Source organism: Trachemys scripta, chromosome 4 (assembly GCF_013100865.1).
Source record: "Trachemys scripta elegans isolate TJP31775 chromosome 4, CAS_Tse_1.0, whole genome shotgun sequence".
Classification (NCBI taxonomy): domain Eukaryota; kingdom Metazoa; phylum Chordata; order Testudines; family Emydidae; genus Trachemys; species Trachemys scripta.
In genome coordinates this window covers 15016345-15088433 of record NC_048301.1, presented here as the reverse complement: position 1 = coordinate 15088433, position 72089 = coordinate 15016345, and positions in this window count along the sequence as shown.

Genomic DNA, 72089 nt, shown 5'->3' with positions numbered 1-72089 from the left:
CCAATGAGAAGAATGGAGCCACTGGAAGTAAACCGAGACATCGTTTCTGACCATGCAAAGAAGCAGCAAGGGAAGCCGATGCTAGAAACCAGTAAAGATTTCACAAGCATTGATAGTACTGAAAGGCTGCAGCAACACAAGCCTCTGGAGGGAACACAGCACACGAGGACTTTAAACAAAATGGGGTGGTGATAGTCAAAGCTGGAAATCTGCATCTTGAAATTAAAAGGGGAGGAGTTATCCCAATGCAGTGCCACTGATAATGCCATTCATTAAAGAAGGCAATTTTATGTAAGAGGAGCTATAGACAATACCATCTTTCTTCTATGAATGAGAAGGATAGCAACAGCAAGATCTATACACAAGTGAAGAAAAGAAAGTGGAGGAAAGAAAATAGATGGCAGCTTTTGGAACAATAGTTGCCAGTCGTGGTACACGTAAAAAGCCTTTAAGTAGTGAGATAGCTGTAGGTCCAGCATGGCAGCCATTTTGGAGATTGATTCCTAAGCACTGTATACAGTACCAGGCTTGTCAAGAATTAGGTATTTAAGCATTTGCAACTTCTGCTTAAGTTAAACGTTCCCAGCAGAGCCCAGATGCACTAACTGCTAAGATAGTTAGCAGTTAGTGCAATTCCTTGCCTCATCCTCCATATCACAGATGAAAGTTCTCTGATCATCTCCAAGGTTTGCCAATAACACAGAAAACAAAAAACAAAAACAAAAAACAGATTTACGATTTGATCCATAGCCCATTGACGTCAATAGAGAAACTCTCAGTGACTTCAGTGGATACTGGATTAAGCCCTTTCAGGCCAAATGGAACTTACTGGGAAATGGGGATGCAGTTAAATGGTGGTAATAAGAGCAGGGACACAATAGTGTGTTGTGGGTATGTCATTGTAAAGGGGTTGACTCACCACTAGCACCTCCTTGTGGCCACGCATGGCATAGCAGCTCTCTGCCCATTGGGTACCTTCTGCCAATTGTCTGTCTGCCTCTTCCTGTGACATGGCCCTCTAGCCAGGTCACTTTAAAAATCTCCTCCCTGGCAGGGTAGTCAATGAACAGAAACAAGGGGAATTAACACAAATAAACTGGGTTCACAGGTAACAGTGGGGAATGGGTCCCTCTAAAGGTCTGTCAGTATCTGGCTCTCCTTTTCTTCAGGGAAGAGGCAGCAGGTGGCTGGGAAGCTCCTACCTTTAACCGGCCTCTCTTCAGGAGCTGAGCACTGAAGGTCTGCGCTCTTCCCTGGCCTACGTCGACTGAGCTGGGGTTCTCCTTCTTAAGCTCTTCCCCCGATCCTGACATTTCTCAAAGGAGCGTTGGGGCAGAGCCAACTGAACCCCCATTAGCTCATTAACGCCATGTTGTCCAGGGTGCAATTTGTATATCCCATCCCAGTCATCTGGTAACCAATACTGAAGGGAATTTCTGTTCACTTATAACATTACTGTGCACCTTCCTTCAGGCTAGACAACGATGCCAATCTGAGTTTCTCATTCATTTTCTAGCTTACTCACACTTTATTTTATTAGAGGATTCACAAACAGGAATTTTAGGCTTAAGTGAAGCAAAAGTCCATTTACATCTGACCTGCTGCTTCCTGCGGGGGACACCTACATATTATACTTTCAGGTGATATATCCAGAAAGGCAAAGACGACAAAAAACTGCAAAACAAATCATGAATAAGAAAAGAGTCCCAAGACACAAGCAGCTCCCCTCAAGCAAATTCCAAATGACACTACAGTGAACTGTGCCCAAGGAATCGCACAGAAAACGAAGGACTTATTGCTTTGCTGACTTGTCATGCTTTGCATAAACTTGCAGGAGCCCTTAGGACTGTGTCTGTGTGTGTGTTTGGGGGAAAAACAGTCTCAATATTTGTCAAGAGAAATCTAAAATGCATTTCCTTCTCATCTTTGCTTTGCTGTCTCAGTTTCCATTTTCAGCTGAGTGTGCTATTGCTTGTTTTGAAACTATAGATTTGATTTAAAACGAGAGGTCAAAATTAGGGAGGAAAGTTGATGTCATGGATAAGGCACTAGCTTAGGTTTCAAGAGCTCTGGGTTCAAGTCCTCAATCTACCACAAAGTTTCTCTGTAGCATTGGCTCAGAGATCTCTAGTCTTCTGTAACGTGAGGATACTACTACTTCCTTTTTCGGTCTTGCTTGTTTTAATTGTAAGCTCTTCAGGGCAGTGATTGCCTTATGAGGTGTATGGACAGTACTTGGCACCTTAGGGACTCTAGCATTACTAGAATACAAATAATAAAGAAAATAGTGCTAATAACTAATTTTTTCCCCCAGAGACCACTCTGAACTTTGGGGAGCAGTTGGACAAAACAGGATCTAAATCTAAACCTATGCTGCATTTGCCCAACTCTAAAAGTTGAATTTTATTGTGTTCTAGAAAGTACCTGTCCCTTTTTCCATCATTGTTCCCACTGGTTTAGCCAGTTGTATTTGCCACCTCTACTTTCTGCTTCTTAGCTCTGGCCACTCACATGGTCCAGGGAACCTTCAATAATACAGTATTTGTTCTGCTTCTCTGCTCTCTCCAGCTTTGTGTCACATCTGCCTTTCAAATCATGATAGCATTGGATGTCACAGGGAAAGAAGAGGTGCTCTACCTGCTCTTCTGTTTTACAGATGCAAGAGGCAACTTCCTTTCCATTACTGTGTGGATAAAGTGGTGTCTCAAATTATTCTTATCCTAGTCCTCATGCTGGCCCATGCTGTGTCCTTGAAACAGGCGTCTCCCTCTTCTCCAATCCAGCAGAGGTTGGGAGGGGAAGGAGCAGTGGAGTGAGTGTAGATTTGGGGAGGTTATGCCTTATATCTGCAAAGATTTGGTACTTAGGGGTATGTCTATACTACCCGCCAGACCGGCAGGTAGCAATTGATTTATCGGGGATCAATTTATCATGTGTAGTGTAGACATGATAAATTGATCCCCAATCACTCTCCCGTCCACTGCTGAACTCCAGCTAGGCGAGAGGTGGAAGCAAAGTCAATGGGGGAGCCATGGCGCGACGCAAGGACGCGAAGTAAGTAATTTTAAATTGGATCTAAGATACATTGACTTCAGCTACACTATTCTCCTAGCTGAAGTTGTGTATTTTAGATCGATTCCCCCCCCCATCCCACCCCAGTGTAGACCAGGCCTTAGAGGCAACAAATGAATCTGAATGAACTTACCTCGGACCTTTCACAGCATCAGCGTCCTGGAGTTTTCATCATGACTGCACCATTGTATACATTCTACAGGTATCAGTATTTCGAGTCCAAGCTGGGGAAAGTCAGTTGCAGATTTTGATGCATAGAATGATGAGCAGAGGGAGGGGGTTAGAGCTATTAGACCTTCCTCAGAACATACTTTACACAGGCGGTAATGTTACAACTCAAAATCCTCTTCCCATCTTCTTTGTATAGTGTGCAGGAGTGGCTGTATGGTCTGAGCACGATTCTGCATGTTGAGTTTAGTCTAGGATCTGTGGAGATGACAGTTGGTCAAACAATGGTTGAATTATTTCCCCCTCCCCCCATGGGCAATTTTGACAAACACAAAATAATGTTAGTCTAGATTTTCTATGGAAATTAAAAAAAGAAAGAATATATAAAAAAAATTCAATTCGGAAATGCTGCTGTGGTAGCTCATAGGAACAGTAGTTCAGGTGCCTCAAGTTCCCATTCTTCTCTAGGTCTTACTACATCTTCTATGATGCTCTACAGTCCCCTCACATTGGAGTCCCTAGCCAGAGGGCATCCTGGGAGATGTAGTTCATCCAGGAGCCCAGCCCATAGAAGCAGAGGTGATGCATGGGAGGGCACGGGGGATAAGTCCCTCCCCCCAGACTGGCCTGCCAGGGGTGGGGAGGGAGAGGGGCTCTGTCCTTCTCTCCCTATGCCTCTCCCCCAGCATGTTCAGCCACTCTCCCTGGCATTCAGGAAGGGAGCGGGACAGAACTTCTGCCTGAGAGAGCTATTGCAGGGTGACAATATGCTGCACCCACATCTCCCCATTATACCCAGGGAGTAACAGATATTCTTAGTATGATCACACACTTTGTCATGTCATATTCCTTTGCATTGCAGGTAAACTGAGTTATGTTAAGCTAAATTGAGTTAAGGTAGGAGACAATTTTAAGTACCACAGGGTCTTGGGATGCGTGGGTATCTCAGAACAGAGCGGTGCAAGATTTAACAGAATGCTGTAATTAGAAGTAGGTCATTGGGGAAATTACCTAAAATGTGTACATGAACTTGCAGACACCCTTCCTGCCAGCCACTCCATTGATCATTTAGAACAGTTTTAATAACTTATCTGGGTAAATTTAGAATAGATTATTCAAAAGTCATTGAAACATGTAGTTGTTACAAGAATGAGGAGTTTTGTGTGGTTGCTGGTGACAGAGATAAACACCTACAAGATCTCTATCAAGCATTCTTAAAACTACAATACCCGCCTGCTGAAGTGAAGAAACAGACTGACAGAGCCACACGAGTACCCAGAAGTCACCTACTACAGGACAGGCCCAATAAAGAAAGTAACAGAACACCACTAGCCATCCCCTTCAGCTCCCAACTAAAACCTCTCCAGTGCATCTTCAAGGATCTACAACCTATCCTGAAGGACGATCCCTCACTCTCACAGATCTTGGGAGACAGGCCAGTCCTCGCTTACAGACAGCCCCACAACCTGAAGCAAATACTCATCAGCAACCACTCACCACACAACAAAAACACCAACCCAGGACCTATCCTTGCAATAAAGCCTGTTGCCAACTCTGTCCACATATTTATTCAAGGGACACCATCATAGGACCTAATCACATCAGCCACACCATCAGGGGCTCATTCACCTGCACATCTACCAATGTGATATATGCCAGCAATGCCCCAACCGGACAGTCTCTACGCAAAAGAATAAATGGACACAAATCAAACATCAAGAATTATAACATTTAAAAACCAGTCAGAGAGCATTTCAATCTCCCTGGACACTCAATTACAGACCTAAAAGTCGCAATTCTTCAACAAAAACATTTCAAAAAACAGACTCCAATGAGAAACTGCAGAACTGGAATTAAGTTGCAAACTGGACACCATTAAATTAGGCTTGAATAAAGACTGGGAGTGGATGAGTCACCACACAAACTAAACTATTTCCCCATGCTAATTTTCCCCCTCCTGTTACTCACACCTTCTTGTCAACTGTTTGAAAGGGGCCATCCTGATTATCACTACGAGTTTTTTTCCTCCTGCTGATAATAGCCCGCCTTAATCGATTAGTCTCGTTAGAGTTGGTAGGGCAACCCCCATTTTTTCATGGTGTGTGTGTGTATATATCTTCCTACTGTATTTTCCACTGCATGCATCTGATGAAGTTGGTTTTAGCCCATGAAACCTTATGCCCAAATAAATTTGTTATTTTCTAAGGTGCCTGCTCGTTCTTTTTGCTGATACAGACTAAAACGGCTACCACTCTGAAACATGTAGTTGTTACAGTACATCATTTGCAATGCTGTCCTCCTCCACCCACAATGGAGGAGGACACACACTTTAGCTTGCTTCATTAATGAGTTCATATTGTGTTAAACAGGCTTTGGGGTATTTCAAAAACAAAACAGGCATTTAAAGGAAATCTCCATATAATTATCAGCTGGTTCAATACTGCAAAAGCATTTGCACAAGGATTTGCTTGGATTGAAAGGTGAACTTGTATTGCTTTTTTTCACACCCCTTTTGGGCTGGCTTTCTGTGGATGTTTCAGTGCTCAGGCTTTTAGATGAATGCAGGAAAGCTAGTTTTCACCTTGCAGACTCAAGTAGTCACAGATGATGAAGCATTCATATCAGAAGGAGTATATTCCACAGGGGATAGAGCACTGGCTAACACAGCAGGGGACAGAGTTCCCAAAACACCTTCCCAGAGCCCCAGGCCTAAAAACTATTCATTTGCATTAGGGTTTCCAGGATCTCACCCCTTCTATGGTGAACCTCTTCATTAGTTAGTTTCTAATTAGGAACAAAGGACTGGCAGAGTCCAGTCCCCTGCTCTCACTGGCAACTCCATCCTCTTTCTAATCCCATTTGATACTGATGTTCTTCCAGATACACCAGCAAGTGTATAAAACTTTAAAACCAGCTTGGGCTAATTTTGTTCTCATGACTATTTTAATAAAAGCATTGACATGCTTGTAATTGGTAATTATTTAGAAACTGCTTCAATCTCCAGGGTCATGGCTCATAATTTATTAATTACTGCAGGAAATTTTTTTTACATTTTTAGTTGTCAACAACAAAAAGGGCTTGTGTGGCTGAGACTAAAGAATCCCATGTGAAGTCCGTTGTCTTATAATGTATCAAATTTTAGAAAAGCAGCTAAAAAAACCAGAGTAAAACTTGTATAGATGGTTTCTTCCCATATTTATGCCTTTTGAATTCCTGGATTATTGAAGAACAGATTCATTTTGATAGAAAAAAAATCACCCTCACTGTTCTGATTCCTTTTACCATCTATATTTAAAAAATAGACAATGAAATGCACATGTAAAATTAAAAACCAAAAGCAAAAAATAGTAAGTTGTATTTTACTGTAGTGGCTTGTTTTATACGACTAGCAAAACCTAGAACCTAAACAGGGAGAAGAACCAGACCCATTAGCAATTATCTCTGAGAACTCATGAAGGATGTTTGAGATCCCAGAGCACTGGAGAAGGACAAACAAACATAGTACCTATCTTTAAAAAGGGGAACAAAGAGAGCCCAGAGAATTAGAGACCCGTCAGCCTAACTTTAATACCTGGAAAGATACTAGAACAAATGATTAAACAATGGATTTTTAAATACCCAGGAGGATAATAGAGTGATAAATAATAGCCAACATGGATTTGTCAACAACAAATCCTGCCAATCCAACCTAATTCCCTTCTTTGACAGCGTTCCTAGCCTATTGGATGGAAGGATGCAGTAGCTGTGATAAATCTAGATGTTAGTAAGTCTTTTGATGCAGTCCCAACAACGTTCTCTATTAGCAAACTGGGAAAATGTGGCCTTGATGAAAATCACTATAAGGTGATAGTTGAAAGACCATGCTCAAAGGTACTCAGTGATTCTGTCAGATTGGAACGATATAGATGCAGTAGCACCCATTGCAATGAATGAGCCAGCTTAAAAACATACATGCACTCTAATGATTGCTCTATAGGGCCCTCTGTTGGTTATTCACTAAAGTACAGGTAGATTGGTGGAGAATGTAGATTGAAAACAAGCTTGGACTGTCCCAGCCAAGCAGTGGAGGAGAAGCAAGGGTGAGTGATGCTGACCTATGGGTGGGAGAAGGAGAGCTACTCTCTCTTCCGCTCCCCCTTACTTTAACCCCTGGGTTTTAAAAAGAAAAGATATTTCAAACAAGTCATATGCAGTTTAGCTTAACAGTCCTTAAACATTTGAAATGGGGGGAGGGAAAGGATATTTTTACTTAATTTGTTCCCATTTTGAGCATTATTGAAAAAGCCCATTCCGGAAGACTTGAGTCCAAGCACAGCTATAAATTATTAAACAGACCTCGGAAAACCTACATTCCATGCTGCGCCGGAAAGGGCAGATATTTAAAATTTCATCCTAAATGTACAAACCGTTATTTCCACCACAGTAAGTTACTTCACAGAAATGTGCTGTCTACTTGGTAGAGCTGGTTAGGTAGGCTCCTGGAGGAAGATTCATGCTCTGGATATGGTATTATGTTAACTGTACACAAGGAGTGGGCTAAATATTTTGCAGTTCTGATCTTAGCACAATACTATGGTGTGCTCAGTATGGGTTTAGTTCCGACTCAGGTTTTTGCTGGAGTAAGGACTTTGGGATTTGGTCATTAGGGTCAGATTTCCTCACACTGACTCATGTTCAATAGTACATTAGGGACGGCAGGTTTGTATAATTTTTGGTGGTGCCCAGAACGGGTCCAAGTCCCGTCCCCATGCCCCCCCCACACACCTGCCTAAAGCTCTGGGAGGGAGTTTGGGTGTGGGAGAGGGGGCAGGCTCTGGGCTGGGGTAAGGGGGTGGGGTGCAGGAGGGGTGCAGCACTTACCTCAGGCAGCTCGCAAAAGCAACCTGCACACCCTGCTGGCAGCGGCTCCCAGGCAGGGGACCGGGGATCTCCGCACACTGCTGCCTGCAGGCACTGCCCCCGCAGCTCCCATTGGCCGCAGTTCCAATGGCAGAGTCAGCGCTTGGGGCGGGGGCAATACACAGTGACACCCCCACCCCCAGGGACCGGAGGGACGTGCCAACGGCTTCTGAGAGTGGCATGCCACGCGGAGCAAGGGCAGGCAGGAAGACTCTTTAATCCCACTGCTCTGCTGGTGGTGGTGGCGGCGGCGGCCCCAGGTCCTTTTAAATCGCCCAGGAGCAGCAGGCAGGGCTGGGAGACACTCAGGGGGAAGTGTGCAGGGGCGGCAGGCAGGGCTGGGGGAGAGACCCAGCCCCAAACATTGGTGGAGCTGGGCCCCTCTGCTATGAATATTCCTGGAGCCCGGGCACCACGGGCCCATACAACTTGCCGCTACTGCATTAACTCATCAGATAATCCCACTCATTTAAATGAATGGGACTACTTAGAGAGTGAGATATTAGTCATCAGACTTGATCCACTGTCCATTGAAATAAATAGGAATCCTAGCAGCAGTCAAAAAAGCAAACAGAATGTTGGGAATCATTAGGAAAGGGATAGATAACAAGACAGAAAATATTATATTGCCGCTATAAATCCATGATACTCCAACATCTTAAATACTGTGTGCAGCTCTGGTTGCCCTGTCTCAAAAATATATATATTGGAATTGGAAGAGGTACAGAAAAAGGCAACCAAAATGATTAGGAGTATGGAGCAGTTTCCATATGAGGAGAGACTATAAGACTGGGACTTTTCATTTTTGGAAAAGAGATGACTAACAGGGGATAGACTAGAAGTCTATAAAAATCATGACTGGTGTGGAGAAAAAATAAATAAGGAAGTGTTATTTACTCCTTATAAATACAAAAACTAGCGGTCACCAAACAAAATTAATAGGCAGCAGGTTTAAAACAAACAAAAGGAAGTATTCCTTCACACAACACACAGTCAATCTGTGGAACTCTTTGCCAGATGATATTATGAAGGTCAAGACTATAACAGGGTTCAAAAAAGAACCCGATAAGTTCATGGAGGACAGGTCCATCAATGGCTATTAGCCAGGATCAGCAGGGCTGCAAAACCATGCTCTGAGATGTCCCCAGCCTCTGTTTACCAGAAGCCGGGAATGGGAGACAGGGAATGGATCACTTGATTTTTCCCTATTCTGTTCATTTCCTCTGATGCACCTGACAATTGGCCACTGTCGGCAAACAGGATATTGGTCTAGATGGACCGTTGGTCTGACCCAGTATGGTCCTTCTTATGTTCTATTGACTTCCGTAGGCTTTGGATCAGGTCAGCTGAGATCAAGGCAGGCAGAATCAGGCCATTGAATAAATGATTTCCTCATATTATATCATCCCAGTATGTGATTAACTTGGTTGTACATTGAAGCATATTAGAAAATATAATCAAGAAGGAGAGGACAAATCTCTTGGGTGTGGGTCACTAGGCTTATTAAATCACTAAATGCAAAACGTGACAAGCTTTTCCTCCCCTTTGCATAGGAAATTTTATCTTTTTTTAAAAAATAAATGCAATTTCTAATATAAAATAAATCCTCCTTTATACAATTCCGAGAAAATGAATTGTAAAAATAGATATAGAAGCCAATTTGTCTTCCTGTCAAAAGGGCAGGTATTTGTGCCTGAATCATCCTTTCCATGATAATGAAAAGTTTCATAGGCCACAAAGGCACTGTAAAAGACTTAAATTGATTTCTAAGAGACAGGCTTCATTTACACAAACCAAGGATTCACAAGAAGACCCCAATTTTCTTTATACAGCTTATTTGACAGCAATCTTCTTTTTCCACCAGCAATTATTCAGTTCCATATTTCAGATATATACCTTATGTATTCTTTTCCTAGTGACCCTATAACTTATATTTTCCTGTCTTGCCCATTTACATTTTCCATTCTATTCTCTAAGTTCTTTTACTATGCTCGTCACCAAAGTATCTATCCACAAAGTGTTTCCTCCGAGAGCCTCCCTCTATGAAGCCTTTGTAGAAAACACCCAATGACATCACTGAACTATCCAATAGTCCAGGTGAATCCTCTTGATTTCCAGACTGCCTTAATGAAGGCTAAACCATTATCTTAAAGCTGCTTTGTCATTTGACTGATCCAACAAACTCTAATGTAACTTGAGTGTAAATCTAGGGGAGCCCATATCGCCGTATATAAAATATTAAACATTCATATTAAGAAAATGGAGCCCAATTTATCAAATGGAAAACCAAGTACTTGCATTACCATTGCGATGTTATACCTCTGATGTTTTATCCATACATAGGAAGGCATTCACTGTACATTTGATTACTGTCAGAGGGTAGATGGCCCCCTGAAGGGTCAGGGACTCAGCCTACCTCTGACAGGCTGCATAAGGTGGAATTGATGCAACTAATGTTCATCTGGGAATAGGTAAGTCACCGAGTCAGTTAACTGGGAAGGGAAGGCAGTTAATTGGAAGGGAAGCACGTGAGCATGATAAAAGGCTAAGGACCTCAGGAAGCGCCAGAGAGCCTGAGCCAAACAAACTCTGCTCCCAGGGGAGGAAGGCTGGGGTAAGCAGATGGCAAGTTCTTAGGACAGAGAACCTAAAAAGGGGGATCCTAGAAACCGAGAGCTCCCTTGGGCGCTTGTCAGGCCAGGGAGCCTGGGGAAAAAGTGCTCCAGGAAAGGAGAGTATTTTTTGCATGAGAGTAACAGTGGACAGACAGCCTGGCCTAGTATCTGGGGTGGCCCTTGAGAGTATTTCTACACTGCAATAAAACACCAGTGTCAACTGACTCAGGCTTGTGGGGCTTGGGCTGCAGGGCTATCAAATTGTGGTGTAGATGCTCAAGATGGAGCCCAGACTCTGGGACCCTGCCCCTTTCTTTGAACCCAGTTATACTTTTGGCATTCACAACATACCCTGGCAATGAGCTCCACGGGCTGACTGTGTGTTGTCTGAAGTACTTCCTTATGTTTGTTTTAAACCTGCTGCCTATTCATTTCAGTGGGTGACCCCTGGTTCTTGTGTTATGTGAAGGGCAAATAACACTTCTCTATTCACTTTCTCCTCACCATTCATGATTGAATAGATTCTATCATATCCGTCTTAGTTGTCTCCTTCTAAGATGAACAGTCTGAGTCTTTTTAGTCTCCCTGGGTAGAGGAAAATCCTGTGCCTTCACAACAACATACATTGCTAACTCACCAGGGATGCAGTGGCAGATTTAAAGTCAATAGTCTAGAGCAATGTAGGAGAATGTTAAACCTCTTAAAATACATACACTGACCACAGTACTTATGTTTAACAAATCCATGCCCAACCAGGACTTGCTGGTGGTCACAATGCTGCACACCATGGACACTTAGAACCTCCTCTCCTTCAAAAGCATTGGCCTCTACAACGTGAGCTAGTGGATAATTTCTGTGAGCCTATGACACATGGTTGAGCAGTTGTGAGTTTACCCAATAGAGGGCAGTGATGAATGGGCACACTTGCCATTACATCTCAGAATTTTGGTTTGTAAAAAGAAAACCCCCACCAAGGAAAGGTAGGAGATTTCCAATGATATCTGCCAACCTCTACATTTATGTATTTAGACATTGTTTCAGCTTCATTTCCTTATGAAGACAGCTAATAATACTTAGCTTAAGCAACATGGAGTGAGGGTGCCTTCATGTAAAGGAATGCATTTTGGATCGGTTTATTTTTTTTAAAGTGCAGCCCACTTGAAACAGTTTCATTGGGGGGGGGGAAGGGAGAAGAAGGGAAATCACTCTCTGCCTTCCCTGCCACATGATTACCGTTCTGACCACAAGTCTGTGGAACAAAGAGTTGTAGCTTCCACATGAAATTTTCGAGAGAGGAGGTTGGAGGGCAGAAGGGCAAGGAGCAGAACAATGAAACAGCACAAAATGTGATGCAAGTCATCTGTCAGAGAGACCCTCAGGCACGGGTCACTGTGACATGGTAATAACGTTCTCTTGCTGTTACACAAATACCAAAGCGAAGTCCTAATGTTTATTCTTAAAGTGGGACACAGTGATCTTCCAAAAGGGCTGTACTACAGTGCCATTATTTCTGCTATACCTAACAGCTGAGAGATGATAGAATCATAGAATATTAGGTTTGGAAGGGACCTCAGGAGGTCATCTAGTCCAATCCCCCTGCTCAAAGCAGGACCAATGCCCACTAAATCATCCCAGCTAGGGCTGTGTCAAGCCGGGCCTTAAAAACCTCTAATGATGGAGATTCCACCACCTCCCTAGGTAACCCATTCCAGTGCTTCACCACCCTCCTAGAGAAAGAGTGTTTCCTAATATCCAGCCTAGACACCACCGGCCCCCCACTGCAACTTGAGACCATTACTCCTTGTTCGGTCATCTGCCACCACTGAGAACAGCTGAGCTCCATCCTCTTTGGAACCCCTCTTCAGGTAGTTGAAGGCTGCTATCAAATCCCCCCTCACTTTTCTCTTCTGCAGATTAAATAACCCCAGTTCCCTCAGCATCTCCTTGTAAGTCATGTGTCCCAGCCCCCTAATCATTTTTCGTTGCCCTCCGCTGGACTCTTTCCAATTTGTCCACATACCTTCTGTAGTGGGGGGACAAAAACTGGACGCAATACTCCAGGTGTGGCCTCGCCAGTGCCGAATAGAGGGGAATAATCACTTCCCTCGATCTGCTGGCAATGCCCCTACTAATACAGCCCAATATGCCATTGGCCTTCTTGGCAACAAGAGCACACTGCTGACTCATATCCAGCTTTTTGTCCACTGTAATCCCCAGGTCCTTTTCTGCAGAACTGCTGCTTAGCCAGTTGGTCCCCAGCCTTTAGCAGTACATGGGATTCTTCCTTCCTAAGTGCAGAACTCTGAACTTGTCCTTGTTGAACCTCATTAGATTTCTTTTTGCCCAATCCTCCAATTTGTCTAGGTCACTCGGACCCTATCCCTACCCTCCAGTGTATGTACCTCTCCCCCCCAGCTTAGTGTCATCTGCGAACTTGCTGAGGGTGCAATCCATCCCATCATCCAGATCATTAATGAAGATGTTGAACAAAACCGGCCCCAGGACCGATCCCTGGGGCACTCCGCTTGATACTGGCTGCCAACTAGACATCGAGCCATTGATCACTACCCATTGAGCCCAACAATCTAGCCAACTTTCTAGCCACCTTATAGTCCATTCATCCAATTCATACTTTTTTAACTTGCTGGCAAGAATACTATGGGAGACCGTATCAAAAGCTTTGCTGAAATCAAGATATATCATGTACACCGCTTTCCACATATCCACAGTGCCAGTTATCTCATCATAGAAGGCAATCAGGTTGGTCAGGCATGACTTGCCTTTGGTGAATCCATGTTCACTGTTCCTGATCACCTTCCTCTCCACCAAGTGCTTCAAAATGGATTCCTTGAGGACCTACTCTACGGTTTTGCCAGGGACTGAAGTGAGGCTGACCGGTCTGTAGTTCTCCAGGTTGTCTTTCTTCCCTTTTTTAAATATGAGCACTATATTTGCCTTTTTCCAGTCATCCAGGACATCCCCAGATCGCCACAAATTTTCAAAGATAATGGCCAATGGCTCTGTGATCACATCAGCCAACTCCCTCAGCACCCTTGGATGCATTAGATCTGGACCCATGGACTTGTGCATGTCCAGCTTTTCTAAATAGTCCTTAACCTGTTCTTTCACCACTGAGGGCTGCTCACCTCCTCCCCATACTGTGTTGCCCAGTGCAGCAGTCTGGGAGCTGACCTTGTCTGTGGAGACTGAGGCAAAAAAGCATTGAGTACTTCAGCTTTTTCCACATCATCTGTCACTATGTTGCCTCCCCCATTCAGTAAGGGTCCCACACTTTCCCTAAGTTTCTTCTTGTTGCTAACATACCTGTAGAAACCCTTCTTGTTACCCTCCACATCCCTTGCTAGCTGCAACTCCAATTGTGCCTTGGCCTTCCTGATTATACCCCTGCATGCTCTAGCAATACTTTTATACTCCTCCCTAATCATCTGTCCGAATTTCCACTTCTTCTAAGCTTCCTTTTTGAGTTTTAGCTCACCGAAGATTTCACTGTTAAGCCAAGCTGGTCGCCTGCCACATTTGCTATTCTTTCTGCACACTGGGATGGTTTGTTCCAGCGCCTTCAATAAGGCTTCTTTAAAATACAGCCAGCTCTCCTGGACTCCTTCCCCCCCCCATATTAGCCTCCAAGGGGATCCTGCCCATCAGTTCCCTAAGGGAGTCTAAGGCTGTTTTTCTGAAGTCCAGGGTCCGTATTCTGCTGCTCTCCTTCCTTCCTTTTGTCAGGATCCTGAACTCAACCATCTCATGGTCACTGCTGCCCAGGTTGCCACCCACTTCTACTTCCCCTACCAATTCTTCCCTGTTTGTAAGCAGCAGGTCAAGAGGAGCACAGCCCCTAGTCAGTTCCTCCAGCACTTATACCAGGAAGTTGTCCCCAACACTCCAAAAACTTTCTGGATTGTCTGTGCATTGCTGTATTGCCCTCCCAGCATGATCCTTTTATGCAAAGAATGTTGGTGCAGTGGAATGAGGTGCACACATTTCACCACCACCAGGCTGCTGCAGTCCTGAGTGTGTTTAGCCACAAAAAATGAAAGGCTCTTCCCCCCAGCCCCAGGATATAACTTACTTTTCTGCATAAAGACGTACATGAGAACTGCAGGAGATTGCCACCTCTGGGTTCAGTTTAAGATTTACTGTTTCTGGATTATGATGGCTCTAGCGTTTAAGCCTGAACTGCAGTAATATGCGGGACTCCCACTCAAAAGGCCAAATTCTGCTCTCAGTTATGACAGTATAAATCCAAAAAGTCATGGAACTCTTACCTTTACAGTGTTAAGATTAAGTACTGCCTCAGTTTCCCCTCTAGTAGCTAGGGAAATTTACCTGGCTCTTCAGAAAGGTGGATTCCCCCTCTCCAGGGCTGATAGTTTTGAGCTTGTGATGTGATTGCCAGACCTTATTCAATGATAAATGCAAACACCAGAGTATTATAAAACTTCCACTATTGTCTGCTTGATGGGGACCAGATATTAAAATCCACCTAACTAATTAGTATCTCCCATTCATGTGGCTGGACTCACGGAGCCCTGTTCTATACCAGTGTAACACTCAGAGACTAAATTACACCAGTGTAACACTCGGATACTTCCAAAGCATTGGTAGCTTTTCATTGGGAGTGACCTGATGTCACATGGTGGGATTTAAAAAATATATATAATTAAAAAAACCACACAAGAAAACAAAAAGCTCTAAGGCCCAGATCCTGCAGCAAGCTTCCACAGTCAGATCCCTGCACTAGTAGAGAGCTGGAGCCCAGAGAGCTTATTGCATGATGAAGTGTCACTCACCCACCTCTGGATTTCCTACCTAGTGCATCCCCTCATCTGGGTGCCAGTGTTTGGGTCCCCTATTCACTCAAACTGTCCTGCAGAAGAGGAGGTGCACTGTGAAACCCAGAGGTGGGGATGTCTGACCAGGTTTATATTTTAAAACATTTAATGTGATCCCATAATGCGATGTAATAGAACACCAAATTAAAAGCTGTCTGCATTTACCTGTTGTGTCAGATAAAGGTATCAAATGAACCAGTGGACAAGGATCCATTTTATTTATTTATTAAATAAAATAAAATAAAAATCTACTCATCTGCAACAGGGAACCTTTGCTCCTATCTTTGACCTTGCTCAACTATTTATAACATTCCAGCACAAAATGCTTTCCATTTGTACCAATCCTTCACGTTTCACAGTGACTGGAGATTTTTTGTTTTAGAAGTAACCCCTAAACCTCTCCTGTATCTAATCCCATTTCTTACATCCGCATAATACTTTAAATCCTTTTCCCTTAGGAAGTCCTATTATTTTATACAGCACTTCGCTGTTCAGCCTGAAAAAAGTAATCTTACTGTATCTCTTCCTAACGGTGTCTAGACATATACGAATAATGAGCCACAGTGTAAAATCCAAAGACTAACTAATAAGCTCTTGGTTGTTAAAACTTTACTGTACAGTGATAAGAAATTGACTAAGGAATAAAAAAAAAAACTAGATTATTTTCCTTTCAAAAGGCATTTCATCACGTTTCTTTGATTTGTTCAAAATGATTTAAAAAATATAATAGCATTTAATATTATAATATAGAAATTAGAATTTATATATTATAATATATAATTATATATGTATCATAATATATAAATTCTAATATATTCTATATTATAATTTATTCTATATTTATAATTATAATTTATTTTATTATATTCTTATATAATGTATAAGAACATACCCAGTTTATATTATTGTTATTTACATCAAAGCAGTGATGAGAGCCCAAATGAGATCAGGCCCCATTGTGGACTATATTTATATTTATTTATTAATTAATTAAGCGGCCTGCCCTAAAGAGCTTACAATCTAAAAATACAGGGCAGAGTGGGAGAAGGGAATAATCCAAATTCTTCCTATTTCACAGATGAAAAATTGAAGCATGTAGGGATTTTGAAGGAAGGATGGAAATTGGACCCAGATTTGGATCTCAGTTCAGTGCACCAACTACAGTAGAAACTCAGAGTTACGAACACATTGGGAATGGAATTTGTTCATAACGGAAATGTTTGTAACTCTGAACGAAACTTTATGGTGGTTCTTTCAAAAGTTTACAACTGAACATTCACTTACTTCAGCTTTGAAACTTTATGTTTAACACAGTACTGTATTGTATTTACCCTTTTTGGGGGGGAAAGGAGGGGGTCTCTGCTGCTGCCTGATTGCGTACTTCCGGTTCCAAATGAAGTGTGTGGTTGACTGGTCAGTTCGTAACTCTGGTGTTTATAACTCTGAAGTTCTACTGTAGCCCATTCTTCTTCCCTAATTTTGTTCACACAACCAAAACCCTGGGCTCCCATCATGCCCTAGTGCACTGAAAAGCATAGAAGTTCTTGAAGTTTGCACTCAAAAAGAAGACACTTCCTAGCATCATCCATCTGGGAGTATAGTGAGCAGAGGGCTGGACAAAGGAGCTCTGTACTTCCAAAAGAGTCAAATACAGAGCTGTGTGGCCTGCACTCCCTATATTATTACGAGTATCATGATTTTGGTCCATTCTGGGAGGTGCTTACATTGATCTCGGGAACAACTACACGATTGCACACACAATCATGTATTTGCCTCAGCTATTTCCAGTACCCCCTTTTGGCCACTAGAGGCCACTGTGCAGCTGGTGCTGCAGGCCACATCTTCTGCAGCTGCCTGCAGCACCAGGGTACCACTGCCTGCTCTGAAGAGAATCTTGGAGCAGGCTCAGCAGAGAGGAGCCATCAAGCTCCGCAATAGTGGGCTCACCCCACCTTCAACCACAGTTTGGGAAGGTGGACTGAATGGATGCAAGATCTGAGAGCAGCTCCCTCCAGCTGCAGGTTACAGACAGCAGGCATGTAGGGGGGAGGAGTGAGGGCTGTGAGCCATGGCCTGCAAGTTTATGTGCACATTTTTTATGCATTTAAAGGTTGAATCTGTAACGTTTATTATGGGTCTCAGAAACTGGGGGTGGAGTTGTTGCCATTCACAAACCAGAAGCTAGAACACAAAACCTAATACTCTTTCAGCAAAGCTCATGATTTTGGGAGGGTTCTGACCATGAATTCTTGGGCTGTCAGTGCTGAGACCAGAGAGCTGGGGAAAAAAAAAAAAAGCCAACTCTGGAGTACTCCAGGGCAACACAGGGGCACGATTATTCAACCCACAGACTGACATGGTGCTGCAGATATTGCTCAGCTGCCAGCAACAAACATACGGTTAACGGGCAGGAAATGTGCTTGGAGACATCCCTACAGTGATTATTTATACTGCTGACTACGCAGCAGGTGTGTCCAGTAAAGACTCACATTACTTGTAGGAGAATATCCTAACTAGCCAAATATATGCGAGCTCATGAACAAATATAAGCCACAGGCCAGTGTGTTTTACACATCACCCTTAATGCCTGATCCACACTGGATGCGAGTCTCAGCAGGAGAGCCTTGGCTCCTTAGCTCAAGTTGTAGAGAATCACTTTCAGCTCTGACAAGCCCCAGCTCAATAAAGACAGAGACTGCCACAAAACAGCACTCACGCCACATGGACAATAAGCACACCACCCATGCCTCTCTAGCGGTGACAAACCTAAGGGTGCTCCTTCCATCAGCAGGGTCATGCTGCCGAATCCCCAAAGGGGTGGGAGGTGAACTCTAACGAACTATTACAATGCTCTCATACCGCATTCACGATCAGCTTGTAGAGACAGCACTTGTCTACTTCGATCATCATTATTTTCCCAGCACCTTCAATGAAGCACACTGTGAAAAAGGCTTTCCATTAACCATAAGCTTCATGTTGCTCCACCGCAGGGCAACGCTTTCCCTGTTCTGTCAATATTCTAACTGGCATGAGTTTTCAGGATTCATCAATGAAAACTGTTTCACGGACGGATGGAGCATTCTGTTAGGTCATTTACCACACTTCCCCAAGAGCGCTAGCTTGGTTAGAGTTAGTGAATCGGGGCAGCGTGGAGCTATGTAAATAGAGAGAAGGTTATTCTGATTTTTGAACCACAGGATGGAAGGAGGCTCTGGAGCCAATGGATGCTAATCTATGCCATGTGATGGGGTATTACCGTTCAGAATCCTGACCCATGTCCTACAAATGAAGCTGGGAAATAAACAGCCTCTTAGGCCTATATGAGACCATTATTGCACTTGCTTGTGCGATCCGAGGCAGTTCAAGATGGCAATTGCTAGAGTAGAGTAAGAGCCTGGCCCCTCTCACTGCCTGTGTTGCTCTCATTGGATTCCAGTGTTACATGACTGACTTCCTTCGCCTACAACAAGCACCACCGAAACCAGAACCGGCTCTTAGCTGCAGCCTGCACCTCTTGGTGCTGCTGAGCGGGCATTGAATTCTGAGGAGTGACTGTTTCACAGCCACCTGCTACATCTATGCATAACAGCCGCTACTCCACACAGAGAAACACATGCTCTCGCAGGTGTGGATGTAAACGTGTTGTGTACTTGTTTGTATTCTTTAATCTGCTATTAAAGAGATCCAGACTTATGTTTTTGCTCTTCATGAATGGGAAGCCTAACAGGGAACATCTACCTACATAAACAACTGAGCTAATGGCTCACGTGAGCACTCCAGTTGGGGATCTGAATTACATCCTGCAACTGCCGAACCCAGAAAATGAAAATAGAGCCTCAGTACACATGTTCCAAGTCCCTAACGCAATCTGGGTGTGCATTAGACCAGCTCCCAGCAGGCTGGACATGCTCCCTGCTACTTTACCTGCACCACATGGGATAAAATTAGAGCTGGTTGGAAAATTATATTTTATCCTCAAGAAACATTTAAACTTTTCGGTGAAATATCAAAGCCTCTAAACATTTGGCTGAAAACCAAAGCCATCATCGTGGTGCCTCATGGGAGTTGTAGTTTGGAGCCTTCGTTCCCTTAGTCTCAACTCTGGGTCAGGGATCCCAACCAGACTACATCTCTCATGATGCACTGAAATCCCCCTTCCTGCTGAACTGCTACAGTGAATCATGGGAGTGCCAGGAGCACAGTGTTTCAATAAAAAAATTGAAGTGTTCTGTGGTAAACTGATCTTTTTTGAAAAAAAAAAAAAAAAAAGAATAATCAAAAACCCAGTTTTCTATCAAAAAATAGTTTTCATGGAAAATGTTTGACCAGACCTAAAGCCAACACTGTGCTCCTGTCCCCTCATGCCTATATGTGCATGTAATGTCCTTGGGCAAGGGGGTCAAATTTTTGCTTTAATGTCTTGGACAGCATTCACTTTTATAATTGGCTGATGGTACCCTCTACCTTGCTGCTTACTGTGTGGCTCAGGGTGTGCTACACTGATTCCCTTCTTGCCTCCAACTCAGTTGTTCAACTTCATATTCCTTTATATGAAATATAAATTTCTCCCATCTCACAGGTAGTTTCTGGAGGCTTGACTTATTAGCCTGGTGCTTTGTACAGTCCCATTTATTTCTGAAGATTTCTTTTCCATTTCTGAAGTTAGCTCAAAATGTACAATATATATGTTAATATGGCCATAGTCCAGAGTAGGGATCACTAGAACCCATAGGGGGTCTATAAAAATCTCCATTGCAGGATTTCCCTTTGACTTCTATAAGCAGAAAGTATTAGCAGCAAATTAATTCTTGGAAGGAAAAAGAACAGATTGAATGAGTTTTACCCAGCTAGCATAAGTACCAATTTCCTGAGATTACCTGCAATATGGGTGTAGGCGGTTTTTTGAAAAGGAGAAAGAGTAGAAAAGGGCATATTTCTGCTTAGAATGGGTAATGATTAATCAGAATCAATGGCTATTAAAGACCTCTTTTAAATGTGATCTTTAAGCTGCAGACCAGTGGTCATATGTTGTACAAATGACAGTAGGAATAGGAGCTGCTTTCCAGGTTATTGAGTGAGATGCTTCAGGGCAGCTATTGTATTCAGTGAGATTACCATGATGCATCTCATATCACCAAGAAGAGATTCTAACAATACCCTGGTTGTATACCTGTGCTAAAATCATCTGAATAAAGAGTGCAATTGAGCCATGTTGAAATAAGTATGTGATGTTCATTAGCATATGAACTAAGACCCCTAACCTCTTGCAAACATCACAGAAGGCTTGGGTAAACTCTGTTTGGTAGAAACAGAACCTTCTATGCAGTCACATCGCTCTGCTGTTTTTTCAAGCACAGACAGTATTTCAAGAAGGATTATAATTTAGCTTCACGTAAACCAAAATCCCTGGCACATATTGTAGCCAACAGCACGAGTGCTGACGCTGATCTAAACTAAAGCATTTAGTTGTTTCACACTTTGTTTGTGCCTTCATACAAATTTGTGTGTTGACTGTGAGCTCACTTACACCTGAATAAGTCACAAGAACCCCCATGAAATTAACAGAGTTACCTCCATGGAGAAAACAGCATAGGTCAGATGAGAATCAGGACTTAGTTATACAACCTTCCACTTATGCTGAATCAGAAGAGGGTGTATCATTTTCAGGATGACGCTAGTCATGCTGTGGATTTCATTTATTACTTCAAATGTACGTTCTTTAAGACAGAAACTGTCCCTTACTATGTATTTGTAGGATACCTAGCACACTGGGGCCATGATCTTGTCTGAGACCGCCAGGCACCTCCATATTACCAATAAAGGAGAATAAGAAGTTATAGATGAGTCATGGGTTACATGCAGACTCACTTATTTTTATTGCAAAGAGTGCTAAAATTTCAGTTTGATTTACAGATTCAATTAAATGGATCTTGACACTTTTTCCCTAATCACTTTATAAAGCTAACAATTTCAGCAATTGTGCGCCATGGCAGAAAAACAGCCAAGTGTAATTTGTCTACAGTAGAAGATGGCTATAAAATGAATCTTTGCACAACACAAGCAACCAGAAAGGGAGGGGTGCATGGACTCAAAAATTAAGGTGTCAAAGGGTAAGCTAAATTAAAACCAACGGAGAAACTGAGAGCAGGGAGAAATAGGATCAAGGGAAAAATACTGACTTGGGAGGAGGGCAAAAGGAATTCAATGAAAGATAAAAAGCAAAAGTCTGAGCTGGGCTGAAGAACTTTCTCTGTGTGAACTCATCCTATTTAATGCAATGAATAGGTGGCATGTTCTACAGGTGGCTCAGCCATGTGAATCAATGTGTATCTAGCTGCTGGTATGCAGAATCTACTGGTATCAGCTGAAGCTGGCTTAAAAAAGTTTCTGCTGGAAGAGTTTTCTGTCAGAAAGTGCAGTTTCTATGGACTCCAAATGTTCTGAGGGAATGCGTCAATTCCACTGGAACTTTCAAGGAGCCTAGACAGGCTGGCCAGGGTACCACTTTGGTGTTTCCAAAATGAAATTTTTTGGCACTTCATTCCTATGAAAAAAAAAAACATTAGACATTTTGACTTTGTCCCCATACAAAATGAATTTTAAAAAACCCTTGAAATTTTTTGCAGGATGAAAATTTTCTCCAACCAGCTCTCGTATCAGTGCATCGGCTGAGCTTTGCAAATTTGCTTCGGCTATTTGCACACACAATTCCCAATACATTTAATGGGCTTTGAAAAAAATCTCAGCCACTGTGCATCTACTAGCAGGCAAGTGCCTGAGTTTGTTTTCAAGGGAGCTAGCAGCAGCTGGATTATTGCCGCCATCAGCCACAGTTTTTGGGCAAAGAGAAGCACATAACAGAACATGACAGAGAGGAAAGGAGAGTAGTGACTCTAAGGCTTGGTCTACATTACCAATGTATGTCCACACCCCTGAGCGATGTAGTTATACTGACTTTACTCCTATCTACCACCTCACTAATGCAAGTATAGACAAGCCCTACGACACTGTCCAGTTTACACCCCTCACAAATAGCTAAGAGACTGCCTATGGTGTGCACAAGTGATACTTCAATACGGAGCCAGAGGCAGCTGACCTTGTCTGCATGTTTGGGGAGAGAGAGAGTCCGTGTGTGTGAGTGTGATTCCCCTTAAAAAAAAAAAAACAAAGATCCTCACCTGTCTAAGAATCTCATACTGCATAAAAGGCAATAATGCTCATCTTGGGCTTGGAGCATTCAGGTCAACTCAGCCAAGCAAATGCTTAATCCCCTTTAATCACATTTTCCTGCTGCTCTTTTCAGTTGCTGTAGAGATTGGGTATTGGATATACCTGTTGGTCATGTCTAGAGATTGGAGGAGGAGTCAGTAGCCGGGAAATCAGAGTCCAGGGTCGGAGCTGGAGTCCAGAGGCCAGAGCCCTGCGTCACAGCTGGAGTTCGCAGCCAAGAGATGGCGCCTATGGTCAGAATCAGGTCACCTGGAGTGAGGCAAGGCAGGGGCACAGCTGGAGCCAAGGCAGATACAAGTCTGAGAACAACGAGGAGCTATCGCAGCTGTGGGTGAATGCTTTGAGCAGCTGCTGAACTGCTGCTGGACTTAAGAGGCAGTTTTCTGAGCCAAACAGGCAGCCTGCTACAGGCCAGCAGTGCTTCTTAGGTTGCCTGGAGGCTGACTCTGCTACAGGCTCCGATTCCTGAAAGCAGCCTCCCATGTAATTCTCACAAGGCCCCTCTTTTTCCTCCACTAAAAAGTCACATGTGGAATAAAATTAAATATAAACTCACAGTCTTCCCCCCAGCCCTCTAAAGTGCTAGTCCTTGTTTCTGGTCTATGCAGTGAGCTTCTATACTTGAGCCTCTCCCTCCTGTGCCATAAGGAACGATTTAAGAGCACCCATTAGTTTATGTATCAGAGGGGTAGCCGTGTTAGTCTGGATCTGTAAAAAGCAACAGAGAATCCTGTGGCACCTTTAAGACTAACAGATGTATTGGAGCATAAGCTTTCGTGGGTGAATACTCTGCGTCTGATGAAGTGGGTATTCACCCATGAAAGCTTATGCTCCAACAAATCTGTTAGTCTTAAAGGTGCCACAGGACTCCTTAGGTTATGGTACTCCTCAGAACACATGGGGCCTCGTTTACACTACTGTAAATCAGGAGTAATTCTATTGAAGGGAATGGAGTGTAAATCCGATCAAAATCAGGCCCTCAAAAAGGAACTCACAGTCAATTACCTGAATTAGCAATTCTAGAGAGGAACACGCCTCTAATTACATCTAAAAGCCTCTTACACATCTAACGTCCCAGACAGCCAATGGCTATATATTGATACCAGGTAATTAAAAACTACTATGCAGTAGTCATTTTTATTTTCTGTTAGTCAAAGTTTGAAACAAAGTTTTACCTATTAAAATGTTGGAAGAGAAGAATTACAAGAATTCTTCCAGTAAAATTCAAGCAAACACCATGGAAGGGACATGCTTAAAATGCTATTGATTTAACTTCTTGGGAAGCTCTACATCAAGGAAAGAGATGGCTTTTTCTAAACCCATTGCCAAATTGAAATGAAACTCAGAAATGCTTACGTGGTTTGTTGAATGAATGGAGAGAGGACAGGGTAATAAACCCAAAGACAACCTTCAGTTTCTAATAGGGCTAAAATCTCCAGCAGGTATGTCATTGGAAATTAAAGTAAAACCTTGAAGATATCCATCCATTAAACAGTGTGTGTAAATAAATAAAAAAAAAAAACCCAAAATCTTATTTACTTTCTCTTTTGGTCATTTTAAAACTATAAAGTACATGCAGTATATCAACCGCATGTTATGTTACCTCAACTTGTAGAATGAGGAACTTGAAGCAACTTGTTGGAATAAGATCAACACTTAAGTGCAGTTGGTCACTTGACACCTAGGTTGCCTCTCTGTTACTTGCAAGCAAAAACCCAAGAGGTAAATTTTCTTCTGGTGTAAATTTGCACAGCTCTACAGACTTCAATGGAGCTGGTTATCTTTACACCAGCAGAGAATTTGGCCCAGGAATGGAATATAGCAGCCCCAAATCTGCTCCCAGCAAAACTCATGGGAAACAGGACTAGGCCCTGTGTCTTGGTGTACATAGTTTTTATGGTCAGAAGAGCCCTATGATCATCTTGTCCAATGTCCTGCATAACAGACAATAGAATTGAGAGAATGGAGAATCTACCCCATTGCTAGTAAATTGTTCCAATGGTTAATTCATCTCATTGTTAAAATCGGACACCATATTTCTAGCCTGAATTTGTCTAGCTTCAGCTTCCAGCCACTGGGTACCTGCTAGATTAAAGAGCCATCTGCTTTAAAAATATTACTCACTTATAGGTTGTGATCAAGTCCTCTCTCAGTTAGAGCTTTTTTGGTCTCTCACTGGAAAACAGGTTGCCCAGACCTTCTAGCTCTTGTCTGAAGCTTTTCTTATTTGTCAACATCTCTTTTATGGTGTGGACATAAGAACTGGAGACGGTTTTCCAGTAATGGGCACATTAATGCTGTAAACAGTGGTAATAACAGCTCCCTAAGCACTAGAGAAATGCATGAGCAGAGGAATCCCCTCATGACAAATAGCAACAGGGCCACTCCATGGATGCTAGTGAAGCCCAAAGGTTGTAATAAGCCTGCAGACTCCAAATGTCCTCTTCACAGGTACGAGGAAAGGACCATTAGAAGACCCATATGGCAACAGTTCCTGCCATGCAACAAGTTGCTATAAGGCCAGTCTCAGCCCCACATGGGTACTATGTACCCAAGGCATCACCACTTCCAAACCCTGTCAATCTTATGCATTGCCGTGGAGTAGGAGACAGGATCTGCCCCTCGATCATTATTTGAGGAAAATATAGTACTCCGGCTGCCTGATTCCTTAAAGCCCATTAAGCATCTTTGCCCTCACACTATACCAAGTCCATTGGTTTAACATATTGTAGCAGGTGCCAGGATTTTAAACACCTGTCCTGCCTACTTTCTCTAGTCATTGCCACCAATACAATATAGTTCACCTACTTGGGCAACACCATATTAATCAACAAGGACTTCAACAAGGAAGGGACATCAAGGATAGGAAAGGCATCCACATTATTCAATAGACTCAACAATCTGAGAGATCACCAACCAGCAGCTCATTTTCACCAGAACCAGAAGGAAACACTGGACGTATTTGTGGCATGTATTCCGGATGCCAACACTCAGACTCCCACTTGAAGCTGTCATGTGCTGGGAGGAAACAAGGGCACCCAAGAGAAACCTCAGGGAGAGCCCATAGCAGGGAGGCCAGAACAGTTGATCTCAACACCAGAGAGCAGATGGAAGCAGCAACAAATGACAGAGGAATGCAAGAGACTGGTTTCTGCTTTGTGCACCAACGTGAAGGTGGCAAGGATGATTTTTTAAAAAGTTAGCATAAAATACTACTATTTAGATCAGGGAGAATTTTTACACCCACTTTGAAAATGATGCTCTGAACTATGTGTAATCAGATCCTAGGTCTATATAGCTATAATGAAATGCACATCATAGGCCCAACAGCTGCCACATCCCAAGAGATGTCTTGTCCATTTTGGGGCACTAAAGAACTTATTTAAAGCAAACAAGATTTTCCATAGCAGCCTCCCCTCCTCCCCACCCAGAAAACAAGTCTATTGCATCATTTCCCCTCCCCCTCAATATAATCCCCCATTGTGGTTAAGCCAATTAGATCCCCTCTTTAGACTAAGTTCTCTGGGGCAGGGACTGTTTACTACTGTGTTTGCACAGCGCCTGGCACAATGGGGCCCCATTCTTGGTTGGGCCTTAAGCACTATTGTAATAAACAGGTTTAATAATAAATGACCCTAGCAGGTATATTCTCAGTGTGCAATCATGGAGCTTTTTCCAAAGTATAAATTTTCCTAATAAGTCACTCTGATCTTTTTTCAAATCTTCCCCAAAAGCGATTAATTAAAAAAACCACTCACCCTCAGCTGATCTAAATAAGATTTGCTTTATCCATCAAAAATTCACTAAGCAGATGGTAGATAGACCTCAGCAGTAACAATATCACTGGCAGGAATCTAGCAGCTAACCCCATTGCAATGTTGCCATTTCAAAGCCCTGCCTGGGAATTAAAAGAATATTCAACTATTTTACAAAACAAAATAATTGTATTATTGGATTACTTCATACCCTCTGATTTACAATGATTTACTTAGTTACATTATTTCTCATGGTCTTTGGTGGGGGGGGTGAAAGAGTTTAGATTGGAGCCTAGGATGTGCGTTCTACTTACTATAAATAAATGATTGAGACAGTGTATTTTCCATGGCAACTCCTGCGTCACACGATATATATATATGCTACACTTCTGAGAGAGACAAAACCCCATACTTCAAAATTAAATTGATATATATCTTAGAGTTCCTCTTTGGGCATAACACATGCCAACATGTGAGCAGAAAGGTAATGAAACAGAATAGTCTTGGAGCATAACTAATTTATTCATGACCTAGACTAAGGCCCAAATACTGTTTTCTATCAGCGTGGAGAACTACATTAGTGAGTTTCACAGAATGAGGGTCTACATGGTACAATGTGTGTGCAGCTTCAGTACAATAACTGAAGTTATCTTCAACTATGAAACTTGTTACTTCCTTTTCATTTAGTTTCCCCCCTCCCAATCTTCAAAAAAGTGTCTTAAGAGAAGCTTATGACAAGAGCATTAATTGTGATCACTGCTACCGTATAATTAAAAATGGCCAACATTCTGTACAGACTATGCACTCCTATTGAGGTTAACAGGAGTGCCTGGGGCATCAGTCAGCACAGAATTTGGGCCTGGTGTCATACAAAAGCAAAAAAAAACAAAAAACAAAAAAAAACCAGGATTTGTATTTATGTTAAGATTTGTGATGTCAATTATCTGATTGCCTTAGGTGGATCATTTCCAGATCACTTGTATTCCCGCCCTGAATTTTATTTGCTGAAAATAGCCCAGAGCTCTTTAAGTATTGATTATGCCTACATCATGTTTTGATCCTAGAACGTAAGATTTGTGCCCCCAGTTCAGAAGTTTTGCTATGTATGCACAGTAATGTATCAATATGGATCCAAAGAAATCATAGTATGAGCATCGAGGAAGCTTCAACTAAAACCCCCTATACATTTTCTAGCTGGAACAGTGCAATTTGAATGCAAGTCCCTGGGAAGAAAAGTGACTACAGTTTTGGTTCAGGGTCAGATCCAGAACCACAAAAGGGCCACGTTCCAGTTCAGGCAGAATTTCACATGAAGAGATTCTCATGAGATTTCTGTGGCGTTTGCTGTGAACATTTAGTGCCACTATTCTGGGTGGCCACTTTGGGGCATATAGTAAGAGTCTGGGTAAACAGGGAATAGAGTCTTGCATTCACCCCCTTTTTCCTTTTAGGAGATGTGTTCAGTGATTTGTTAGGTGTTTATTTGATCCTAATACTAACACCATGTAGAGATTAGAGCTCTTAGATGGTCAGGACCCTGCTATAATTTCACCCATGGTGGCAGAAATCTCATGAGAACAACGGATACTGGAAGATTTCTGTCTTAGTTCCATTACCTCCCAAGAACAGGTCCCAAATGTTCAATGCAACCTAAATTCCAACCCTGATTCAGCCTTGAAGTTGAATGCCGGACCTTAGTCTAAACTTAATCCAGAGGAAATGCCACTTGCTTGGCTCATATAAATACAATTTAAATAAGATACACCGCACCCTATCCTGAAAACTGATTAGGAAGACTCCTTGTAAGTAATCAAGTTCAAGCTCATAACGTCAGCAATTGAATATGTTTCTTAAAGCTGAGGTTTTGTCTTCAATAATTTACAGTGCTTTTACTAGCACCTATTTAGGATATCCTCTACGTGCATTACACAATATTTCTATGCTTTCAGCAGCATTGATGTTTGTGTTCAAAGTTCAAGTCATGTGAAAACTCATGTTCTTGTACATTTTATTGAACAAAATACCACTTAACCAATCTAGTTTGAAAATTACCTGCTTGTGTTTTAATAAGGCAGGTCAGGGAAAAAATTAATATGTTAGTCAACATTTTTCCTGTCAAAACCATGTTGCAAAGAATAACTGGTTCTCAATTAAATACAAATTTGCAATGTAAAGGGGTTGGCTTGCCCTAGAAAATTCAGTTTTCACTAAAACCGTTTTGTTCCAAAAGACCATTTAGGCCAAAAGAAAGATGTGGTTTCAATGAACAGTCTAAATTTTTGAGGCACATTTTGATTAAAAGTCACTTTTTCAGAATTGACAACAATTCTGACTCTAAAACTTAAGCTTTTGAAAAAATATTTTGTACAGTTTCTGCTCTTTGTTCTTAGCAACTGAAGAGGGGAAGAAATCAATTTTGTGAAAAGTACTATATAAAAACAGCTATTTTTTTTTTAAATAAGAGAACAGAAATACTTGAGCTCATAGAAATGTAGAGATGGAAGGGACCTTGAGAAGTCATCAAATCCAGTCCCCTGCACTGTGGCAGGACCAAGTAAATCTAGACCATCCCTGTTAAGCATTTGTTCAACCTTCTTTTAAAAACCTCCGGTGGGGGGGGGTTCCACAACCTTCCTTGAAGCCTCTTCCAGAGCTTAACTCCCCTTATTAGAGTTGGAAAATTTTTCCAATATCTAACCCAGTGATACTCAGACTGAGACGCGCGAGCCGCAAGAGGCTCTTTAATGTGCAACTCTTTGCAACCCATAATATTAGAACAGTGTGATTTAATTAACCACCAATCAGGATGCTTTTACTATACTAACCAATTGTAGTTGATAAAATAATAACATGGCGTCAGTCATTTTGCTGTGAGAATAATTATATGTATTTATAGAAATAAAACTACATATTTCCCCTGACATACTATTTGACTATGAGTATATGGTAAATGAAACAATGAATTTACACTAGTGTGGCTTTTGGGCACTGTTGATTGCTAATTTGGCTCCTGAATCAGAGGTCTGAGTATCGCTGATCTAACCTAAATCTCCCTTGCTGCAGATTAAGGCAGGACAAGTGGCCATGGAGAACAATTGATCACTGTCCTCTTTATAAGAGCGCTTTACAAATTTGAAGACTTATCAAGTCCCCTCTCAGTCTTTTTTCCCCAAAACTGACCATTCCCAGGGTTTGGGGTTGTTTTTTTTTTTAAATACTTTCCTCATAGGTCAAGTTTTCTAAACCTTTTATCATTTTTGTTGCTCTCCCTGTAGTCTTTCCAATTTGTCTACATCATCCCTAAAATGTGGCACCTAGAATTGGACACAGTAGTCCATCTGAGGCCTCACCAGTGCTGACTAGAATAGGATAATTACCTCATATGTCTTACATAAGACACTCCTGTTAATGCACCCCAGAAAGATGTTAGATTTTTTTTTTTGCAGCTGCATCATATTGTTGACTTGTATTCAATTTGTGATCCATTATAACCCCCAGATCCTTGTCAGCAGTATTACTGGCTAGGCAGTTATTCCCCATTTTGTAGTTGTGCATTTGATTTTTCCTTACTAAGTGAACTGCTTTGCACTTGTCTTTATTGAATTTCATCTTATTGAATTCAGACCAATTCTCCCATTTGTCTATTCAGCATAGGTGACCCAACTAGATATGCAGCTTTGGAGACGAGGGTAAATCTCAAATTTCTTGCAGTTTATATTAACATCCCTCTTACTAATAACAAATGTTGGTTAATTGCAAGAGAACCATTCAAGTAATAGCAATCTAGCTTGTATTAGTTATCACAGCTATCCTGTTAAGGTGTCTGACTGCCTCAGACCATGCAGACAGGATGCCAAATCAGGGCAGTACCTCAAAGAGATTTTTTTTTAAATTATCCTGTGGGATTCCAAGAATTTTAAACCAATGTGGCATGAGCCATATGTTTCTCTGTTTGAGGAAAGCTACTAATTAGCAAAATCCTATTTCAAAGTGATAAAGTGTAACCCATAGCACATCTTTCACCCAAGAAAACAATTCTCATGACAATGGGATGAGTTTCCTACAATGCTAATTTGAAGTTTTCTAGATCATAGAATGAAATTATGTGGCCAGATCCTCAGCAGGTGTAAATCAGTATAATTCCACAATGGAGCTACACCACTTTATACCAACTGGCCCCCATGTGGTGCAGGTATTCAAGTGTTCAGAAGTATTCTAATATTGAGCCAAATTATATATCATGTCTCTAACTATGAGTCTTACAAGAAGGAGAATTTAATCTTTCAAGATTTAACAACAATTTAGATGGTGTTTTGTCTCTTGAGCTAGAAGCACTTATCTTAAAACTGTATTGTTAAGAAATGTTTTGTAACCAGAAGATCCCTATCCAAACCAGACTCGTCGGTTCAACTTAATTAGCGGTAACCAAGGCCTCACTCCCTGAAGCAACTGTTAGGACAAGTTGTCACTGCAATGGTGGATGGAGCACGCAGTAGTGGATCATAGACATTAGAGCTTCTTTCCAGCTCAGTTAGTGGAATTGCTCCAACAATAGTGAAAGTTTCCAGACACTTCCATGTTGTGCTAATTAGTGCAATCCCCAGCCAATTGAAAAAAAAAAGAAAGAAAAGAAAGGTAAATGCAGCAATGTTGCAATGTGCACACCACCCAGTCAGCTGTTCTGCTCCTGGAAGTACAGTACTCAATGACTTACACCAGCAAGAGTCCTTTTAATAAAGGCGTGGCCTGGACTTTAAACACAATCTTGGAGAACTGAATTTGTTTAAACAGTGTTAAGGGGACAGCATAACCCTAAAAGCAACAAACTTGAGAATTTAGTCTGCAAGTCAGAGTTAACACTGCAATGTTCCTTTGCGCTATTGTGCGAAGAGAAAAACAAAGGAAGCAGGAAGAGACCCACAGGCACATTGGCAGCTTGAATTAAGACAAGAATGTGTAAGCCTATTTTCTCAGCCTTAATTCAGTGGTTCCTAGCTTAGCCACCAGACTAGCTTTTTTGCTTTTTGAAATTCCTGTGTCTTTAGTAAAATATTTTTCACTCCTGTCATTTGCTTTTGAGTAATTACATCATTATTTTGTCATGCAACAGTAACAAAAAATATTTGAATCTTCAAAAACAGAAATCAGAAGGGGTAGAATTTTATTTACTCAGAGACAGATTGAGTAAAAGCCCCACAAATATGGGTTTGTGCACCATCCCTGGAGACCTAAGGAAAGGAACTGTGACTTCACCTGGGCCAGATTGGTGGAGGAAGCATTCACTGCCAGTTCTGCCAAACATCACATTGGGGGCGGAGTCAAGTCTCTACAACTCCTTACCTACTTGCTCATGGTGGGAAGGAGCAGTCCACAGAGTCTGCTTTTTCTCATGGGCCTTCAAAAAGAGTAGGGACTGTTAACAAGAACTGGTTGAAAATCAAATTTCCGCTCCATAGGAACTTGCAATATTTTGCAATTTGCTTTTGTCCTGAATCAAAACAAAGTCAACATTTTGAAGTTTTCAGCAAGACAAAGAGGTCTGAAAACTTTCATTCTGGAAATATGCAAATGATCTTCTCCAAGTGCTTCATTCTGAATGTATATTAATATAATAGTCCATTGCACTACATTTGAAACAATCCACTTTGACAATTTTCTGCCAGAAAATACTAATTCAAACAAATGTAAAGGTTTCATGGGAATGTACCAACCAGCTCTGCTCTAGCACCAGAATATTTCTTCACCACCCCTTCAACAAGTTCTCTAATCCTTATGGATATCAGCAAAGCCAGTTCTCAAGTCTCTAAACGGGCGCTTGCTCCCCACTCTTTCTGGCATTATAGGTACTTAGCCAGTGGCCAGAGGAAGTCTCCTGGGATCTAAAGCGAGAAAAGGTTTTTCAAAGGATTTTCCATTTTTATTTACATTGTTTGCTTTGAAAAACTGGTCATTTGCTACCTGCAGCTGTTCAGTTAACTGCCCTATTACCAGAATTTCCTGTTTTAACTACAGGGACTACTGTAAAAACAGTAGCTGGAAAGAGAATGCAAAATTAGATTCCCCTTCAGCCTTCTTTGCAAAGCTAAACACACTGGGCTAGCAAAGGTTTTTTTTAGGATACTCCCTCTAGCCTGCAAATAATTCAGTTGGTCTTATTTGGACTTTTCGCAGGTTTGTTCATATACTCTCTCCCTCTCTCCAAAATAGCATGCAGAATTCCAAGAGAGTCCTGACAAGTGAGCCCATTATACACTGGAATCATTAGTTCCTTAGCTTTGTAACTAATTCCATTGAGAATACATCCAAGTATTTGATTTGTTTATCTTACAGCTGCCATATATCTGCCCTGCCCTCCCTCTGACACCCATGTACCATAAATCAATCACCAGCACCCCTTAGATCAATTTCTTCAGAAGTTACTCTCAGCTCTTTATCCATTTATATGTATTTGTTCTCCCAAATGCACCAGCCTTGCACTTTGGGATGCTGAATTTAATTTAACACCTCCTCGCTCATTTCTCTAATCTGCCTAGACCCTGCTGTAATTGAATGAAGCCCTGAAGAGCAGTGGAACCTCTTGTCTCAATGTTCAGTAAACATTTTGAAATGCAACAATGTATCCTGGCCTCCAGATCATTTAGATATTGAAAAGCATAGGTCACAGCACAGAGTCTTGTAGGAGTCCACTTCAGGCCTTTTTCTATGTGGCTACATAATCATTTTTACCATCTGCTCTCTTACCATAAGCCAATTTTTGCCCAGGTCAGCACATTGGTAACTGTTCCTAAACCTCTCATGTCATCATTGATTAGCAGTCTGTGATATTGCTAATGTAACTCATCAAAAGCTTTGGTGAAAATGAGGTAGATTACAAATCCACCATCATCTGTTTACACTCCAGCTGATGAGCACTTGTGCACCATGCAGACAAGGTCTTTATCCACCACAGAAATACAGCCACATTGGAGTGAACAGTGTATGGTGACATTTCACATATGTTTGGCACAGGAGGTGAAGTACGGACCTTTCCAAAAGAACCTGCAGGAGAAAATTAGAAAAGCAAAATGCCCTAAGTGCCCACACTGGAATTTTGGATGGATCCCATGGTTAATAGCCCTGCTCTTTCTATATGTGTCATGATCTCTCACAACAAGTGTCACAAGGCTAAATTCTGCTCTGAAAACTGGTGTAAATACACTGCATTTGCAGCCATATGAATCTAAAATAGCTCCATGAAAGTCAAGGGAAAGGGCAACATTTTCAAAAGCACCTAAGTAATTTAGGAAACTAAGCTCCATTTTCAAAAGTAAGTTAGAAGCCCAAGTTCCATTGACTTTCAATGAAACTGAAGCCTCTAAGGCCCAGATTTTTAAGAGGTCTTTAGGTATCTACATACCTTGAAACACTTGGGCCTTAGGCACCTAAAAATCCTTAGATGCCTTTAAAAATTTGGCTCCACGTGACTTTTTAAAATGGGACTTAAGTGTTTTTGAAAATTTTACCCTTTTTAAATAATATGTTAAGCATGTTAACAGAATGGAAGGTGCATGGTAATACTCTAAGTCACACTATACATTCTTTTGGATTTTTGAGAAGTATAAATATGTTGGATTCAATATCATTTTGGTTCATTCTTAATGTAACTGCATCGTGCTTAAGTGACAAAAGCAAAGCAAAGCAAAACACCCTAAATGACAGAATAGTGTGTCTTTTAAAAAAAAGAAAAGAAAAGCAGGAGTGTAAAAAGAGACTTGAGGAAAGAGGAGCAACAACATTTAGGAAGAGTCTGTGAACCATAACTGCACTATGCTTATTATGAATGTTACTTAACATAAAAATGGCCATACTGGGTTAACAAATGGTTCATTATCCTATCTTCTGTCAGTGGCTAGTGACAGAGGAAATGAACAGACCAGAGCAGTTTATCGAGTGATCCATCCCCTGTCATCCAGTCCCAGCTTCTGGAAGTCAGAAGCTTAGGGACACTCAAAGAATAGGTGAAATGTGATTTGTTTAAGTGCCCTGTAGTGAGTTGGCTTACCCTTTGCATGGGGGTGAAAGCATTCTCCAATTCTCTTTTGAACTATTCCCATTGCAACATCATCTCAGATTCTGTCTCAGTCCTCTGCAACCTACTTTTAAAAAAAGTGCGCCTGGGAACTTGTTAATTATTTCAGAATTCTGAAGTGAGTACTAGAATGATCTGACAACTTACTGATATTTGTTTTAGCCAACACATCTTGTACCATTTACATCTGCAGCAAGTCCACTGATAATGGTTTTACAATTGAGAATTGCTTCAAATCAATCTTTCAGAGCTGAGTTTGATTTGAACTTGATCTTTGTAGAAGATGCTAGATATCAAAGTCTCCTACTGCTGTTTTTCTACCTCCTCAATAATTTTAGTCCTTTCATGCACACGGGTTTTCAGTATTTTCATCCACAATCTCCTTAGTTTATCTGGCACAACCATATTTCCCCTCTGAATATTATTTCCAAGAAGAATATAGTTTTGCTGAGCCTCATTAGTGCACTCTTAAATCTATTCCAGCCTTCCTGTATGTATTCTGATCCTGCACTAACACTGTCCAATTAGCTGTGCCTATCAATTCTCATGCTGCTGAAATTGGTCTTTCAAATTCAAAAAATTCTAGTTGCCCCTTCCACCTCTACTTCTTTGTATATGGAGTCAAATCTAATGGTTGTGGTAACTGTTCCCCAATTTATATATCCCTTACGAGGTCTCATAACTAGTCCTTATGAGATCCAAGATTGCCTCAGTCCTAGCGGTTTCCTTTATAATGTGCATTAAAATGGTGTCCTCACCCAGTTCTAGAAAACTTCTGATTCAGTCAAGTAAATGCCACCTAGCCTCCCAGCAATTATAGTCTTGATTCAGCAAGATATTTATGTACATGCTTAAAGTTAAGCATGTCAGTCATCTCATTGACTTCATTAGGAATATTTGTGTTCTTAAAGCTAGGCATGTACTTAAGTATCTCACAGTGTGGACATATATTGGCCACTGTTGGTAGACAGGATACTGGGCTAGATGGACCTTTGGTCTGACCCGGTATGGCCTTTCTTATGTTGGTGATGGCACGCAGTCGCCTCAGATTGACTAGTTTCCCGTCAATTCTATACTTCAGGCCTACTCCTTCAGCGCAGTGTTGAAAGGCATCAGTCAGAGTGGCAGAGAATATCATGCTGAACAAAGTGGGTGCTAAAACACACCCTTGCTGCAGTTGGTGACTGGGAAGGCCTCAGATGTTTCACCGTCATCCAGGACACGAGCCATCATACCGTGATGAAATTGACATACCATACCATTCGTATAAATCTGTCTGGACAGCCAAATTTCGACATGATCCTCCACAGGCGCTGGCGACTGACAGAGTCAAATACTTTCGTGAGGTCCACAAAAGTTGTGTAGAGTTCATGATTCTGCTCTTGACATTTCTCCTGTAGCTGATGCACAGTGAAGATCATGTCAATAGTCCCACGTCCCTTGCGGAAGCCACACTGATTCTGGCAGTAAGCCCTTCTCCAGGTGAGTGATCAATCAGTTCAACAGAACCTTTGTCCTGCTAGTGAAAGCAGGGGGCTGGACTCGATCTTTCAAGGTCCCATCCAGTTCTAGGAGATGGGATATCACCATTAATTTAACCCGTGCAAGAACTTTCCCCACTGTAGAAAGCAGCGAGATTCCAGGGTGATTGTCACATACCTGGCGATTGCCCTTCCTCTTATAGAGGTGCAAGATGGATGTGTCTCTAAATTCTTGTGGAATGGTTCCCTGCTTCCAGAAGGGCTGAAACAGCTCAGTGAGTTTCCGTAGCAGCACGGGTCCACCATCTTTGTACACCTCTGCTGGTATGGCATCTGACCCTGGGGCTTTGCCACTTGACAGCTGATTGATAGCTTTCTTCACTTCGTCCTCTTCTAGTGAAGCATCCATGGAGTCACTGACTGCAACCTGGGGCATCTTGTCAATGGCCTCATCATTGATGACTGAGGGGCGATTGAGAATTGCTTCAAAGTGTTCAGCCCATCTCTGAAGAATCTGTGTCTTCTCTGTAAGGAGCACAGTACCATCAGAGTTCAGGAGGGGAAAGCTCCCAGAAGACTGGACCATAGAGTGTGTTGAGGGCTTCATAAAACTGCTTATAGTCGTTCCTGTCCACATATGCCTGTATTTCATCTGCTTTGGTGCTCAGCCACAAGCCCCGCCACATTTATCTAAGGCAATAGGGAGTTCTTAAAGGTTTTTAAGCCACTGTAAATATCCACTAGAATACTAGGCAGTGAATACCCTTTTTGTCATTAGCCATTTATAGATTTCACCTATAAACAAATAGAGTTGGTCAAAGTTTTAGGAAATGTCTTCACAATTTTTTTTTAAATTGCAAAATAGTCACCAATGGTTGGTCATTATGCACATAATGGAGTCTGGATGTAGAAATACAGTTTAGAATTCATCAAGAGCTATCACACAGTTATCTAAGGTACTATAGTTTTCCCCTATACTTTAAATAGTAATTAATTTGGGTAACTTTTTGTTGATTAAATGCCACCATCAGAGGCCATCCAATTTATCACTCTGCCAATGCAGGTTTGTTCTCTATAATATATACTGAAGTCTCCATGTTAAATGTTACAGGTGGCAGTATAACCTAGTGAAGAGCACCCTGGGATGGTAGTTAGGAGACCGGAGTGCTAGTCCCAGCTCTGCTCTATGATCTTGGGCAAGATGCTTCACTTCACTGTGGCTCAGTTTCCCCTCCTACCGTTTGCCGATTTAGATGATAAACTCTTCAGAGCAGGCACTATCTCCCATTAGGTGTTTGTACAGCACCTAGCACACTGGGGCTCTGATCACAGTTGGTGCTTCTAGCATCACTAATATAAATAATAAATAATGTGCCTGAAATTATGGATGTTTTATCATTTCTATAAAATTTATCACATTTTCAGAGTGCAGTTTATTGTTTTTTAAAATCTCATTAAAAAGACAGTAAAGACTTTCAAGTGAATTCAGTAATAAAGGACATTTAATGTGTTGCAATTACTAAATATAAATGTTATATACACACACATATTAAGAACATACAAATGACCATACTGGGTCAGACCAATGGTCCATCTAGCCCAGTAACCTGTCTGCCAACAGTGGCCAGTGCCAGATGCTTCTGAGGGAATGAACCAAACAGGGCAATTACCGAGTGATCCATCCCCTGTCATCCAGTCCCAGCTATTAGCAGTCAGAGGTTTAAGGACACCCAGAGCATAGGGTTGTGTCCCTGACCATCTTGGTTAATACCCATTGAGGGACCTAAGCTCCAGGAACTTACCTACTTCTTTTTTAATCCAGTTATACTATTGGCCTTCATAACATCCCCAGGTAATGCATTCCATAGGTTGACTGTGTGTTCAGGGCCAGCTCTAGGATTTTTGCCACCCAAAGCAAAAACAATTTTGGCTGCCCCCCTCCCCCCACCCGGTTCTTTAATTACCCCACCCCAGGCCCCACCTCAACTCTGCCCCTTCCCCAAATCCCCAGCCCTGCCTCCTCCCCCTAGGCTCTCAAGCCTAGGAGGAAGGGAGGGGGAGAAGCGGCGCACGAAACGGCCACTCGGGATCTCCACCTCCCTCCCAGGCTCAAACCTGGGAGGGAGGGGGAGACCCCGAGCCACCGCAGCGTACAAAAAAGCTGATTCGCACGCCGCTGCTCCCCCTCACAGGCTCTCAAGCCTGGGAGGGAGGGAGAGTAGCGGCGCACGAATCAGCTGATTCGCGCGCTGTAGCAGCAGCAGCGGAGGTGAGCTAGGGCGGCCAGAGCACATTTTTAGGGGCAGCATTCTGGCGCCGGCCATGCTGCCCCTAAAAATGTGCCGCCCCAAGCACCAGCTTGTTTTGCTGGTGCCTAGAGCTGGCCCTGTGTGTGTTGTATGAAGAAATACTTCCTTTTCTTTGTTTTAATGCTGCTGCCTATTAATTTCATTGGGTGACTCCTACTCCTTATATTCTGTGAAGGATTCAATAATGCTTCTCTATTTACTTTCTCCACATCATTCATGATTTTAGAGACCTTGGTCATGTCTCCCCTTAGTTGTCAATTTTCTAAGATGACCAGTCCCAGTCTTTTGAATCGCTCGTCTATATATTTATACACCAGTATTAGAGACACTCAGATTAAATATGTGCACATTGCACTGGTATTTGCTTTTCCTCCGGGGACACAATATATATATATTATAGTTTTAACAAAGGAAATGAGAAATTTAATATAGGTCAATACCTTGATAGATCTGAAAAACAAGCAAAAGATACCACTCTTTCCTTAAGACTAAGAGCAAACATACAAGGTGTCTAGATACCAAGCTAAGCATTTTTCTGTAACAAAAGAGTAAAATGGATTTTTCTATATTTAAGGGAAACTTGGCTGAATTTAATATCTTCCACATGCTCATGCACTCTGCAGTATGCCACCCACATATGCTCTAAAGACTGAACTTATTTGGTAGGCTAGCAGAACATCATAGTAGGACTTGTTTGCTTCTGCTTTAGTCACTACAATCTTACTTTTGTACTGCCTTAACAGTTGGCCTGCAAAAGATGACCATATCAAGGTGCTAAACTTCAGCTCAATTAACCATCCCTCACTGAACCCACTTTGGTCTAGAAAGCAGACTCCCTCATGAGACTCAGTATAGTTTATTAAGGTCAAGAAGGACCATTATGACCTCCTGCATAACACAGGCCATAGAATTTCACCTACAACAAGCCCATAACTTCTGGCTGAATTACAGCCTCTTTTAGAAAGTCATCCAATCGAGATATGAAGACTCCAAGTGATGAAGATTCCACCACATCCCTCAATTTCAAGGGGGTTAGAAATAGCGCAAGACTAACTTCTCATGGTATTTCTACTTCCCTCCTAAAATGAAGCTAAGTAGAAAGAGACAAAAAATGAATCTCAAAGGTTCAGTTTGGATTTGATTTCAGTTTTAGATGAAGGATCTGGTCAATTCTATAATACATGGATCAGTTTGCAAGCCCCCAACATAATCACCTCTCTACTGTTTACTTCCTGGCTAAAACAGCTTCTCTCCTTATCCTCCATTGTGGCAACAAAAATCAGTGGAAGGCCTTTGCTGACAGGCCCTAGCATTAGAGAGGAGGCTTTCAGCAGTTCAGGGTTATCAGCTCAAGAATTTGATTTCCTTATTGCTCCAAAGCCAGAGTTTGTTGACCTCAGGGATGGTGTTCACATTGTGCCCTTCTTCCAGGCTTTGACTTGAGTGGGGTGACTGTTTGTAAAGGCATCTAACTCCATTGTTGGGGAGTCTACATATGGGGCCAGATCTGGCCTGTGCTCCCACAGGGAGGACTCACCATGGCAGGGCAATACAGATGATATTTTACATCTCCACCCTCCTACTTGGAGGTAGCTTTAAGCAGAGCCCCCATTGAAGCCGTCATCAGGGATGTGTTTGTAACAGTCAGTGAATATTAATAAGACAAGGACAAAGCTTCCACAAATCTTGATCTGTGCCATGTGACAGGGGCCAGAAAAATAAAGTTCAGGTTCTGCATGCGCGTCACACCCGTGTGCCTTTTGCTCTGGACACAGCAAAAAACAAACACAAGGAAACCATGTGCATATAGCTAAGTCCTAATTAATCATATTTAATAAATATAAACATGCAAGACCCAGTTACAGACACTCACTACTGCTCTGGCTGGGTCTGGCAGCTTTTAAAATGGAACAGAGTGAGCACCTCTAGAAGATTCAGAAACTATTACCCCGGGGCCCCGCCTGCGCTGCTCCTCTTCCCACCCCTGCTCCACCTCTTCTCCCGAGGACCCCCCAGCCCACTGCTCCTCAGCAGGCAGGGGGTCCTCGTGGGAAGGGGTGGAGAGGCACAAGTGGTGGGGCCTTGGGGGGAAGGGGTGGGGCTACAGTCCAGGTGCTGGTGCTCCCTGCCCCACTTCTAGGAAGCTTCTGGTGCTTGTGCCTAGCCTCCCCAACTGTGGGGGAGGAGGGAGAATGTGACAGCCACACTCTTCTTGTTGGACTCTCTCCCCCTCCATCAGGGCTGTGCTTCAGGGTTTTCTACTGGCACAGGCCCTGGAATGAATCTAGTTCAGAGGTGACATTTGTTACAGTTTTATGTTCTGTATTTTTAAAAAGTCACCCCCAGACAATCTCAGTGCACAGATGTATTTCATAAAAATATCAGAGGAAATAAATAAAATTAAAATGCTTCAGAAATTGGAATATATTCCCCTCCTCCTTCCCCCCACAGTATCTACAAAACACAGCTAAATTCTCAGCCAGGCAGAGTTCATGTAGGACAAGTTTCAGCCTGAAGTCAAATAAAATGACTGTTATAAACCGCTCAAAAAAAACCCAGGGAATTTATAATAGAAAATCCAAGTGGCCCTTTGGTACAGTTTCACTACTGTATGTCTGTGTGGATGTGCGGTTGGGGGGTGAGGGTTGGTTTGTTTTTAAATTGATGTGCAAAATCTTTGTGAAGGTGGATGGGGATTGATTTAGATCTTACCAGCTTAGATGCTGCACAAGCAAAGAAAATGTATTGTGCTGCCTTCCTCGTATCATTACTGCCTTCCTCAGGCTTTGACTAGAAATATAACACTGCTCCCACTTCTGCATCTTCACAGCAATATATTCGAGATTAGACACCGAATGAATGATTATGCCTATTTTATTATTCATACCAAACATAAGGCATTTGTTTCAAGCACCAGTAACTTTACAATCGTGTATTTGTGTTTTCATTGTTTCCCGACTGAACTGATTTTATCTACCCTATTGATTCTTATTTCTTCTGCCAAGTAACATTTCTATGCTGTAATTTCCAGTGCACACTTGCTGACTGATTCCAACTACAGATGACCATTAAAGGTGGGGGAGAAATGTGTGTGCTGCCTTATGCTCCTAGCATTGGAAGTTATTCCTAAATCCTTTGAGGATCTGATCCAAAGTACACTGAAGTCAATAGAAGGTTTTCCATAGACTTAAATGGGCCTTGGAGCAGGCTCTGAGCGGAGGAAGGGTCAAGGGAGAAATGGAAATAACAGGCAACCTTATGATGAAGGTGCCTACATCACACTCAGCGATGCTGCTTGCAAACCCAGCCGACTCCCTACATAAATGAAAAACTAGAGTCCAGCTGGTCAAAAATAATAATAAAATAATAATAATAATAATTTTATGGCCTTAAAATCTCAGGCCAGTAGAATCTTTCAAAATGGAAGATGTTTTGTAAGTGCTAGTATGGTACCAAGAGAAAGAAATGGGCAATATAACAAGAAGCTAACCCAGATGTTAATGCCAGGAGAACAGAAGGACAAAGACAAGGTCATCCAGGGGGACAGAAAGAACTGTATTTCAAAATCCCAGCAAACAGAATCAGAAGATAATCTCCTTGGCAAAGCCTTACAACATTTTGGCATTGGGAAGAGACAAAGCCTGAAGCAATCTAGTATACTAACCAGACTGACACATGGGGCTGCAAATGGAAAAAAAATATTTCAGTTCTTATCAGATGAAAAAAATGTGGCATGGCTTCCAATAATGATGTGTGACCATCATACAACATTATAGTGCATAACATTGCTATAACATAAAAGGGAATGTATATTCCTTTGGAGTGTGTTCCAGTTCTCACTGGAGACCTCTTGCAAGTGACCAAAAATGTATTCTTAATGGTAAAGAAAGGGATGGTACAATAAAGTCTAGGTCATCTGTACGGTTGGTCTTTATCCTTGTTGACTGTTTGATTTTTGGGAGCGATGCAACAGATCTTGATCTTGTGCACTCTGAGGGATCACCAATGACTACACTGGACAAAAAAGTTGTTTGGAGACCAAAGTTAGAGGAGGATTGTCTTCCATGAAATCATAGCCAGTTATTGCTGGTGGATCTGCAGGCAAAAGGGATTGATGCAGGATCCCCAGATCTTGTCAAAATTGGGGCACACATTTCCCAATGGATGCCTACAGTTACCAATCGCACTGCTTCTGTAAGTGACATGAAATGCTCAAGAGTTTAAATATTTTGCTTTGTACAATTAGGGCAGAGGATGAGGAAAGCTGAGTGTTCATGGGAAGGAGGCCAGAAGAGGATTAGAGAGAGGAACAGTGACCAAAGTCACCTAGTGGGAGAGCCAGAAAACTCATTGAAGATGTGCAGATAACAAGGGAGATGGTATGGAAAAAAAGTGCTTAGATGGAGTCTGCCGATGAGGGTTGTGGAGAAAGAAGGGGTTATGGGGATCTGGTGAAGGTGCAGGTGTGTATATGTTGAGGGAATTTTCAAAATAGTTGAGCCTTAAAAAGGGATTCAGGAAAAAGGCTGAAATCCTGATTGATTTTTAAATTATCTGAACTAATTTGTTTTTATAAATCTTGGTCAAACTGTTCATTATTCTTCTTTTACCTAAAACTCACTCACTTCCCTTGCAGATAATTTTGCTTAGTCTGGTAACTACTTCTTTGTATTAGCCAGTTAATGGGTTTCTCTTGCTGCATTTCATAGCTGTGGGACTATTTGTGGAAGGAAAGTGGTTTATGAATCCTTTGTTATTGTCCAATCTAGCTCAAAGAAGAACTGGCTCCAACCTTGCCCCAAAACTAGACGTGAACGGAACCCAAACTTTGAGAATGGATCAAAAGTTGAGCTAGCTATTTCTTCCCCTCCTTATTGGTGCTATAAGCTTTCGGGCAGGACTGCAAGTAAAACCAAAATATTGTATCACCATACTAAACTAGCTGCTCACTAGCATGGACATTACAGGACATTATTGGTGCTAGCAAGATGTTTTCCAACACTATTTTGCTCCTGGCCCACCCATAGCAAGGTGAAAAAACTCACTTAGCATCAGGACTGGTGTTTGTGCGTAGGCTAGAGAAGTGACTGCCTAGAACACTAAAATTTCTCACTCAGATATACTAAGAGGAGGGTTTAAAAAAAAAAGAAAAAAAAAAGAGAGATGTGGGTGTACCATGTACATGATGCTATTCCCAAAGTATTTTCCATATTCTTTGGCATACTGACCAAAAGACCAAATACTGGTCTCCCTCCGACACACTCTTCATTCAGGTAGAGCTATTTTTGAGCTAGTGGAAATTTTGCCCAAGAAAGGATAAATAGGATTACACCCACTGACATATGAATAATTGGCAGCTTCATTAGTAGTCAGAACTAAGACCTGTGCATGGAAAAATAAGGAGTAATGCTACAACCTAATTTATGAACCAAAAACAATAGGAGAAACTTGGTGAAGGCATGAGGACACATCTTCATCAGGTACAAATGGTCATCTACTTCAATAGGCTGATGACAATTTTCACTTGCTGAGGATCCGCCCCCACGGAATGTACCAAAGCACAATTAAAAGTGGGGGTGTGGTGGGCAGCAGGATATACCATTTTTCCCTCATCCCATTTTCTGATTGCTGGCGATAGCAGCAAGAGAAAAAGGAGAGGAGTGATGCATGGCTAACAGGGACAGCAGTTGAGACACAGACACTCTCTCTCTCTCTGTGAAACAGAAATACCTTCCTGTGGAACAGAAAATATGAATGACTATTAACAGATTATATTGCCTGAATTCTGCAAGTAAATCCTGTTAAAGCTGTGGGACATTGGCACATGTGATGCAGTGGTGTCCCATTTAGATCCCTATCAGCACCTTGCTAGCTAGCCAATCAGGGCCCTGCTGCAGAACAGCTGATAAAGAGATTAATGGTATACATTGCTGATAGCAGTAGTAAGGAGTCAATAGATGACCCTTGGAAAGTAATTGGAAGGATTTGGAAATAAATGGATTTTTTTTTAAATCATGTTATTTTAACATTTCAACCATATCAATATGGGGACATAATACAGCACTAAACTGATTTCATAAACAACTGAAAAATTAATCCCCTTCTTTCTTCTCCTTAATAGCCATACTATCGCCTCCCTGGAATAATATTGCTTTATTATTGTTGCAGTAATTAAGATGGAGATAGATATTTCAATATGGGAATATCATTTATGGTAAGAGGATTCTATGCAAAAAAGTCTTCTGCCTCCAGCACAAATGCATGCAATACATAGAGCCTAGCTCAGTAAGCAACACAGTAGAGTGGTTTTATTCAGCTGATGTCCCTGCAGATACTGACCTTTCAAGAACTGCAACTGACAAGCAAGAAATGCATGAAGGTAGAGATGTTGAAGTGCCATTAGTTGGGGAAAAACGGTTAACAAAAATGGTATCAGAACACCAGCCTTGGTAACATTAAAGAAATAGCAATAGTTTAAACACCATAACACACATGCTGTGTCTGATTCTCCATTAACCTGTGTTGATATAAACTAGGAGATAAACACCATTACATTCAATGGAGTAACTGGTTGTATAGCAATAGAAGTGAGAAGAGAATAAGTTTCTTCATCTTCTGGAAGAGTATCACAGAATAAGTAGGATTGCATTGGCAACTGTCAATGTTTCAATGACTCATCCTTCCAGTGCAAAAGTATTTATGCAGACAATGAAGTATATCCGTATTAAAGCCCAACGTGTGAGGTTAACTAGCCTCATTAGTGATCTGTAAAGGAGTGCGGTGTAAATTCTTTCATACAGAAGTGGCTACACCCTGGGATACATGTCCATTTGGTAACCCAAGTTAATTTGCCACATCTGAATTAAGATTACCCAAATTCATGTCTGAATCTAGGTTATGTTAATCCTCAACATCAAACAAGCATACAGGGCTAGATCTTCCATGCCATTGAAGCTACGCCAGTTAACACCAGCCATGACACTGGCCTGAGATTTATAAGTCAATATTTATAGAACAGCCTAAACAAAAACAAAAACAAAAAAAAAAAAACACACCCAAAACTTTGAGAAAGTGTAGATCCAGAGGTAAATGTTACTCACCACCTATAATGAAACAAAGATTAACAGAGCAATATTCTGCTCTAAACCAGCCAGTCTTAGCCTTTGATTAGGGTATCACCAGAGAAAGACAAATGAGCCATTTAATGCAGGGCCTTTCACTGGAACAATACTGAAGGGGATGGCAAGGAGGAGATTCTGTAGAGCTTCCTTATTCCTCTCCTTTAAAATCAGATCATAGACCAAACTGTTGCTTGAAGAATGGTTCCCCATCTTTTTAATGTTTGTTATGCAGCTAAACCTTGCTGTGAGCCTTTGTATCTATTAAATATTGCTATTTCCATTATACATGGAAGATTCTCAGATCCAATAATTATCTGACTGAAGTTATAGCTTCATGGATGTATTATTACTAAAATAATCAATGCTGATCAACAAACATGCATCCTAAAGACTTCGATCAAAGAGTACCAACACACGTGATAATCCAACTCACCTTAACACAATAGATCATAATGATGAGATGGTTATAAAACAATACAGTTACATGGTAAAATGGGACTGCTTAAATGAATAAAGCAAGGATTTGAGGTAGTCTGTCTAACGGTTCCCATTGTGCTACCTGTTACAGATATTTCCAACCAGTTGTTTAATACAGAGTGGGCCAAGTTCTACCTTAGGAAGCAAGCACTATGTCCCATTGACTTCCATGGAACCTGCACAAGGGCAGAATGTGTTCTGTTGTCTAGGTGAAGTACTGGTAAAGGATAGGGTTTCAACCAGATCACTGAATTTAATATCCTTTTTGGAAGTTATTTATACAGCATAGTACGCAGATGAAATATGGCATGTATTCCACTATATGGACTGAAACAAAGCAGATGTCTAGTGAATGTCCGCAACTAAAAATATTGTGTCTCTGAATTAGAGGATCAAATATTTTAAATGGTAGTCCGAATACTCCAGGAAATACTAGAATTTATCTGCACAACTGTACATAAAACAGGTCACTCAAAAAATACATTATAGGTCTTTTCCATGATTATAACATTCTTCCAAGATAATTTGGTGGCAAAAGTCAGTTTCCCTGGGAGTTGCCAGAAGCAGAGGATCAGTGAGATTAGCACTCATGAGCCATATGCAAATTTAGGAGACTACTATCTTCCATGTGCAGAGTAAATTAGTTGAACATGGAAGTAGCTCATCAAACAATGAATTCTCCATCAGAGAGCCTAGGGTGGCATGATTACACAAATCAGCCATTTGTTAGTACAAATACCAAGGCAGGTGTCTGATTTTCTATTTGCTAATGCAAGAACCAGATTTGCATGCATTATCAGGGTATCTGCATTCAGAGAGCTATGCACAAAAATGCACACAGGCCTCAAAATAGCAATAATTTTCACTATTACTATCATTTTAATACCCATCCGAGTTCTAAGATTCATCATAATGTTATTTTCAACTATCCTAATAAAGATCCTTTAAAAGACACTCTTCCTTACACTACATAATGAGGTACTGGACCTATTTCTAACCAGAGATTAGGCAAAAAAATGCTTACATTTCTCATTTATGATTATTTATCCTACAATGACAAACACGTAAGGCATTAATTACTTCTAGCCATGGGAAGAGGAAGCAATATATTTTCTTTCCTTGCCAATACTGCTTGGATGTACTTTTTCCTTCTCCAAGTGTTTAGGCACAGATAAGTGAGGAGACAGGTTGAGACCATCACAAATATTCTCTTGTAAAACATACTTTTAGTTCTGAAAGCCATTCTAGTCCCTACCTGCAGCCCAAGCCAAATCCCACTGAAATCATTGCTTCAGTGCCGGATCCTCATGGCACTGGGAACTGTGATAAAAGTAAGAGTGGGCGACTTTCTACTTTAAGAACTTAGTATAGCTCCTTATTCAGAAGAGTTCTCTCAAGGCAAGATGGTAGCGACACTACCTGTGGAATAAAGGGTTCTGGCTCAAATCCCAACTGCAGAAATCTGCCAGTTTATATATACAGTGAGTCAGTTCACCATGGCATTAGGAAATCTGCTAGTTACCCAAAGTCATTTTCAGTATCTGGCCAGCAACTTGAAAACAAGTACAAAAAGCATCTCTCTAGATAGTGGGAAGCAGGGAGCTGTTACAGTAAAGTCTCCACCACTTTATCTTAGGCAAAAGAATTCCACTATCCACCTGGAATTGCCAAAATCTCAGATGGGTGCTTATGCCTGATCTAAAGCCCACTGAAGTCAATGAAAAGGTTTACATGGACTTCAGATCAGGCCTCTTGTCATTGAAACACAGGTACAAATTTTGCTTAGATAGACTCAGAGGTTTTAGATGGGTGAGCTTATAGTAGTTTCTCCACACAATGTTTCAACATTTTGTGACAATACTCTTTAAAAAAAAATTGAAACATCCCCTAAAGGAATCTAATGACACATGATATTGTAACGTTAGACATGCTGTCATAAAAATGCAGACCAGACTCAAAACAGCAAGTGTATAGCAGTTGAAGAATTATAAAAAGATACAGTATGAATCTCTCTCGTTAGGGAGACACAGTCCTGCACCCATCTGCATTTTATGTCTTTCCTGTGCATTTCCTTCTGGTTTATTAGATTATGGAGCAGTTGCAGATTTAGCTTTGCAGTTTAGATAAACTGGTAAACACAACCTTCTCATGTTTTGCCAGGCTCAGTCACTTTAACAGGTTTTTATAGCGTTTAATCTACAGTTTACATTTTTTCTAATCATACACACAAAGTGGGACTCAGTCACAGACAAAAGTGTCCTTTGCCAAAAAGATGGGGGGGAGCAAAGTAGTAACTAAGTCACTGCTTTATACAAGGGCATGTTGAAGCAGCCAAGAAGCATTAGGGACCCATCTCAACACCAAAATGAGTTTTATAGCAATTTGTTACCTTTTCAGCAAAAATTCTTTAATAATCTACCATATCTCAAGGTAAATTGAAATTGAAATTAATGGAGATATCCCATCTCCTAGAACTGGAAGGGACCTTGAAAGGTCATCGAGTCCAGCTCCCTGCCTTCACTAGAGGACCAAGTACTGATTTTGCCCCAGATCCCCAAGTGGCCCCCTCAAGGATTGAACTCACAACCTTGGGTTTAGCAGGCCAATGTTTGAACCACTGAGCTATTCCTCCCCCTACCTTTGGAGCAATGAGGTTTGGGGGGGGGGGAGGATAGGGGGATGTTGGGGGAGGAACAGACTACATGATCGTTAATGCAGACTTTTGAGATGGTTCCAAGTCAAAACTGTGATCTAAACTACTTCATACTTTGGGAAGTGTCTGGAAACTAAGCCTGGATCCAGATCCAAGTTCTGCAAAAGGACTCTAATTATGGTGAGTCAATCCTAAATCTTAGGTTCAAATGCCTAACACACTTGGGACTGCAAATGCCAGATCAAAATTTTGCATCTTTAGCTAATTCCTAATTAATGTTGTGGTTGATTTTTTTTTTAAGTTAACAGATCTATAATGCTTTTGAGATGAAATGCAGACAACACCTTTTATCTGAATATGGACTCCTGATTTCCTAATCAGCATTGAGGGCCCAAAAGTATGTGACAGTATCTGCATCCACTGTGGAGCCAACACTGAGTCCATGGGCTACATGGTGTTTGTTTTTTTAAAGAGCTCTGGCTGTCAACCCTCATGCTGAAGGGCCATACGCACCTGGGAGGCAGGGATACAGGGGACAGCCGGAGCCCCACTGCCCAGGCTCGGGCTCTCCTCTCCCCATGCACCCCATGCTTTCCACCCAATTAAATACATTTGAGAACCACTGGTCTACATTGTCTATTTAGAGCAAGGACTGTTTCTTACGATCACTGATAGTATCATTGAATTGTAAGATTGGAAGGGATCTCAAGAGATCTAGTCCAGTCCCCTGCAGTAAAGACAGGTCAAAGTATTATCCAGACCATCGCTGATAGATGATTGGAGATTTTTAAGAGCAGGTTAGACAATGACAGATTTCACAACCTCCCCAGGCAACTTATTCCAGTGTTTAACCACCCTGACAGTTAGGAAGTTTTTCCTAATGTCCAACCTAAACCTCCCTTGCTGCAATTTAAGTCCATTGCTTCTTGTCCTAGCCTTAAAGGTTGAGAATAATTTCTCCCCCTCCTCCTTCTAACAACCTTTTTATATACCTGAAAACTGTTAACATATCCCCACCCCCAACCAGTCTTCTCTTATCCAGACTAAACAAAACACAATTCTTTCAATCTTTCCTCATAGGTCATGTTTTCTTGACCTTTCATCATTTTTGTTGCTCTCCCCAGGCTCTCTCCAATTTGTCCTCATCTTTCCTGAAATGTGGGCACCCAGAATTTGACACAATACTCAAGTGGAAGCCTTATCAGAGTAGAGCAGAAGAATTACTTCTTGTGTCTTGCTTACAACAGTTCTACTAATACATCCCAGAATGATGTTTGCTTGTTTTGCAACAGTGTTATACTGTTGACTTATATTTAGCTTGTGATCCACTATGACCCCCAAATCCCTTTCTGCAGTACTCCTTCCTAGGCAGTCATTTCCCATTTTGTATGTGTGCAACTGATTGTTCCTTCTTAAGTGGAGTACTGAGGATTTGCCCTTATTGAATTCCATCTTATTTCAGACCATTTCTCCAGTTTGCACATATTTTGAATTTTAAGCCCATCCTTCAAAGCTCTTGCAACCCCTTCCAGCTTGGTGTCATCCGCAAACTTCATAAGTGTACACTCCATGCCATTATCTAAATCATTGATAGAGTTACTGAACAGAACTGGACTCAGGACTGATGCCTGTGGGACACCACAGTTTGACTGAATCACTCAACTACTCTCTGGAACTGTTTTCCAACCAGTTATGCACCTACTTTATAGTAGCTCCATCTAAGTTGGATTTCCCTAGTTTGTTTATGAGAAGGTCATACAATACTCTAAGCTGGCTTATACAGTGACTAGCACAACGATCCCGATCGGGGGCTGTAATACAAAGAATAAATCATAGTAATAAATAAGAGCACCACTCTGAGCAAGCGGGAGCTATGAATTTGCGCTATATCTTGTGGGGGTAGAAAAAACAGCCTTTGCAGAATTTTAGGTGTGTGGTCATAGTAACAGCCTCTTCCTCATAGTTGCTCCAGGTGTGGCACCTGGGTCACCTGAAGAGGTGACACTTTGTAAAAGAGTCACTCAAGCTAAGTTTAGAGCTCTCTGGAAGTGTTATTAATACTGGCTTTCCCCTTGCTGCAATAGTTAAACAAAATTAACCTGAACTTAAACAGTTGAACAACTGTGTGCCAAGCTTAAAGCTCATTAAAAAAATTATTCTGAGCCAGGAAAAAAAAAAGTGTAATAATTCTTCTGAGACAAACTGAGTTTGTGTATTATTGGATTGTTGAAACTCTAAGGCTCTGTTTATGAGGCTGAATGAAAGGCTCATGTTAAGTTAAATATGTTCATAAATTATTATGAAAGCAATAAATGAGTGTGCATTAACTCTCTTGCAAATGGATCAGACAATTTTCACTGTATTGGTAAAGGGCTTTAAGGAACTCTTTATTGTTGGTAAGAGGCCAACACTTCAGATCAATAGTATCTTTGCTACGCCACTAACCTCTCTTTTCCCCCCATAAAAAAGAGACCGTACCCGCCATTAGCTTTCACTTCAATTATCCTGCAAAGTGGAAGCTTCCTTTAATATTCACTCTCTCAGAAAACTCCTAACAGGAGAACTGCAAAGCTGAACCTTGTATGGTTGCTTGATAAGGGTAGTTATTTAAAATGAAGGAACTGATGGATAAATCACACACCTCCAGCCAAGTAGCATTCTGTATTACACTACTACTCCCTGAGTTTATCTACTCAGCTCAATCCCTGGAAAAATCATGGAGCAGGTATTCAAGGAATCCATTTTGAAGCTATTGGAGGAGAGGAATGTGATCAGGAACAGTCAACATGGATTCACTAAGGGCATGTCATGCCTGACCAACCTGATTGCCTTCTATGATGAAATAACTGGCTCTGTGGATATGGGGAAAGCGGTGGATGTGATATAGCTTGACTTTAGCAAAGCTTTTAATACAGTCTCCCACAGTATTCTTGCCAGCAAGTTAAAAAAGTATGGATTGAATGAATGGACTATAAGGTGGATAGAAAGGTGGAGGATTGGGCCAAAAGAAATATGATGAGGTTCAACAAGGACAAGTACAGAGGCCTGCACTTAGGATGGAAGAATCCCATGCACTGCTACTACAGGCTGGGGACCGACTGGCTAAGTGGCAGTTCTGCAGAATTACAGCAGATGAGAAACTGGATAAGTCAACAGTGTGTCCTCGTTGGCAAGAAGGCTAATGGCATATTAGGCTGCATTAGTGGGAGCATTGCCAGCAGATCGAGGGAAGTGATTATTCCCCTCTATTTGGCACTGTTGAGGCCATCTGGAGTACTGTCCAGTCCCCCCCCCCCCACTACAGAAAGGATGTGGGCAAATTGGAGAGAGTCCAGCAGAGGGAAACAAAAATGATTAGGGGGCTGGGGCACATGCCTTATGAGGAGAGGCTGAGGGAACTGGGATTGTTTAGTCTGCAGAAGAGTGAGGGGGGATTTGATAGCAGCCTTCAACTACCTGAAGTGGGATTCCGAAGAGGATGGAGCTAGACTGTTCTCAGTGGTGGCAGATGATGGAACAAAAAGCAATAGTCTCAAGTTGCAGTGTGGGAGGTCTAGGTTGGCTGTTAGGAAACACTATTTCACTAGGAGGGTAGTGAAGCACTGGAATGGGTTACCTAGGGTGGTGGTGGAATTTCCATCCTTAGAGGTTTTTAAGGCCTGGCTTGACAAAGCTCTGGCTGGGATGATTTATTTGGGGTTGGTCCTGCTTTGAGCAGGGGGTTGGACTAGATGACCTCCCGAGGTCTCTTCCAACCCTAATCTTCTATGATTCTACTGGCTCTGTGGGCAGTAAATCTCAACAGGCTCCTCTCCCTCAAGCGATCTTTTGCAGTGAGAAAGAAAGGAAGATTTGTCAGGGGAGTGAAACCACAGCTGTGACCTAAGTGGTCTTACCATGGAATTCCCCTATCCCCAATTTTGCTCATGTCTCCCACTGAGCATTCATGCTAATGAGCAGAACTGGACTGAAAAGTTGCAAAGTTTGGATACTGATTTGAAATGCACAAGTTCAGGGTTTTCAGACCTGGTGTTTGAGGTCAGCCCCAAATGAAGTGATGTAAGCCAGGATAAACTTTGTAACAAAAGAGGAAGATTTCTGCTGCTACCTTCCTTGAAGATCCAAGTCCTTGACAGGCCCTTTCATCTTTCCATCTCTTCCAAAGGTGGGCAGTGTCTTGTACCTGCTCTTGCCTCACCTGACATCTTCAGGGGGTAGCTGGCTGTATCATGTTCTGCTCCCCCAGCCATGTTTAGATGATAGGAACCTGGTGAGAAGTCCTGCTATCCCCTCAATTCCCATGGGAACTAACTCCTTTGCATTTCTGGATCATGGTATTACTGTTTCTATGACAGGAAAAAAGAACACCCCCCCCCCAAAAAAAAAAAAAAACCCTCTTAAATAAAGAACAGCTACTTTGTGTTGAGATGGGCCTCACTGCCCAAAACTACCTCCTTTTGGTGGTGTATTTAGAAAGGCATTATAAATTAACATGGCTGAAGCTTTTTACCTCCCAAGTCCTCTGTACTCAATCCATTCTCAGTCACTGCTGATATCATTCCCCACCCTCCTTGACACACGGGCTGATAATACATAGGCCCTTCTTTACTTCTCTGTCTTGCCTTGCTCACCCAGGCAGTGTCCAAATCCTTGTGTTGGTTGTTATTTTGAACATTCCTGGGAACAGACATGGCTGCAGTGCAGTATTTTAGTAGGCATTGATTTAAATGGGCACCACATATATGCTACTCCTGGGGGAATTCTGCACCACTGTGCATGCGCAGAAAACATGTCCCCTTGCAGATTTATTTGCTTCCCTGCAGAAAGTGGCGGGGAAGCAAAGGAAAGCTGTGCTAGTGGGGAGAGGCCGAGGACACCCATGGTGGTTGTTTGGGGGGCATTGTCCCCCCCCCAGAAACAGGCGAGGCATAGGGGACACCGCCCAAAGCAAAAAAGCCACCCGCCGCCTCCCCCCCCCCCCCGCCCCCCCCCCCGGCAGGGGGGGGATCCGCGCCCGGCGGCGGGCGCACGGGCAACGACCCAGCCAGGCCGCGGGGGGGGGGCGGCGAGCCCGCCATGGCTCTCCGCTCTCCCTACCGGCCGGAGCGCCGGGGGGGGGGGGAAGGCAGCGAGCCCAGCTGGGGTCCTGCTCTCCCTGACCGGCCGGAGCGCCGGGGGAGGGTGGTGAGCCCAGTCGCGGCCCCGCTCTCGGGCCGGAGCGCCCTGCCGCACCACCCCCCTCCAGGTGCCGCCCCAAGCACATGCTTGGTGGGCTGGTACCTGGAGCCGGCCCTGGGGGAGCACATAGGGTCATGTATCACTGCCCCCCCCCCGTTACTGCAAGTGCAGAGCTGCCTGGCTGAAAAAGGGTATCACTCACTGACTCTGCAGTTGGACGCTGCCTCCTGGGTCCTAGTGGCAGTCACGCTCCTCTTCTGTGTGCTGGGAGCCATCCTATTTTCTGTACAACAGTGAGTGCCCATGACGGAGCAGGAAAAGAGGGATGGGGTGGAATAGGGCAGAGGGAGAGGGGTGTGGAGAGAAAAGAGTGGGATTGGTAGGGGAAAAATCGGGAGCCCAGCATGTGACATCCCTTGGCAGCATCTGGGGCTCTCCCGTTAAGCAAGCCCACTGAGCGTCCACCCCACCAAGCTCTACTCCTCCAGCACCTGGACACCCCTCCCTCCTCCCGAGTCCTCCACACCCAGACCCCCCTTGCTGAACCCTAACCATCTTCACTCAGATTCCCTGCAAAGTACCATTGCCCCTGTAACCTCCCCTCCCCCCAAATGAGCCCCCCATGCATCCAGATCCCCCACTGAGCTGCTTATACCCAGGTTCCCCCACACAGAACCCTCTTAGCCCCACCTGGATCCCCCCCACTCTAAGCCCCTCTACACTTGGGATCCTGCTGGGCTGAGCCTGCCTGCCCACACCTGGTGCAGAGGGGCAGGGCCCAAGGGTGTTTCTGGGGCAGGCCTGGCCTTTGCGTTGTGTCATGGTCAGCTGTAGTCTCACCACCTATTCCCTGTCTCCAGGTGTGGGGGGAGGCTGCAGGGTGATCTCCCACCTCCATGCCGCCAGTGCTTTGTGCTCCCCACTGCCATGCTGGAGCCTCCAAATTTATTTAAGGACAAATACAATTTGCAAAATTTTAAATTATTGTGTGCAGAACTTCATTTTTTGGTGCAGAATTCCCTCAGGAGTAACATGCAATTGAAAGTGGAATTTGACCCAAACTTTGGGTATTTGTAAGCGCAGATCCGGGGTTGTTAAAGAAGCCATTCTGAACATTATACAGCTTTACTTCAACTACTCCCAACAAACAGAGATAAAAGCCCACTCCCCACTACTATAGCAGCATCACAGAATGAGTAGTACAGCTGTATCAAGAATATCATCTTCACATCTTAAACCATGCACATTAATACTTTACTTTGTTTCCAGACAGCAGATTATTGCAGCCCGGCTGCCAAACATAATTAATAACTCCGAGAGAGCCTTTGTACTGTATGCAGCATTTGCCAAAAACAGCAGAAATCCAAGGAGGAGGGTGCATTGCAATGACAGTTATTTCACAGCCAGATGACTATTTCTTTGTGATTAAAGAACAAACCCAATTACATGGAGAAAACTCAGTGACAGGGTTTTTTCCTGCCCACCCCCGCCCCTTCTTCTTCAAAGTGTTGCTTGGCATTCTTGAGATTAATTTCACGGCTCTAAGATAAACACTTCCAAAAATAACATGAAGCAATATGGTAATCCTGTAAAGTGGAGTCTCCATTAGCTTATTTTCCAAAGCCCAGAACCCCTGCCAGACTCAAAGTCTTATTGCTGCACAGTAAGCAAAAGATGATAAATGACTTTCAGTGTCAGCAAAGAAGGAGCTAGTGCTTTGGGGCAAAGGTCCTGCTTTAGTGTATGTTAAAATGGATACAATCCAGGAGAAAATCACCAGCCTATCCAAGGAACTAAAGTGGCCTTCTTCACTAGTACTCAATGCCCAGGTTCTTTCTGCTGAATGTTATTATTAGTACAATATGTTCTCCACAAAGATAATATCTAAACAGAAGCTGATCCAACTAAGTACTAAATACCACCTACAAGCATCCCCAAAATGTCTGCTAGCCTAGTTTGATAAGTAAACCTATTTTGCAATTTGACGCCCCTCCGACATTCGCATACGCACTGACACACCACTATCCAAAAGAGATTAAAGGATTTCTGGTAGCCTAAGCTCTGGCTCTAGTGGAAAGTATCATCCTGTCTACACCAGTGATTCAAGTAATGAACTTGCTGTGGACAATTGCTAGGAACGGCTTTTGGGTTATACTGTAAAATGCACCATCCTCCAGAACGCTCACAGACACTGTCATAACTATAAAGGGAAGGGTAACAGCTGTCCTGTGTACAGTACTATAAAATCCCTCCTGGCCAGAGACTCCAAAATCCTTTTCCCTGTAAAGGGTTAAGAAGCTCAGGTAACCTGGCTGGCATCTGACCAAAGGTAAGGGGACAAATTACTTACAACTCTTGGGGGGGGGGGCAGGCTTTTGTTTGTGTTCTTTGTTTGGGAGTGTGTTCGCTCTCGGGACTGAGAGGGACCAGACATCAATCCAGGTTCTCCACATCTTTCTAAACAAGTCTCTCCTATTTCAAACTTGTAAGTAAATAGCCAGGCAAGGCGTGTTAGTTTTCCCAACTTGTAAATGTACCTTTTACTAGAGTGTTTCTTTGTTTGCTGTACTTTGAACCTAAGACTAGAGGGGAGTCCTCTGAGCTCTTTAAGTTTGATTACCCTGTAAGGTTAATTTCCATCCTGATTTTACAGAGATGATTTTTACCTTTTTCTTTAATTAAAAGCCTTCTTTTTAAGAACCTGATTGATTTTTCCTTGTTTTAGATCCAAGGGGGTTGGATCTGTATTCACCAGGAGTTGGTGGGAGGAAGGAGGGGGGATGGTTAATTTCTCCTTGTTTTAGATCCAAGGGGGTTGGATCTGTATTCACCAGGGAATTGGTGAAGGTTTCTCAAGGCTTCCCAGGGAGGGAATCCATTGGGAAATGGTGGCAGTGGACCAGAGCTAAGCTGGTAGTTAAGCTTAGAAGTTTTCATGCAGGCCCCTACATTTGTACCCTAAAGTTCAAAGTGGGGATACAGCCTTGACAGCCACAATAACCACAAGGAAAATTAAAGTGTTGTAAATAGGGGGGGAGGGATAGCTCAGTGGTTTGAGCACTGGCCTGCTAAATCCAGGGTTGTGAGTTCAATCCTTGAGGAGGCCACTTAGGGATCTGGGGCAAAATCAGTACTTGGTCCTGCTAGTGAAGGCAGGGGGCTGGACTAGATGACCTTTCAAGGTCCCTTCCAGTTCTAGGAGATGGGATGCTTATGGCTACATTAGTGGCAGAGCACTCCATTAGGGCCCCTTTCCTTTGGGATCCGTCTCCCCTCCCAAGCTGTCAAGGTTTGAAAAAAATCCCTTCAATAAAAGGAGTATCTCCATCTAGGGTTTAAATGTGGGGAGTGAACTGAATGTCCTTCAGGACAGACAAGTTCCATAGCAGAGAAGTCACCACAGCAAGGACTGGACCACCAGCCAACCTCAGTCACAAGAGTGGAAACATTAATGTGAAGTATTGGGGAATTCTGATCCTCAAATTTGCTGCAGCCTTTGCCACAAAACTGAATTCTAGTATCTAAGTGTTCAGGGATAAAGCTTCTAAAACCACTTTCCCCTGCCCCCCAAAAAAACCAGGAGAACAAATCTGCCTGTAAAGTGTTGCTTTCTTGAGTCTGCAGAGAGCCTTAAACAATAATGGAAGGAGCTCTAAGAGGTATGAACTAACCTCCAAGGGGAGGTTAACTTTGAAATCTAAAAGGGCTAATTTAAATGTCAGCTCTTTCATGGCTGTTTATTCCACTAAATGTGCAACAGCAGCTGAACCAAAACCAATTTATTCAGCCCTAGACAACAGGTTATCAAGTTTCAAGCATTACATCACAGTAAACCCTATTGGCTGAACATATCCTGAAGGCACCTCAGCACAATCACTAGCAAAGAGAAAGGTTGTTTTTTTTTAGCTTTTTATGTTTGTCAAATACATTGCAGTCACCATTGTAGCTTAACAATTTTTGGTCATCTCAGGATGAGATCGGACAAAGACACAAATAGACTGACTACAGTACAACCAGGCACTGATTTAGCAAAAAGTAACCATAAAACAGGAGTTAAGACATCCAGTAAGCCTTTGAGTGACAGCCATAGACCAATTCTAGATTAAGACCCCGTAATTACCAGGCATCATAAAAGCATGAGAACAATCTTGACCAAGCTACCCATTAATCAGTTACTGTCCTTTCCCCCCAAAAAATCTATTTCTTCTTCTTCCACAGAAAGCAAAAATACTCAGCAACGCTCACTGGTTTCAAAGTGCACACAAAACAATTAGGATCTACGTGCCCTAAGTGAGCAGGAAAGTATTGTTACTAATTTTTCTATGGCATTGCCTTTTCTCCTGTTGCAGCAAGTTATGCCTAAAATCAGACTACCTGCATGCTTAATATAGCACTGGGCAAAGCTTTTCAGATTAGTCTATTTGCTGACAAATACACTTTTGGGTTGATCAAAAATATTTGCAAATTCGAGTTGAATTTGGTGAATAGTTTCCACCAAAAAAGAAAATTAAGTCAAACCCTTTTGTTTCAGCTTTTTGTCCTGAAACATTTTGTTTAGAAATTTAGCTACATTTATTTAAAAACAGAGTAAGAGACACCTTAAAACAAAACAAAAAGAAAAAAGAAATTTCAGTAAGAAAAATCAAAATGTTTCCATGGCAAAATATTTGTCAGACTTTTCCGTTTGGCTCCTGAACAAAAAAAAGAAACCAACACAAAAAAAATATAACCAAGACTTCTGCAGCAGTGGGCTGCTTCTACCTTGCAACCAAGCTGCACCTCTAGAGCAGGGCCAACACCTGTTCTAGGGTGGGGGAAGGCGCACGCAACAGTCTCTGGGGGTGCAGCCAGCACTGGGCACAGAGGCTGCCAGGAATGGAAATCAGCACTGCGGATGTTGACTGACCCACAGGCTGGGTGGCCCACTAAGGTGAGTCAGGGGGTGGAGGTGGTGCTCCCTGCCTGCCCCCCCATGGGGGCTGGTCTGTGCCTTGCTAGGTGGGTTGGCACAAGCTACCTGACATCACTGCTACTCCCCCCCACACACACAATGTTCCTCCATGCACCCATAGGGAGGCGTGCCCCACGGTTTGAAAACCTCTGTTCTAGAGCATATTGAGACAGTAAATGGAGCATCACTAGCATCCTGTTACCTCACGGCTAGACGGTTTGCAGGCACCCAGGGTCCGACTGCCCTCTCACTTACACTGATGTAGCTATTGACTTTGTTTGAGTGACTGATAAATGTACACCTCACGCAGATATAATCTACTAATCAGGCCCTTGCATGTGGGTGGCTGTAACAGAGTCTTTACCTCTTCCCCATGTGGGGACATTGCCATTCCCTCATTTCCCCCTCTCTGCAATGGCCTTCCCAGGATGGAAGAGTGATTTGAGATTTGGTCCTAGGACCAAGCCCAGGGAAAATCCTATCCTTTTGGGGTAAGCAAGAAGTCCTGACAAGTCATTCCCCCAAGAGAGAGTTCCACCCTAGGTCCCCCTCAGGCCAAACAGCTAATTAGTCCCTTGCCCAGCGCCTGCTCTGACCTTTCCCCTCTTGGAGGTAGGGTTACCATAGGTCGGATTTTCCCAGACATGTCCGGCTTTTTGGGCCTCAAATCCCCGTCCGGGGGGAAATCCCAAAAAGCCGGACATGTCCAGGAAAATAGGGAGGTAGGGCGCAGCGGTGCGGGGCCGGGGGCCGGCGCGGTGCTTGGCAGGGCCTGGGGCGCGGGGCCGGTGCAGTGCTTGGCTGCCCCGGGGGCCGGGCTGGGGGTGCGGGCACTTGGCTGGGGCTGGGACCGGTGCGGTGCTCGGCCGGGGCCGCAGGGCCGGCACGGTGCTGGGCCTGGGGCACGGGCACTTGGCCAGCGTGGTGCTGGGCCGGGGGCCAGCGCGGTGCTGGGCCGGGGGCCAGGCCGGGACCGCGGGCACTTGGCCAGGGGCCAGCGCAGTGCTCGGCCGGGGGTGCGGGCACTTGGCGGGGGCCGGGGCCCCTGCCGGGCGGGAGACACCAGGGCCAGAGTCTCTTGGCCTGGGCCAGCCAGCCGCCAAAGGGAGCCGCTCGGCCAGGGGGGCTGGACTGAGCCACGCCGCACCCCACCCCAGCTTACCTGCTGCCTCCCTGTTTCAGGCTTTCCGCGAACATTTGATTCGCAGGAAGCAGGGGAGGGGGAGGAGCAGGGGGTGGAGCGTTCAGGGGAGGGGGCAGAGTTGGGGCAGGGCTGGGAAGGGGCGGAGTTGGGGCAGGGCCAGGGCCCCATGGAGTGTCCTCCTTTTCAAAAATTAAAATATGGTAACCCTATTGGAGGGGACTGGGGGTTTCCACCACAGGCTCCAGAAAACCCAGCTGTGCCCCACCCAAGAAAGGAAGCTAGCACTTGGTTCCAGGTCCAAGCTCTTTACTCACAGCCTCTTCCTTCACCCCTCTGCAAGAGGGGCTTCCACACAGACTCTCCCACTCAGCCCTGCCACAGGCTGCTTCCTCAGCTCTCCAGACAGCTGCACTCTCAGTCTTGGCCAATCCATGGTTTCTCCCAACACCTTCTGCTCCCTGCAATTCTCTCACTTCAGAGGGAAGGCTTCACCTTATATTTGCTGGCACTCCTTCCCATCATGCCTTACAACAGACTAAAATTTCCAGGGTCCCCCAAGGAACTATATCTCCCAGAAGGCCCTTGCGCCACACCATGTTTGCCCTATAGCCTGCCTTAAATGCCCAGTATTTGGAGTAGGGAGGGGGAATGGCCTGTCCTTAAAGGGACAGTGCACCTTGTGACAGTAGTAGAGAAGCATCATGTCAAAGGAAAGGCACAGCATCAGAACGCAGACTAAAGCTTCAATCCTGCAAACACTGAAGCACATGCTTAACTTTACTCATGTGACCAGACCTATAGAAATCAGCTTGTAAATTTAAGCCTGTGCATCCATGTTTGCAGGATTGGGGCCTAAGGGTATGTCTACAATGCACACACACAGTGGTGTGTAGAGTACATACCCCCTCACATGAGTATACATAGTGGTGTAGATGGCAAGGCACTGCTAAGGTGAGTAAAGTAAAGATAGGCCCGAATCTACACAGCTCTCTACACACCCAACTATTGCCTCCCCCATCTATTTTTAGCAGTGTAGTATCCCACTGCCTCCTTGCTGCTGGAGTCTTTCCCTGCCAGAGGGAAAGTTGTCTGCAGCAGTTTATGGCTCTGATAGCTCCCTGCCCCCAGAGTTTTTTCCCATTGTCCCCTCTGCCCACCAGAACCTTTCTCTGACGCATGTAGCTCCACACCAGAGTGGGCATGGCTTGCTTTTTGTGGTGGCATGTAGCTACACGGATCCGATCTGCTGCCACTGGTGTGCAATGTAGACATAGCATAAGAGACAGTGATGGCTAATGCCGGGGTGGCCAACCTGTGGCTCCGGAGCAGCATGTGGCTCTTCAGAGGTTAATATGTGGCTCCTCACCTAGGCACTGATTCCGCGGCTGGAGCTATAGATGCTAACTTTCCAATGTGCTGGGGGGTGCTCACTGCTCAACCTCCTGCTCTGCCCCAAGCCCTACTCCCACTCCACCCCTTACCCCAAGGCCTCTGCCTCTTCCCCTAAGTCTGCCATGCCCTCGCTCCTCTCCTCCTCCCCCCCATAGCCTCCTGCGCATGTGAAATAGCTGATTGTGGTGGGCGGGGGAGTAGGCGCTGATTGGTGGGGGCTGCCGGGAAGTGCTGAGGGCTGGGAAGCAGATGGGGGGCTGCTGACGTACTACTGTGGCTCTTTGGCAATGTACATTGGTAAATTCTGGCCCCTTCTCAGGCTCAGGTTGGCCACTCCTGGCTTATGCGGACAGCAGGAGCCTGTGCAGAAATAGATTTCCTATTTTAGTCTCAAAACTGATTTTACTAAATTTTCTAACCAGGTCCAAACAGTCTTACAAATATACCGAATATGCATTTATTGCTGGAAGGCTGTAAAAGAAAAAAATTAAAGAACATGAAAACTGATAATTCACATGCCTTACAACTGATTGCTAAGCACACACAAGAGCTAAGAAAACATCAACCAATACACTTACTTTTATTAACGCCAGAGGGAAGGGTTGAAGACTGGGAAAGAACAAGCCAAAAAGCATAAAGGCAAGGCAAGGCTGGAACTATAGGCTTGAAGTCAAGAGTGAGCAAGTGTTGTGTGAAAAATCTCTCCCAGCTGGTGGAACAAGAAACAATATTTCTGTGAGTTCACTGAAAACGGAAGCCTATTTTATTTTATTTTGGTGAAAATGACAGGCAGTTTTCCTGGATGGGAAAGTTCCACCAAACAGGTGAGTTTTTCAAAAGAAATGGCAAACTCCCAGCAGCGGCAAGCTTAAGAAAACTTCCCAGATGGTAGAATTGCAAAACTTTTCACTCAACCCTCCTTCCCCTGATCTCCCATGAAATCAATGTAAACCCAAAGCAGAAGGCAATTTGATGACTAAGAAGGAAAAGAGACTGTAGGTCACATCCTCAGCAGGTGTAAATAAGCATATGTCTTTGACTGGCTGGAAATCTAACCCATCTTGTGTTGCAAGATTAAATGAATCATAGAATATCAGGGTTGGAAGGGAACCTCAGGAGGTCATCTAGTCCAACCCCCTGCTCAAAGCAGGACCAATCCCCAGATCCCTAAGTGGCCCCCTCAAGGATTAAACTCACAACTGTGGGTTTAGCAGGCCAATGCTCAAACCACTGAGCTATCCCTCCCCTGATGAAAGCTGTCCCATGCTGAAACTGGGGTGGCAAGGAAAGGAAAGGATCCCAGGCAAAAAGATATAAACTAAAAACCCATGCAGAACCCAGTTCATAGCATTCAGTCCAGGGTAGCGGTGCTTACCCCACTGTAGCAGATGATAGTTTCTGAACCTGTGCTGTTTCACTCTGTACGTACGTAACATCTCAATAATTGTTTGTACAGTGCTTAGCAAAATGAGGCCCCGATCTCTGCTGGTAACTGCAATCGAGAGGCAAATCTCTATTGCTAAATGTTCTCCAACAGCAGATGCTCTGTGAATGCAAGTCATAGACACAGCAGAAGAGAGGGATAGAAGGGTTTGCTCTTCAGAGACAGGCACCCTTGTGGGATGTTACATAAAACACAACATTGTCTGAGAACTCTGAGCACTTGGGGAGCTGTTACCTCGTGATAATGACAGAAAACAACAGCAGACAGGTGAAAATCTCCTTACTGCAGCAATATAGCAGATTGCAATAACATTGTCAATTAAGCAATGTTCTTCACACATTAATCCAAAATGAACATTCCCAAAATCCAAGCAGGTTTTCTAATGAATAATGAATCTGTTTTCTTCTAGTCCTGAATATTCTTCAGGGGATTGTTAATAAATCTTTCAGTTCTTAGATACACACCATATTTCCTGATGAGCAACTCGGCCTGTTTTTGTTTAATTTTTGTTTTTTAAAAAAATTTTATCAGTTGCAAAGTTCTGACTTTCCTCCACGCCTCCTTCATTTCACAGCCCCTAACTCATCCCGTCTTAAATGTAGCCTGCAGGAACAACAACTAGCAGAAGTCATTTCATCCCACACTAGCTTTTGGTTGGGAAATATGCCACTTGGATGCAAACAGTTTATCTGTGGGCCCAGATATTTACTGTGTTACAAATTCTCCCCAGATATCTAAAGAGGCAGGAGTGAAAGCTAGAGCAATTAGAAATGTGGACATGTCAGTGTGAATTAAGTTATCATCAATATCGCTCCTCAGGTGTTATAAGAGAAATACTTTGTGCTGCTTAAAATGTGATTCTGCTCTGACAAGTTGTGTTGCAAGCCATAGCATTGCGGGGATACCTTGTTTATTGTTATTCACTTACGTCCATATCAAATATTCTCTGTGTGGAAGTAAAGATATGTTTTTAGGAACACAGGACTTGCCATATGGGATCAGAGCAGGGGGTCTAGGATCCTGTCTTTAATAGCAAGCAGGAGCAGATGCTTCACAGGACGGTATAAGAATGGTTGTAATGGACAATTAAAGAATAACCCACCCATAGAGGAAGATAATTAGTGTTTGGTTTATGCACACATTGTACATCCCTTGGTATATTGCTATCCTAGCCACTGTAATTGCGGATGTTCTCATCACCGTATAAATGCCCAGCATGATTCAAAAAAGGATTAAGCTCTTCAATTCATGGCCCAGATCCCCAGGTCTGGCTCAACTAATGCTTAGGACAAGATCCGATGGGTGGGTAGCACAAGGTGACTTAAAGCCTTTACTCTCCCCTGATCCTGGGGGCAGCTTGACCAGCCAGTAACAACCAGACCACTAAGTAGTCTGGCTAGGGGAGAGGTGATGCTGAAGCAGAAATCTCTCCTCTTCACCATGTGGATAGGAGGAAGGAAATAGCCCAGACAGCCAGAGCTCAAGAGAACTTTATGGGTGAAATACCCCATCTGCAAAGGGCCAGGTCAGCAGTAGATCAATGCACCAGTTAAGTTTCATGCAAGCTCTATTTTTAGGATGTAACAGAATGATGTGTGCTGGCCCTTGAGAACAGGCAGGGCCGGCTTTAGGACCTGCGGGGCCCGATTCCGCGGTCTGGGTCTTTGGTGGCACTTTGGCAGCGGGGGGTCTGCTCCGCGTCTTCCGCAGCACTGAAATGCCGCCGAAGACCCCGGAGCAGACACACACACACACACACGCCCTGCCGCCGAAATGCTGCCGGAGCGGACCGCTGCCGGGTGAGCCTAAGGCGCGGGGCCCTCTTACCTGCAGGGGAATCGGCCTAAAGCCGACCCTGTGAACAGGGGTGAATTTCTCCCTATACGCAACACACCTCTATAAGCAGAGGATCACTGATCATGTAGTCCTAGTTCCAATCTGTTGGCAGCATATTTGGACAAGAGAATGGGGATCCAAATATGCTATGCATTTGCTGAAAAATATTGGGTCCAATTCTCCTCCCCTGCCCACCAGTTTTACACTCATGTACCTGTATTGACTGAAGAAGAGCCACATCCAATTTACACTGGTAATCGGGATTATGCGTTGTATTTGTGTGGCCAACTTTGGTCCACACTAAGGGAACTGTGTTATTTGATTAATTCAGTGTGCTGGGTAATATAGCCAATATTTTCAATAACTACAGCATCGTCAACCAGCGTTTGTGAAGAGGTAATGAAAGCCTTGTACACCATAGACTATGATAAAGAACAAGATTTGTTTTGAAATTCTGCAGGGAATAGGCTCTCTCTGTGTAGTGTAATTCACCTTTTGAGAGCCTTACTACGTACTTCATGCTACTGACAACATGTGACATTGTGAACGTTAATATTTATTGCAGCCAGAGACGTTGCAACCACTATATTTAATAGAACAGCTTCCACTAAAGTTAATGGGAATTGTGTTATTGATTTACATGCAGGTAGGATCAACTCACAGGATGGCTTTCCATTAGAAATAATAGGAATGCATTTTATTGGCAATGCCGTGAGAACTGGAAAGAAGTAGTTTATGCAACTCCTTGGTAAATTCCTAATGATATTGCCATAAAGTGTTGTTTTTAAATGCAACACGTGTCATACTAAGGTCCCAACACTGGAACAGACTGCAGCCGAACCTGTGTGACCATATATGAGAGTAAGAGGACATGAGGCACTCTCTTGCACCCCAGCACTAAGTGCCCCGTATCATGGCAGCTGCACAGGGGGCAGAGCAGACTTTGAGGGGCCGCTGTGTCCCCAATTCCTGTGCATGAGGTAAGTGTAGGAAGGAATGGGTAGGGAAGAGGTAGCCTCTGCCTCCACCCATTTTTACACTGGCCAGTACAGCTGCACAAACATACCAAGAGACATGGATGCACCCCGATATAGGGCCAACTCCAAAGCAAGGGGAAATCCAGGAGGCAAATCGTGGTTCAAAGTAGAGCTGGGTAAAAGTTTTCAACGAAAACTTATTTCTACCAAAGAAATGCAAATTTGGCAACACCAAAACATTTTGTGAATTGGTGACAGTTTTGCCAAATTGTTTTGGTTAAAAGAAAAAATCTGGAAAAACGCTAAATGAAACATTCTGATTTTTCAGTTCAAAATGACTTTTATTAACAAGCAAGCATTTTGAAATGGTCAAACTCAAAGCCAAACATTTCATTAAGCCCAGAATGATTTTTCTCCAAATTTTCAGAATTGCCAGTGATCAGAAAAAAAAAATCCATTCTTTGCAGTTCTAGCTCTGTCATAACAGAGCGTCCCACACAGGGCCTATGGCCAAACCATCACTGAGCCCATTGTGTGCGTTAAAGTCAACAGCAGAACTCTCATCAATGTCAGAACAAGATACAGCCCTTACCAGTGGCGGAGCTAGCAGGGGACATTTGGGTGGGCCCCGACTTAGGGTGAGTGTGCAATGATGGGGGGCGGGTAAAGGGGGGGATATGATGGATTCAGGGGCCTACCTCCTCCAGTCCAGCCAGCCTTGTGGAGGGGCGATGGATGCTCTGTCCAGGGGCCCCCCCAGGGGTCCACGTGTGCACCCAGCTCCAGGAGGAGATGCCACTCTCCAGCATGCACAGCTCCCAGCACCTGTCCCTGTCGCACTGCCCCACAGCGGGCTTGGCTGTCCGAGGTGGCAGGCCTATGTTTTTTGATGATCGCTGCTGCTGGGCCAGCCACAAGATGCATAGGTAGGCCACAGTGTCTAGATATAGATCAAGTCTAAGGTTCTAAGTATGATTCATGCAACAGATAAATGCTTCTGAGCCAAGCTAGTGCTTCAGTGCTTTTATTTTTTGTCTCAACTTTTTTTGGGGGGATGAATATTTGTGTTGAGCTGCAGATTGAAACGATGGCAAACTTTTCTCTATTTATCCGGCACTTTGTGTGTCTTGCAGCTATTCCAGCTATATAGCTGTCCTCCAACTGACCTCAAACCTGGACTGAAGGGAGGGAAGCTATGCTTTTAGGTGAGTGAAGGAACAATATGCTTTGCCAGCTCTTCCTTGAATGGTTGCCTAGCTGACTGCCAGCTGCTCCTTCCTGTGCAAGGCAATTTTGTGATGTGCACTACTACAGAGTGCCTGGGACCAAGATTAGGGTGCAAAGCTAATTCACTTACTGTTAATTAGGGGTAAATTCCAGCTCTTTGATCCCCGTTTTGTTTAGCAGCACACCAAATACCTCCAAGATAAGCATCTTTGGTGCAATCGAATGAAAGCAGCGATCCAGAAAGGGACATGGAATTCTGTCAGCTTCAGTACTCCTTTCACTCTTGATTTTAAGTTGCATTCAATAGCCCTCAGGAAAATTAGTTTATAATGCTTAGTGGTTACAGGTTTATCAGATATGCTTTATTTAAAATGTGCTCTAAACTATGTATCAAAAACTAGATTAATGTTTTTTTGCATCTTCCCATTTCAAATATTATTGCTCCTTTAACATTGTAGATGCCAACTCATCCTTCCCGTTTTTCCTCCTCTTATAATCGTCCCTCACTTTCTTTTCAAAGATTTTACTTGAGACGATGCACAAATTTAAAGGACCTGCAAGCCCATTTTTCTTCAATTACACCATTGAAAGAGAAATTCAGAATGTTTGGCCCTACTTGGCAATAGCCTAGCCCTTAATGGACACCATGGAGTTTCTTGCTATTCCTGTTTTGGATTATAGAAAGTTTTGCATGGAGTAGAGTACTTTAAAGGGGCGGGAGGCAAAGGTCGGTTGAGTATAAGAATGCTGTTCTGATTCTGGTGGAACAGCTTTGGAAAAGAGGAAGTTTTTGCAGCATTCCTATAGGTGGATAGACTCTGGATTCATCTAATCTCCTCTGGAAGTGGGTTCCTCAGTTGGACCCTCTCATTTGAGAACATTAGGTCTCCAGCTCTCCCATTTCATTCTGCATTGGTCTTAGATGAGCACTACTCTCCTGGCAGTTCAGTCATCCTGCTAATGCAGGATTTTCCCCTAAAGTTAGGTCACATGCAGAATCCTTAATTCTTTGGTATTTTCTGCACCAGCGTTTTCCCGCAGCAGAAGGCTGTTTTCTTCCCCCTCTAGCCCCCTTAGAAAAAACATCTCACACTTCTGAAAATGATCAGAATGGAGACAAGTTTAGGAAGAAGCAGCCCCAAGTGCAGAACCAGTGTCAAGGCTGAAACCCCACTCTGGCACTTTGAGTGCAGAAGGTGGGGACCCGCAAGGACTTTAAAAATTAATACTTGCCACTCCAGGCTTGTATTACACTCCCAAGGTTACAGCTTTTCTCTGACCTTGGCTTGGTAAACGCTGCCACCACTCAAATGCAAAAAACTCCTTGAGCCCAGGAAGGGAATTCCTCCCTGTGGGGTACCCTCAAGCCCTTTCACCCCTCTTCAGGGAAGAGCTGAGAAAGAAAGAAAATAAAGGAAATTAGCTGTTGCCACCAGCCTGCCCTTAGCTCCTGGACTTTCCTCCTCAGTCTCCAAGGTCTAGTTCAGCCCAGGAACCTCTGGTGCTTCTTGGTCTGTCTTTATACACCTCCTTGAATCTGGCCTCACAAGCTTTCTCTTGGCCCAGGCATTCTAGTTTCAAGCTTTGACTCCCTGTCTTCCTAGGTTCTCTCAGGCCTTCCAGTTCTGCAGGTTAGCGCAAGCCCATCTGCTCTCCTCCCCAGCCATCCCTTAAGACCTACTCCTTGCCCAAGTGTAGTTGGGCAGGGCTAACTGAACAGAACTGACTGGCCTGTGGCCTCTTGGTCCTTAAAGGGCAAGCGGCCCTGTTACAATAGGTAATTATATCCCATTATCATTTGTATCACAGTAACATGTAAAGACCCCCAGCAAAACTAGGGCTGCATTTTAATAGGTTCTATACAAACAGATAAGAGACATCCCCCACCTCAAAGAATTTATCATCAGAACTAAAGACAAAAGGTGGAAGAAACTAAGAATTGCTATCCCCACTTTACTGACGGGAAAGAAATGGAGACACAGAGAGATTAAATTATGTGACCAATGTCATGCAAGGTATCTGAGCAAAGCGAAAAACTGAATGCCAGTCTCCTGAGTACTCATCCAGCTTGGGTTAGCCACAAGACAATAGCTCCTCTCTACTGCAGAGTGATAAGATGAAAAATGTTTAATAGCATTAATCCTTAACTTAAAATAAGTTTTTATATTAGGGTTCCGCCTTAATTTACAAGCAAGTCCTGCAGCTTCTTTGGGTTTCTTTTTTGTCTTCTGCTGAACACAGTAAAATGCCAATTCCTGGCAAGCTTCCTCAAGCGGGTGTGTTTCTAGTGGGGTTCTTCAGGGGTCAGTGCAATGACCTGGAAGAAAACATAACATCGTCACTGATAAAGTTTGCAGCTGACACAAAAATTGGGGGAGTGGTAAATAAAGGGTTAGGACTTCTGGATCACTGAGCTGAATCAAATGATCTGGATCACTTGGTAAGCTGAGCTCAAGCAACGATATGCAGTTTAATATGGCTAAATGTAAATATATACATCTAGGAACAAAGAAGATAGGCCATAATTACAGGATGTGGAGGCTCAATCCTGGGAAGCAGTGACTGAAAAAAATGTTGGGAGTCATGGTGGAGAAACAGCTGAACATGAGCACCCAGGATGACACTGTGGCCAAAAGGGCTAGGTGGTCGTTGGCTGCGTAATCAAGGAAAACTTGAGGAGAAATAGAGGAGTGATTTTTTTTACCCCTTTATTTGGACTGGTGCAACCACTGCTCGAATACTGCATCCAGTTCTGGTGTCCAAAATTCAAGAAGGATGTTGATAAAGGGGGAAGGTTCAGAAAACAGCCAGGAGAATTATTCCAGGATTAGAAAACATGCCTTTTAGTGGTAAGATTCACAGAGCTCAATTTATTTAGATTAACAAAGAGAAGATTAAGGGGGTGACTGGATCCCAGTTTATAAGTACACAGGGAACAAATATACAATGGGCAACCTAGCAGACAAAGGTATCACATGACCCAAAGGAGTTGAAGCTAGACAAATTCAGACTGAAAATAAATTGCAAGTTTTTAACCACTATAGCAATTTCCCAAGTGTCCTGGTGGATTCTCCATCACTGGCAATTTTTAAAACAAGACTGGCTGTTTTTTGAAAGATGATCTGTAGGCATAATTATGTGGGAAGTTCTCTGGCCTCTGTTATACAGCAGGTCAGAGTAGATGAGCACAATGGTCCTGTCTGGCCTTGGAATCCGGGAATTTATCTTGACCCAGAGAGATACGTGACCAATTATGGCAGAGCTAGCCTGTATCCAACCTCCAAGAATCGTTAGATAGAAAAAACAAGAGACCATTTTTGTTACTCTGGCATGTTACATTGTTCCAATACTGGTTTACAGTGACCCAGTGCTGTGTATTGCTAATTGCTATACGTTCCACTGTTCCATCTAGACACTGGGGCCTACCTATGCACCACGCGACTCAATTGCTTGTGGTTACAAGCTACATCCGCCCTTTCGTATACTACTAAAAATTAACTAACAATTAAAATGAAGTAACATTATCCCTTATATTTTCTAATGCCAGTTTGGATAAATGTCATCCCTGGAAAGTAGACATCTAACATTTCAGATACTGGATAGTTGACATTAGGTAGAGCTAGTTTTCATTTCAAGGCTTTGGCAAGTTTTTTGGATCCTGCTAACACTATCTTACTATCAGCTACTTGGCAGAAGTGTCTTTTCGTGCCCAGTGCCAATCAGTCTCTTTAGCTATTGATTGCACATAAATGCCGCATACAGAATTTCACACAAACACAGTGCTGATACATTAGCTCCTGCATGATGAGGTGATACACTGGCCACAGGCCAGCAGGAGTACTGGCTAGAGCAGTGTGATGTCGTTTTGGTGAGCAGGGAGTTAATGCAAACCCCTTTTTTTGGTTTTGGTTCATGCCACAATAATGTCTCCGAGCCCCAATCCAAAACCAAATGCAAAAGGCACTTCTCAGGAAGGCTAACAATATATATTTATAGGCATTTCTAGACAGCCATTTTGGACATAAGATCAGCTAAAAAATGTAGGAACCCTTTCCAAAAGTGAACAACAGGTTCATTTTCAAAACACCAGGCCCACCATTTCTGAGCTGCCTTCAGCACTAAAATAGGGAGTCAGGGTTGGGCAAAATGTTTATGTCTTGATTTTAATTACTTTAAGCACAGGGCCTACCCCGTCCCTCCATGTATGTCATCCCAAGGTCGGGGATGCTCTAACTCTTATATATTATCTCAATTGTGTATAGGCAAGACAAGCAAGACAACGTTTAAAATAATAATAATAAAATCATAAAAAAGATGAAGAGCTAAATGGTCTTGAGCCAATCAATGGCCTCTGAATCAGCAGTATTCAGCTTGAGAAAACCTCCTGGGAGCCCCACCCACATAAGACCGAACATCCACCACACGCGATGCATCCTCCACAGACACACCGTGTGCTCTCTTGGATGCCCCAGACATGGTTGGTCTTGGTGCAGCAAACCATGCAACATCTGAACCTCTTAAGCTGGTTCCAGAGGTGGCATGGGAGCCCAAAGCCAGGTAGCCATTCATCCGGCCTGACAATGATGAATGAGTTCCTGGTAGTGGCAGAGGCTCTCTCCCATTCTGTCCGCCACTGGGAGGTGCTGATATTATCAACTGATCAGAAGTGTGCAGCACTGTCTAGACAGGATTTCTGCTGTGCAGGTGGTTGAGGGGTACATCCCATATATTCCTGAATAGTGGCAAGTGTGACATTTTGCAGTACCTCTGCTGCTCAGTTTGTTGGCTACATTCTGAGCAACCATTCTCTAGAGAAGAAACAGAAAACGGAACTAGAAAAGGCATTGCAATCAATGAAAACAGGGAAAGGCTTCAGCTTTGACAGTGCATCACCAGAAATACAACAACATCTTGGGGAGAAAAGCCAACATCAGTTATCTGTCTTCATGTCCCGTGTCATATAGGAGAACATGATATGGTAGAAAGCTACGGTGATGGCTTTGCCAATGACCACTCTTTAGCAGCCAGCTATTGCTCATTGTCACTCCTGAGTTGTAGCTACAAACTCCTGGAATACAGTGTGACGGGTTGGGTCACAGAAACCCCCTTGGGACTGCCACCTGATTACTGGTGGTGCTGGGATTACCTCTTAGCCCATTTTCCCTGGCAGCTTGGGACGTCAGTGCCTTGCCTGGTTGTGCCTGACACGCTAGCCTGCTACAAACACAGACCCAGGTCT